Source organism: Chanodichthys erythropterus, chromosome 3 (genome assembly GCF_024489055.1).
Source record: "Chanodichthys erythropterus isolate Z2021 chromosome 3, ASM2448905v1, whole genome shotgun sequence".
In the NCBI taxonomy this organism is placed as follows: domain Eukaryota; kingdom Metazoa; phylum Chordata; class Actinopteri; order Cypriniformes; family Xenocyprididae; genus Chanodichthys; species Chanodichthys erythropterus.
In genome coordinates, this window is record NC_090223.1 from 30,739,980 (window position 1) to 30,800,927 (window position 60,948).

At 37.2% G+C, this 60,948-nt stretch overlaps 3 protein-coding genes across 6 annotated transcripts in view; 2 read left to right on the forward strand and 1 right to left on the reverse strand.

Moving 5' to 3' along the window:
- sgf29 (SAGA complex associated factor 29) overlaps nt 1-7,006 on the reverse strand; it is a 7,126-nt gene extending 120 nt beyond the window's left edge. The window contains exons 1-10 of one of the 3 annotated variants that reach the window (XM_067381732.1): nt 6,858-7,006; nt 5,593-5,672; nt 5,389-5,464; nt 5,193-5,265; nt 3,732-3,796; nt 3,514-3,643; nt 3,252-3,398; nt 3,106-3,141; nt 2,330-2,492; nt 1-2,106 (exon numbers count right to left, since the gene is read on the reverse strand). The exon at nt 1-2,106 is cut by the window's left edge and continues 120 nt beyond it. In XM_067381732.1, coding sequence (XP_067237833.1) covers nt 1,990-2,106; nt 2,330-2,492; nt 3,106-3,141; nt 3,252-3,398; nt 3,514-3,643; nt 3,732-3,796; nt 5,193-5,265; nt 5,389-5,464; nt 5,593-5,667 — 882 coding nt within the window. In that variant the 5' untranslated portion in view covers nt 5,668-5,672; nt 6,858-7,006 and the 3' untranslated portion in view covers nt 1-1,989. Of the gene's footprint in view, nt 2,107-2,329; nt 2,493-3,105; nt 3,142-3,251; nt 3,399-3,513; nt 3,644-3,731; nt 3,797-5,192; nt 5,266-5,388; nt 5,465-5,592; nt 5,673-5,792; nt 5,818-5,955; nt 6,142-6,857 lie in introns of those variants that run through there. The other 2 variants (XM_067381729.1, XM_067381730.1) reach the window with 2 other exon arrangements.
- A 2,181-nt stretch (nt 7,007-9,187) lies between these two features.
- Nucleotides 9,188-11,012, forward strand: nupr1b (nuclear protein 1b). The gene is made up of 3 exons (XM_067373356.1): nt 9,188-9,446; nt 9,644-9,781; nt 9,859-11,012. Exons 1-2 carry the CDS (start codon nt 9,344-9,346, stop codon nt 9,769-9,771), a joined length of 231 nt encoding a protein of 76 aa, XP_067229457.1. The 5' UTR covers nt 9,188-9,343; the 3' UTR covers nt 9,772-9,781; nt 9,859-11,012.
- A 21,289-nt stretch (nt 11,013-32,301) lies between these two features.
- Nucleotides 32,302-60,643, forward strand: doc2a (double C2-like domains, alpha). 2 transcript variants are annotated; one of them, XM_067373377.1, is made up of 11 exons: nt 32,302-32,617; nt 34,430-34,509; nt 34,684-34,758; nt 36,364-36,473; nt 37,283-37,409; nt 41,078-41,137; nt 51,940-51,942; nt 55,467-55,651; nt 56,406-56,487; nt 57,551-57,647; nt 59,558-60,643. In XM_067373377.1, the coding sequence occupies exons 1-11, from the start codon at nt 32,302-32,304 to the stop codon at nt 59,692-59,694; spliced, it is 1,272 nt and encodes a 423-aa protein (XP_067229478.1). In that variant the 3' UTR covers nt 59,695-60,643. The 2 variants fall into 2 exon arrangements, with proteins under 2 accessions (XP_067229478.1, XP_067229470.1); XM_067373369.1 differs by lacking the exon at nt 51,940-51,942.
- The last annotated feature ends 305 nt before the right edge of the window (nt 60,644-60,948 follow it).

The window sequence follows — 60,948 nt, forward strand, 5'->3', positions numbered from 1 at the left end:
TTTTACTCATGTAATTTATAATCATTGGGGAATATGTAGCTAGGTGTTTTAATTACAGTTAAAAACTTATTACCTTGCCATGTTGTGCAAAACAACACATGCACAGATTATGTTGCAGACTCTTTCTGGTTTCATTTTGAGCTCTGCATGCAGACAATGAAACCTTCGTTTCAGGACTCCAAAACACCTTTCAATAACATTTCTTGTTTTGGCATGGGCTGTGTTGTACCGAGTTTGAGGCACACTGACTGGGTTCAAGAAGGGTGTTAGAAGCCAGGGTTTTAGTGGATAACCAGAGTCACCCAAGAACACACCCTGCAATTCTCCTCTCTCAAATGCATCATGAATTTGGGAATTCACTAAAATTCTTGAGTCATGGGTTGATCCTGGCCAACGAGCGACACAGTTGAGCACTCTCAGTTTGGCATCACAAATTGCCTGCACATTAATACTGTGGTAGCCTTTCCTATTAACAAACAATGGCTCATGAGTTGAAGGTGCTTGAATCCTAATGTGTGTTCCATCAATGGCTCCTACAACATTTGGAAATCCAGCAATGTTGAAAAAATCTGCCTTCACCTTGTTCAAGGTAGAGACATCAGTCGGATAAAGTGGAAGTCTGCCTGACAGTGCATGAGCAACCCGATGAATAATTCTTGATGCTGTAGACTTATGTACCCCAATTAAGTCTGCAGCTGCATTTATAAAACATCCTGTGGCAAAGAAACGTAGAGCTAGACATACTTGTAGCAGTGGAGGGATGCTAAAATTTCTTGAAGTTTCAGGCCTCAGATGCTCCGCCAAGTCAATTGCTAGTTCTTGTATTGTATGTCTTGGAAATCTTAGTTTCTCCAGCAGTTCCTTTTCACAAAGTACTTCCAATGGGTTTGAACGGTCTTTGAAAACTCTTTCTCTTCTTATTGCCCTTTCATAAAACCAAAGATTAAAATTTGCCATATCGCAAGACAAAGTTGGGCCACTTTTGTGAATCTAGAGCATATTTTTCTTTTGACAGTTTGTTTCTATGGCAACATAGATTGTAAGAGAAAGTTAGCCAAGGGGGAACCAGTCTTACTTTTTTGTCTCAAATTAGACCAATCTAAAATTTTATGCAACCGACTTAAAAAGTAAATACCAGTCTTAAAGAAAAAAAATAGACGACTAACTTGTAAGACTAGTCTTAAATAGATTTATGCAACCGGCCCCAGACGAGGAATAAGAGTCTTATCTAGCGAAACGATCGGTCATTTTCGAAAAAAAATACAACTGTATATGCTTTATAAACACATATTATCAGCTTGCACATGCTTCCGCTTTCCCTATTCTTCAAAAAACTTATGCTCTATGTCCTACACCTTCCCTATTCTACTTACGAAAAAAACAGATCTGGCACCGCGTTTGTTCCGTAAGTTGAATAGCACGTGCAAGCCGATCATTTCTGTTTATAAAGCAAATACAGTTGTATCAAGAAAATTTTATTTGAAAGTGGACTAATCCTTTAATTGCAAGAACAGAGAAAATGTCTAGAAGGATTGGCGTAATGTTCATTTTCAAAAATCGAACGCATCACGAGAAACAAGGATGTAATTAAATATTCAAAATGAATATGAGAAAACAAACGCAAGTATGATTTGCAGCCCTGGATATGTGTGGCATTATAGCCCTTTTAAAGATCCATTTTTAACATTTAAAAACATTTATCACTCTGCCATTATAAATGACAGACAATAGATTTGTGTGCCTTTCATTCACGTGTAAAGAGTTTATTACTTTAGCACAATTCACTTGCAGTTGGTCTCTTTGCATCCAGATCCACAAAAACATCATACAAAAGATGCAGTATAAAACATACCAACAGTATATACATGGTAACAGAAAAAGTGTGGTAAAAGCACATAAAAACAGAATGGATGCTCAATATCCTGTTTTTAATAACAACAATCATGCAGGGTGTTTTTGCAAATAATGTCCCATTATTGCATATTTCTGTCACTTCTTTTTGTTCTCTTTGCAGGCCACTACATATCGCTGGGCGACGTTGAGAGGTGGAGAATAGCCATCGGCGTAAGATGTATCCTCAAACAGAACGGAGTAGTCATCCTGGGGCTGGAAAAGAAGTGAGATGTGTCAAATTGTATGGAAATTATTCTTCTACTCATTTATAATTGGTCGTGTGATGCCATAAAACCCATAATAAAGAAATATTCTAACAGACTAACAACATGAATCCCATGAGGGTTTAGAGAAGCATCTTTACAAATAGTGATAACATCTCTTATCCTACACTTCAATCAGTGGTTTAACTCTTTTTATTCTTGTTTCCGCTCACCCGATGTGGCGGCGTGTGGATCAGAGCTCTGTAAAAGCAAGTGGTCTGTGGATAGAGGGCTAGCACCAGCTGATCTTTACTGAACAGAGCCTCCGGGTCAGTCTCTGGGTTTGCTTTCCACTGTGGGAGAGGAATGATTCTTCTCCGACTCAACGTGTGTCTCCTGAATAAAAGAGAAAATTAAATGGTGAAAAAAATGAGGAACAACAAACAGGTCGCAGTTTGTTTTAAAGCACTCCTGGAATTACACTTCTGTTCAAAAGATTGGGGTTGATTGAATTTTTTTTTATGTTTTTGAAAAAAGAAAAAAAAAAGGTCAAGTTTCACCAAGGCCGTTTCAGTAAAACAGCAATAATGTGAAGTATTATTACAATTTAAAATAATTGTTTGACATTTGAATATATTTTAAAATGTAATTTATTCCTGTGACGCAAAGCTGTATTTTCAGCATCATTACTCCAGTCTTCAGTGTCACATGATCCTTCAGAAATCATTCTAATATGATGATTTACAGCTCAAAAACAAAAAAATTCTTATTATCAATGATGAAAACAGATGTGCGGCTTAATTTTTTTGTGGCATTTTTTAGTACTCTTAGATGAATAGATAGTTCAAAAGAGCAGCATTTATTTGAAATAGAAGTCTTTTGTAAATAAAATGTCTCTGCTGTTACTTTTGATAATTAATGTGTATTTGCTGAATAAAAAAAACAACTTTTGAACAGTAATGTATCAATTTAGATGTGGGTGAAAATTGAAAAATGGCATTGTACTTACTCTTTACCCTCTTCATCAATGTCATCCACTTCATACCTGATAAAAGATAACATGATGTTACATTATCATTTCACACAATCATGTTTTAAAGCTACAGGTGAATATAAATAAACAGATCAACTGGAGATCAACTGGTAGATGATTACTTGTTGGTGGAGTGATTGTAGCTGACGACTTCTGCAAGAATCCACTGTTCATCACCATCCACGGCCTTCACACGTGCCGCCACCTTGTCTCCCTGCTTAGCCACATAGTCACTGCTTGCTGGTATAGCGCCACACAGTGGCGGTGGACTGAAAGAGAAGGACGGGAATGAATTAATCATTTTGACTCAAAATTCACTGAATAAATGACCATTTCTAAAACAAAGAGAACATAGGACATAAAGCAGGAGACTCTGAATGGTACCTCTCGCCAGGTTTGCCAATCCAGAGAGGAAGGGTCATGGCTGACTGTTGTAACAGGGTCATCAGGACACCTCTGCGCATGGTCTTTCTCGGTGGGTCGGTGTCACTGTACACTCCTGCCATCCTGGCAGCTGCAGAAAGAGAAGAGGTCGATTAGCTTCCACAACTGTCCAAATGCATGCAGATGCACAAGTTTACAATCTAACATCCCAGACTTACCAATCCTTCTCTCCTCCAAAAGGGATTTAATTTCGGCAATCTTGTCAAGTGCCAGACGAAGTATACTGTGGGATGGATGCAGATAAATCTAATCATTTAACGCTGTAAAGCCTGACATATAAAATAATATCTTGAAATTAAACAGTTTATTGAAACTTTAGAAAAAAAAAAATTGAGCTTCATATTTGATACAGCAGGTATAAAATATGATACATGAGAATATGGAGCTCATACTTGAAGAAAAAAAAAACCTCAATTTTATTCAGAGGCTTAAACTGAGCAAAAATATGCTGATACTTATATGACCAAAAAGTAAGATGAAATTCTGCTAGCTTGTAATGTAAATCAATGAGATCTACTTACATTAAAAGCATATTAATATTATTTGTCACTCTTTCAATAATGTCTGAATAAGGTAAATTATTTAAAATATTAAATTATTTAAAGGTAAATTTAAATGCTTAGTTTTATGATCAAAGCTCTAGTTTTTGATGTAGGGGCAAATATATAATGTAATGCAATACATTGATGATTGAGAGATGTACAAATTAACATTCCTCAAAATCCTCTTTTAGTACTCACATTTTTACATGATTTTCAATTATTTAAAAGTATTAATAATTAAGTAAACCCAAGTTGCTTCAGTCCAATAAATGTTCATATCACTAACAATACTAACAAAATATCTGTAAATATTTCACAGCAAAAAAGAACATGTCAGCAAAATGCATGTAGCTGATTGTGTAAAGCAGGTTCTTTAGCAAAGTTTTTATCATGCTGATAATTTGGAGTCTTTAGAAATTTGGAGTATCAAATATGATACTACAGGCTTTATAGGGGTTAATAATGTTCAAAAAGTTTTTGAAACAAGACATTTGAAAGCTTTGGGCAAAATTACCACAAGATGGGGCTATATAACCAGTAACCACAAGATGTTTCTGTTTAAATGAAAAACAAATAGTCAACAATGAAACACATAATGTCAGGAACAGATCATCCGATGAATCATCTTGTGATCATTAAGTATTTCTTACAGTGAAAATGCATCCGGTAACAGTTAAGAACAATGGGTGATAGGGCGTTCTCTTCAGTTGCCCCAAAGTTATGGAATTCTCTGCCTTCCGAGATTAGAAATGCAGCATCCCTAAAAATGCTTAAATCATCACTTAAAACTCATTATTTTAGGGAAGCATTTGGGTGAAAAGTGATTCTTGTGGTTGTCATGTGATGTTTTTTTTTTCTTCTCCCCTATTGTTTATAAATACCTTTTGTAATGTGTTTTGATTTTGCTTATTTTATGTATCTTAATTTTTACTTATGTAAAGCGCTTTGAGAAATGACTTTTAAAAGCGCTATACAAAATAAAGTTTTATTATTATTATTATTATTATCCTTTGCATTAAAGTGAAGTGCTGCAACAAGAGAAACCAAATGCAGCAACATTTATTCACGTCAACTTACCCACATTCAGCCTCTGCATCAGCTTTAGCTGTAGTGTAAAGACCCCTCAGCTTTGTCCTATAATATGGAGAAGCTGAGGAGGAAGGTATAAGTAGTTTTATTATTGAACAGAGGTATCAGACAAGAAATAAGATTCAAATATACAAAAGTTAAAAAGCTCTCATTTTAGACAATGCAATAGGAAATCATGCCTTACTCTTATTTTCTGTCTGCATCCTTTCATGTGTTTTCTGGATGTTGAGAAGGTTGTGCTCACTTCTTGATCGCTCTTCCTGTGTATTTAAGGGAGGTTAGAGTATAAACACTGGGTGCAGGCAAAGTGTGCCAAAACAGAGTGTTTCCCAAAGCATATAAACCCAAACTACAGTGACCATGCATGAGAAACAGTTCTAGTGCTTACCTGAGTTTGCTTTATGAGCTGATGCAGTTCATTCAGCAACTCTGCGATTTTGGTGTCTGCTGACACTAAAGCCATTGTATCTGCAAGAAATTAGAATTATGTGTGTGTAGTGTTTATTTATGTGTGTTTTTCATTGTTTCACAAAATCACGTTTTTACAGTTTATTTAAAAGAGTTATATTATACAGCACCACCACGCACAATGTTCAAAGCACAGATAATGTTGCTATAATGCATTTAGGTTTGATTTAGGTGTTTTTATTTAGCTCAAGTCCACATACATCATAGAGCGCCATGGATTGGATGGATCTCAGATCACACCCTCCGCGCGCACACAGATAAACAAGAAAAGCGTCAATCTCACCTTCAAACACAAAGTTTTGCGATGCTCTCCGGGTTCACAGTGTGTGCTAGTACACGAACTATAATCGAAAAACATTTATTTATTAAACTTTTGCTTTCCTTAACGAATTTTAGGGTTTGTTTTCGCTTTGCATTGATTGGTTAGCTCTGTAGCTAGGCCTCGTACGGACACATTGAGGGGACAAACTTCATGGCATGTTTTCAAAACGCCTTATTGAAAAAGGACTACTGTGGACTTTGTCAATGTTTTAGAGTGATAAATAATTAGTCTACTACCAATGGTTAATCATATTGATAAATTAATATTTCTAAAATATATCTTACTGTTACTTCAATAGCCTATATCGCCACTATTATTGAATTTAGAATATTTATTTTGAATTTACGTCACATAGCCTAAGATAATGTGCCACAAATGATAGGATCATCATGAGTTATCTTCATCATTAACATCACATTAACCTACATATTTGGCTAGTTAGGTTTAACTAAGGTTAAGTTTAAATGTAGAATTTACACTTTTTGATCAGGTTGTTGTTGGGGTTGTTCTTAAAATGTTTCTTTATATTTAATTTTTATATTCAGTGTTTTATTATTGCTGTAGCTGGACAATGACACCATTTCCTTTAAGAATTATATACCAGCTATCACTGTAAAGCTGCTTTGACACAATCTGCATTGTAAAAAGCGCTATATAAATAAAGATGACTTGACTTGACTATATTTTTATTTATTTTTTTATTTTACACAATTAATTATTGTTATCTTGGTTTTATGTTTAATATTTAAACCATCATGAGAGAGTGAGGATGGAAAAAGATCCATGTGGGAGAAAAGCAACAGCCAAAGGTGAAATAAAAGAGACAAATCATTTCGAAAGTAATAAGCCTTCATATATCTGACCTGAACTTTACTGTGTCCAAAGGCTGTGAACGATGAGATAATATGGAGTTAATTTTCAACAGACACTTTGAAAGCAGGGTGAAAAACAAAACAGACAGATAAGTGCTGGTTTATCTGGCACAAAAATCATGATCTGGGCAAGAATGAAGAGGAAAAGTAGAGAGATTTGTTATGTTGTCATAGCTGAAGTCATGTTGGCTCAGCCAATAACTTTGTAAATATTTACTGTACAGAACGCTGCACTCTCACATGATATTAATTTGAGAGCCAAGGCAAACAAGGCAAGGCAAAACAGGGAAAGAGAAGAGTGTTTACTGAAAGAGCAAAAAATGAAAGAGATTAGTGAGAAAAAAAGGTTTTGTTTTATGAGACAAAACATAGAATCAACTTTGATGTTGAAGAGCACTGTAGTTAGAGAGAAAGAAAAAAGAGAAAAACACACTGTAGTACATTGTGTTTTACTCATGTGCTATATTCGATATTGTTTATGGCTTTGGATGAAGAAATAAATTGTGTAATCTTTTGCAAAGTATTCGCTTCCCTCATTTCTCCCGTAGCTCATGCACTCACATAACTAAAGACTATGTCTTGGAATATTTGAGCACAGTAGAAAAACTGAATCTGTTGCACTCGTACTCTGTCATTACAACAGCACCGAACCACAGGAGTCTTACTGTAAATGAACATCGACATTGCCCAAAAATATCCACAGCACCCAGCCATAAAACAGACCTCTGCCAAATTCCACTGGAATGACTAAAGCACTTTATGTGCTTGAACAATGGAGTGCAAAAACTGAGCATTTCAGAATAAATGTAAAACAAATACATTATGCATATTAACAGACCATAAATAAGCTGAATGACTAAAAAAGTTTATCTTTATATTTATTATAAATTCAAATCTTTTATTTAATTACAAAATTCAGTTCTTTTTTAGTTATTAAAAATGTGAACTGTTTTCAAATATATTTCAAAATGTCATTTATTCCTGTGAAGCTGTATTTTCAGCATCATTACTCCAGTCTTCAGTGTCACATGATCCTTCAGAAATCATTCTGATATGATGCTCAAGAAACATTTCTGATTATTATCAATGTTGAAATCAGTTGTGCTGTTCAATATTTTTGTGGAAACCTTATTTATTCACGACTATTTGATGAATAAAAAGTTCAAAAGTATTAACTTATTTTGCCTTTTGAACAGCTGTTGTGCCCTCTGAATCTTGTTTATGACATCTACCATCAGGGATTAGGCCATGCTAACCAGCAAAAAACCTTGACCAAGTGTTATTTAGTCTATGAACTGCAGTGAGCTGGAATATTTAGTCTGCTAGTCTTTGCTTTGACGGTGCAATAACGCTCGCCTGAAGGCAAGGAACAAAACAGCTTGTAGCCGGACTGCAAAGAATCTTGAAAGATAGATTAGGCCTGCTTTGCCAGTGGAGGATGTGGATTTTGCCAATTGTGGCAGATTGCATCCTATGATCTTCAGTGCTGATGACAGAACCAACTGTATGCAGTTTGTTATGCTTGGTTACACACACGTTCAGTGCGTCTGTATAGCTATTAGGCGCACAAGCACAGAGAATAAACTGAATTAGAGAGGATAGGACACTGTGAATCTAGCCAAAATCACACTACAATGAAGACAAAAGACATTTCTTCTGCTGTTTTTACCAGCACGTGCAATACAAAGACAATTTTTCCTAGGCTACTGTTTTGACAAACCTAATCATCTGGAGTAGATCTCCAGCAAACTAAAAGAAAATGTAAATAGACATTCACACAAAAGGCTATTGAAATGAGCCTTGCATATACTCCCTAAAGATAAACGTGTAAAATATTTCCTTGAAAACAGAGAAGCGGGTTAACGGGTCACAGTCCACAGAGGGACGTGAGAAGTCTGAACACAAAGCCAGGTGTAAATAACAGAGAGAGATAAACATTAACTGAATTAATCTAATCTTTCTAATCTTTATCAGATACAAGCAAATACACTCAGAGAGATGGATAAAGTTTAATGAAAGTAGGGAAGTTAGACGAGGCCTAACTGAAAATTTAAAAAATGTGTTATTTTGATTTCATAAAAAAAAAAAAAAAAAAAAAAAAATCGAAGTTTTGAGAACTTTATCAAGTGAAAATAGCTATAAAACAAAAGTAGAAGTCAGAACAAAAACAATGTCATCTGCTCTGAAGGACATCCTGTCTGGCAGTAGGCGAGGTCTACTGATCAAACATTAACTCACATCTGATGCAACTTTCCTTCTGGTCATGTTGACCCCATCCACAGGCGGGGAGCTGGAGGAAACCAAGGCGGAGCGACGTCTTTAAAAACGGCCGACTTACAGGCTTGTAAACAACCGAGGACAAGAAAGAAGACGTCTTTAGACAGCTCTACAACTGAACTTCGCATATTTTCTAGCTTTTCAGTTCGTCCTTATCCACTGTTGCTCTTGAAGTTCGCGTTTCGCTCTTCACTGTCAAAATGAGTAACAACCACGTTGACGTGAAAAACATTGAACCGACCACCTTTGAGGACCGCTACTTCGATGAATATGAATATTATAACTTAACAGACCGTTATACCGGTAGGTTTTCAAATAGCTTTGTTGTTGTTAGTAGTAGCAGCAATCATTATTACCCTATGAAAGTTTTTTTATTTACATTTTTGAGAGCATTTGAGGGTATCTGGCGTTCGTTCGTGCTCGACTTTCTTCATAATGTCTGTTGGTTCTCAGTTTAAACTCATCCTTGTTCACTGACTTGTCTTCTGTGTTTACTACAGAGTGCACTAGTCGCAAAGGCAGGACGAAGAAGGAGGCGAGCTGCAACACGAACAGACAGAACCCCGCGGGACACGAGCGCAAAATAGTGGAGAAACTCCAGAACGCGGAGAAGAAATCCAAAGCGTGACTCAGAGGAGGTGCGTGTGAACATCTCTTTCCACTTTAACATTGAAAGGTAAACAATAATAATTGAATTATCATATTTGTCTTGTAGATTCTATCGGACGGCTATAACTGGCAACCGACCACCGGTGTCTCTGCGGGAAACGGGCGCTGGGCTGCAGAAGGAGTGACTTCATGAACCTCTGGCTCAGGATCAGATGAGCGGGAGGAGGCTGAGTGAAGCTCCCGGTCCAGGGGACTCGTGAAGCGGAGAGTTTTGCCAGGCACACTGCTCTCGTGTAGCATGTGGTGGGCCCTGCAGAACGAGCACCTGTTCAGAGGAACTGATATGCTTGTGATGGTGAATTTTAAATTGTAGCTTTGACCAAGTGTTGACTTTGATCTGTTTGGTGTTGTTTTTTTTAAATGGTACATCTTAAAAGTTATTTTAATAAAGAGCACTTTTTCCATCAAACTTGACATGTTTGATACCTGCCTGCTTCTATGACCTTCAAGTCATGATAGAAATGCAGCTACTTTCCACCAAAAGGGTACAAAATGCTGCCTGAAACTTATTAAATAACTTTTCCAAACATATAGTAAGTCCTTAGACACAAAAAAATGTCAAAACCCATAATTGAGCAATTTAATTTTCTATGAAAGTTGAAATGTCCAAATATGGTTTTAAATCATAACCCAACTGACAGCATTAGCCTACCTTTTTTATCTTTTAAAGCAATATTCTATAAATTAAATGGACAACATTTATCCTATTATAAAATCAAGTAAAACAAAATAACAGATTGGGTTTCCTTTAGCTTTAAACAAATTCAACCTGTTATGTAGTGTTTAGTCAAGACCACCTAATCTGAGACCAAGACCAATGTGTGTTAAGACCAGGGGCCCGTTTCATAAAACGAGTTTACCAAATAAGCTTGGCTTATTTCAGTTAGTCTGATTATTTTGAACCAAATCAACTGACAATAAACCAGACTTACTGAAATAAATCTGGATTATCCAGTAAACTTGTTTTATGAAACAGGCCCCAGGACAAGACCAAGACCAAAACAGGGCGAGACCGAGTCAAGACCAAGACCACACCAGCACTCCTTACATTCATAAAAATCCACATTACCACCTAAGAAATTACTTTTTTTTAATCAATTAATAATTGGAATAAGACACTATACAGAGCTGTTTACTAATCAAATGAAATCATTGAAAACTAAATTCATGTTTGCATTGCAGAGGTGGTATAAGATGTGTCTGAATTGGTTACAACTGCATAAATAAAACTTATTTTATGTTTATAAAGTCATGCAGTCATGCTCAAATTTGTGAAAACAGTCCTCTTTCTTGTGATATTGCTTAATTATATTACGTTATAATACAAAAACCCAGATCTCATACAAGTACTATTTTTGCAACAATATCTTGAATTTTGTGAGCATTTGTATTACTTTTGGTGGCATTTTTGACACAATCCCTCATTAATTTTTGAACTGGCACAATAAATAAATCATATTAGAAATAATTTATTGATTGCATCTGAAGCAGTAAGTTTTACCTCCAATCATATTAATGATGTTAATAAATAAATCAGACAATGTACCAGCAATTTAGTAATATCCCAGCATTTGTGGTCTTGACTGGTCTTGAAACAAAATCCTGAGTCCAAGACAAGATAGAGTACAAGTGTGGTTGAGACCTTCAAAAAATGGTCTTAAAGGGTTAGTTCACCCAAAAATAATGTCATTTATTACTCACCCTCATGTCGTTCCACACCCATAAGATGTTCGTTCATCTTCAGAACACAAATTAAGATATTGTTGAGGAAATCCGATGGCTCAGTGAGGCCTCCATTGAGAGCAAAGCCATTCAAACTCTCAAGATCCATAAATGTACTAAAAAAATATTTGAAACAGTTCATGTGAGTACAGTGGTACTACATTAATATTATAAATACTTTTTGTGCGCCATAAAAACTAAATAATGACTTTTCAACAATACATTGATGGGCCGATTTCAAAACACTGGCTGCGTCCGAAAACATAGGTAGCTGTCTTGCTGCCTCGCTATTTTATAAGAGAATGACTTGTACGGCAGAATTTGTGCATGAAGGCACCTCACGAAATTGATTTCGGACAGACTTCTGAGGCAGTGTCACAGTTTAATGATCTACAGCAATATAGCGCGAGCGCAGGTGAGAACTAAACACATATTTAATTACTACAGTAGTAATTTCTCGATAGAAATTATATCAAAATTGAAATATGTTGATCAAAATTGTACATTTATACACAAACTGAGCAGCAAACGCAACATTCGGACGCCATCTTTATTTTTCTAGCTCAACTGTCACAGAATGGAAAGCACAGGATTGTGGGATATCAAAGGCAGCTAAGGATACATCTATGCTTCCTTCAAAAATCGATCTGAGGAAGGTATCTCATGAGAGAGGAAGTGAAGCTAACATTGGATTCGGACGTGCCTTGATGCCTTCCTACCTTGAAATGTGTCCTCGGAAAGGCAGCATTTTCCAGTTTTCGGACGCAGCCACTGCTTCAGAGCTTTATGAATCGAATCAGTCATTCGGATCTCCTATCAAACGGCTAAACTGCTGAAATCACATGACTTTGGTGCTTCGATTCACTTATTTGATTCGTAATGCTCTGAAGCAGTGTTTTGAAATCAGCCCATCACTATATTGTTAAAAAGTCGTTTTTATTTTTTTTGGCACACAAAAAGTATTCTTGTTGCTTTATAATATTAAGATAGAACCACTGTACTCACATGAACTGATTTAAATATGTTTTTAGTACCTTTATGGATCTTGAGAGAGGTCATTGCTCTCAACGGAGGCCTCACTGAGCCAACGAATTTCATCAAAAATATCTTAATTTGTGTTCTCAAGATGAATGAAAGTCTTACAGGTGTAGAACGACATGAGGGTGAGTAATAAATGACATTATTTCCATTTTTGGGTGAACTAACCCTTTAAAACCGGTCTTGAGCTGCAACACTACTGTTTTGCATATACGTGCACAATAAGTGCAACCCCAAATTTTTACTAAATATTCTGCCTTACCTCCTACTTAAGAATTCCTTGTATTATTAAAGTGCATATGAAGTGCTACAAATGAGCCAGCATACCGCTAAATCTATTTAACCTGTCACGTGTCTCTTGCCACGATGCCTCATTACAGCCAAATCCTCGCAGAGCAATCTCATCTCGAGTCAGATAGAGGGCAGTAGTGAAGCAGTATAAAGATGTGTGGAGCTGAAAATGAGACGTAGAAATGAATTTTGCACAGAGGATTATCTAGAAGCGCCATATATCTCATTTAAGAGCGTTTTGAAAAGCATGTGAGTATAGGGAGCAGTTCAAAGCACATATGACAGTTTCTATTAGTAGCCTTTTCAACAGAACGAGAAGTGGAAGTGCAAACGGAACCTCTACACCCGCACAACTCCTTATGCAGACATTGTGAGCTCTTTGCATGTGCTATACTTCATAACATGTCTCCATAAATCATATTCTTCATATCAAATAAAGAACTCAGTAATTGAAAATTATGCTAACACTGAAAATAACAGTTAAATAAACTCGCGGGATGAACAGTTGTGGCCCAAATCACAGGCAGTTTTTTAAATCTGTTCAATAAACATGAGTAAGGAACCGAAAGAATACGAAATTTAATTTTTTTTTGCCTGGGATAAGTTATGTTGACTTTTAAATGGAGTCCATAAATGTTGAAAGATTTATATTAGGCTAATTCAACACGTAGAGATATGCACACAGAAGAAGCAAAGCATTAGATTAAAACTTAATCAGTCACTAGGCCACGGGAATCTCTCTAGGTTGATCAGTTTTTAACTCCTTTTCTTTTTCCAGACGTGTATTGAATGTTATCAGCACATGAGTGTCAAGAGTAAAGAGCTCAACTGCAGTCTAAAGGCACATAGAGGTTTACTGTAATGGGCTGCTTGCCTGGGGAAGGATGTAGACAACCTGGTAAAACACCGAACAACAACACAAAATAAAGAAAAAAGCAAGATTATTACGCAACATACTCAAAATGTTGGAATAGCTTGTGTCTCACAGCAAAATGACACATTTGATAAAATTCAAAACCTTCTGAAATATACAACATTTAAATTAAATTTGAGAGGGATGCAAATTATATTCATTATAACAACTTTATATTCATCCTGCTACATGCACACTGAAAAAAACTCTACACCTCCTCCTTGCACTTTGCTTGTACCATTAACACAAGATAATCCATTTATGTCATTCTCCCACAGACACACTGCGGCAGCGCAATCCTCTTTTTCTTCCTTTCCCATAATCTCCGGAACAAATGTGTACACATGGTTGAAGATTTCACAGAAAAATCTTAATATGCAAATGAAGTCTTGTTCTGTGAGTGCACAAAGTTTACAAAAAGTCTATTAATCCACCTGAATTACTCTAATGTAGGCCTATTTTACTTAATAAATGCAGCACTGGACTTCATTTCCAAATGGCAAATGGAAGAATTAAAATAAATGGACTGTATTAAAAATAGATGCAAAAGTAACAGGATATCAGTAACTTTGTGGAGCAGTTTTAAAAATACATTTAAAGTACTGTGCTCACCCCCTCCATCTCTCAATCCATTTCCATCCTATCGCTACGGGTAGAGAAGCTCCTCTTGTTGCCTAGCAACAAGCCTTTGGAAATTCCAAAAGAGACCACAGAGACCATAGACCACCTCTCCTCATGGTGCATGTGTGTGTGTGTGTATGTCCAAGACGGATGGGTGCAAAGAGTGTGCGTAAAGTCAGAAACTCTGCTCCACATGTCAGACATGCAGGTGCGCAAATGTGTGTTCCTGTGCGCGTTTGTATGAATGTCTGTTCATTTTGAACATGTGGAGGGCCCCTGCTGTTGCAGTAAGAATGTGCGGTGAGGACGGTGCAAGTCTCAACTGGTGTGACAGTGTGTTTGTATGTATGTATTCATGCATAAGACTACTTGGGTCAGCACTCATGTGTGAGTGTGTGTGTGTGTGTGTGTGTGTGTGCAAGTAGGTGTTTAGATATTCATAGCACACTTTGACATGATCCCTCTCTATCTGCACACACGGTCAGTGTGCTAATGTGCCTGTCACCATATTTCTCATTATATTGTCTTGTCAGTTAGTCTTCCTTTATTTTGTGTGTGGTGACTCACATATGAAAGAGTATGTCCATTCCTTTGGGTGTCTGTCCGTCTTTCTATCTATCTATCTACAATTAATATATATATATATATATATATATATATATATATATATATATATATATATATATATATATATATATATATACACTCTCTGGTCAGAATTATTGGCAACTTTGGTAAATTTGAACAAAGAAACCTTTGAAAATAAAAATGCACTGTTAAACCTTTTAATCTTTTATTTAAAAATATACAAAAATTGAACCTTTCATTGAAGTAAAATAATTGAAAATGTATGGAAAATCTCTTTATGAAATAAATGTTTTTCTCCTAAACACGTTGGCCACAATTAATGGCACCCTTTTTTAAAATACTTTTTGCAACCTCCTTTTGCCAAGATAACAGCTCTGAGTCTTCTTCAATAATGCCTGATGAGTTTGGAGAACATCTGACAAGAGATCAGAGACCATTCCTTCATACAGACTCTCTCCAGATCCTTCAGATTCCCAAATTCTCCATGTTGGTGCTTCTTCTCTTCAGTTCACTCCACTAATTCTCTTTAGGGTTCAGGTCAGGGGACTGAGATGGTCATGGCAGAAGCTTAATTTTGTGCTCAGTGACACATTTTTGTGTTGTTTTTTTTGTTTGTTTTGGATCATTGTCCTGATGGAAGATCCAACAATGGCCCATTATAAGATTTCTAGCAGAAGCGGTCAGGTTTTGATTTTTTTCTTATCTGTGTTTGATAGAATCAATGATACCATGTATTCAAGATGTCCTGGACCTTCGGCAGAAAAATAAGCCAACAACATTAAAGATCCAGAACCACAGAACCAGGTCATGTTTGAAATTCCAGTCATATCTGACAACGGAATATGCTTGAGTTTGTTTTTGGAGGAAAGCAGAGGATTTTTTTTCTTGAAACCCTCCCAAACATGTGGTGATGTAGGTGCTGTTTAATATTTTTTAGGCTTGCTCATCCCAAGTCTCAAATATTTTCTGCAGTTCTCCAGCTGTGATCCGTCTTTGGCCACTCAAACACTCCATTAAGACAATAGACACATGTCCTCTTCCAGGCAGAAACATCTTTAGTTGATTAGAACTTCCTAATTATTTCCCTGATGGTGGAACTGGAAATTTTCAATGCTTCATCTATTTTCTTACAGCCATTTTTTATTCTGTGAAGCTCAACAACCTTTTGCTGCACATCATACAACTATATTCTTTGGTTTTACCCCTTGTGATGGATGATTAAGGGAATTTAAGGGTCTTTTAAGGGCCTTTTTGAGGGTCTTTGTGTTTCCTCATATTTATTCTCCTGTGAAACAGAGAGTCATGGCGTGACAATTTCATAGTCACCCTGCTAATAATTGTGGCCAACATGTTTTGGAGAAAAACATTTTTTTCATAATGTGAATTGTGAAGGTTACATATTTTTGAGAATTTTTAGAATGAAAGATCAAAAGGATAAATGTGTGATTTATTTTGACAGCCTTCTTCGATCATATTTACCTTGTGTGCCAATAATTCTGACCAGGACTGTGTGTACAATAATATAATAATGTATATATATTTTGGCTTTAGTGTCAGCAGACACCAAAATATATTTAGATATTATATATACATATATATTTTTTAAATGTGATGATACATTTTGATTTTACTGGGATTTTATACTTTTTTTAAAAACACTTTAATACACTAACATGTTGTTAAAGGACTATAGCTAATGCTAATATATTTGCAGCCAACACTGATATTGAAAAAACATGCACAAGTAATATGTGTTTATTTTTTTGTGCTTTAATGCCACTTAGTCATTCCAATCTGCTTGCTGTTTTCTGTTCACCTTCTGCCTCTGCTCTTCCAATACCTTACTTCTCTCCTCCTGGTGCTCTTATGTTATTTGTATCAAACCAATTATCCATATATTTTTCTTTCACTCTCTTCGTTATCACCTGTAACTTGTTTTCTTTCTGCTCAGTCAGCAGCTGGTTAACAGTGCTAGGCTGAATAATGAGACTTGGCCCTATTAGTCTCTAATGGCCATTAATTAATTGAGAGGATAACAGTCCAGTTTTAATTTCATACACATTAATGTGCGCGGCTCTTAAGACTCTTCTGGCTTCTCCTTCTCTCTTCCCCCATCAATAATAACCCCTCCACCCTATCCCTGAACCTTTGAAGGTGCTTTTCTTTCTTCTGCTCTCTGACAAGACAGGAATTCGGATGTCTAGAGTCCAATTAAATCTCAATTTGAGTTTTGTTTGACTAAAAGAGAAGCGAATGTCATGTATTCTATTGCACTTCAATAACAATTGGTATTGTTGTGCAGCAACTCATTACCATGGTGACAGCCGGGTCGAGTTTAGGGGATATGACATCATTGCTTTGATGTCTGTTAGTGTCAGTGTCACTGTCACTCAAAAGAAACAGCAGCTCTCCTCTATAGCTCTCTTCTGATCTTTCTTTATTTTCATTTGTACAATACTAAAAGCTTAAATTCACTCCTTTTATTTTAATTAAGTCACTTACACATTGAAAAGAAAAACAATCATACGTGTCGAGTGTTTGAGAATCTCCTGTTTTGTTTGAAGCAATGGAACGTTTGTCTCTGGAAAAATGTGTTGCACTTGAGAGCTCATAGAGAAAACTAATTTGCATTTGAAAGGATTAGGTGTTAAATTATCACAGAAATCCTTTGTGCAGTAAATTTATTTTCACTTCATTTGTCTCCTCAAACTGAAACATGGTTAAGATTAAGGGACACCAGAGAGTATGTTAACAATCTGTTTAATTGTCTGTATCCCCGTGGTTTTTGGTTTTTTTTTTTGTGCTACGTCTCAAACTTTGATATAATGTTCCAATATTGTTTGCTTAAAGTGAACTAAAGTACACTAAATTATCCCTAATATCCCTAATAATGTAGATTAATGTCAAGTACAAAGAGTGCTATTTCTCTTATGTAGCACTCCATGTATACTTGATATTATATAATTCTTGTTTTTAAAAATTAAATGTATTGCGCACAAAATACTTTTTGTGCACAAAAACATAACAAAAGTAATGACTTTATTCAACAAATCGTCTGGCAAACGGCGGCTCAGTATACTTTAAAAACTGCTGGGTTAAATATGGACAAAACCAGGGATTGGGTTGTTTTCACCCAGCCATATTTTTCAACCAATTTTGGATTTATTTTTTTAGCCAGAAATATAGTAATATAGTAAAAGGCATGTTTTTGCTCACCCCCAAATATGGGCAAATTTGTGGGGTATTTTAAGCTGAAACTTGACCAGACCAGAGACTTATATTACATCATGTGAAAGAGGGCATAATAGGGGCCTTTTAACCCAACCTACTGGGTTTGTCCATATTTAACCCAACTTGGGTTGTTTTTAAGCCAGCATTTTTTAGAGTGTATTGGCATGCATTTATTGATTTCTTTCTTTCTTTTTTATTTTTTTTTTGTGATGTGGCAGTTTTCCAAGCACAACACAGTGAAACTAATTAATGTGGGACAGCTTCTTTATTATTACTCCAATGAAAAAAGTAATAATTTTTATTGTGCTTGTCACAAACTTAAAGAACAAAATGTCACAGTGTCCAATAACCTTCAAAGGGCATAATTACCAAAGTCATAATAAAAACAAAAAAAACAAAAAACAAACATCAAGTCTTTTTTTAACTTGCCTTTCAAAAAGTGCTAAACAAATATTACAGGGCAAATGTTTATAACATAACATTGTGAACCAATGAAAACAACCTAGGGTGACCAGATTTCTTATGGTGGAATACAGGACGAGGTGGGCAATATGACCATGATAGGAGAAATTTTAATTCACTATATATATATATATATATATATATATATATATATATATATATACATTCATTTAACATCTTTTGTTGTTTTATTAACATTAAAGACAGATAAAAATTTAATTAGGCTACTGTCATTTTAAGACCGAATGGATGTAATATCCTGTTTTCACCCACCTGTTTACGTCCACTTAAGCCATAAGCGACTGTATTTATGTGAAATGCACGCAATGACATTTTGACAACTATTTGATTTGACATTTTGACCATTCAGGCACAATAAGAACTGATTGCATGCTGTCTGAGAGAACTGGGATTTGCATGCAGTTCGCAATGTGTGTGTTGTCGTAATTAATTTTGAAGTATTTCCACACCTCAGAGGCTGACATTGTTTCTGCTGCTGCTCTTCTGTATCTCTGTGTACGGAAAATGTTGTCAGTTACATCATGTGAGGTATCGGTCTTTGGTATCAGGGGTATATTTACGAGTACGAGTACAAGTACAAGTACATGAGCTTGGTATCAGGCCCGTGTGTTTTTGGGCAACACAAAATAACTGGGCAACTCTTCATATTTAAGGAATATATTGGTCCTGCTTTATATGAGGAGTCTTTAGCTAATATGTACTAACATTTAAATTAATCATTTGATATAATGTATTGTGTCATGTTTTTATATTGTACTTATATTTAAAAAAAAAAAAATACCTGCATGGAAGCAGCCTACATCTGTAATTAATTTTTGTAATTGCATGTATAATGTTACACCTTAAAGCACCCTTAAACCTACCCATACCACCAAACTTGACCTTTACCCATATCGCACCTCAATAGCAGCAAAAGTGTTTTACAATACAATATGAACACAATGAGTACATTGTACTTATTTTTTTATGTAAGTACATAGTAGTTAAGGCCACCTAATATAAAGTGGACCAATATATTAAACTAAAAGATGAAAATATACATTAATACTCAAAATCCCTTACAAAGGGAACTGAAATCAGTAGCTTTATAGTACAAGAAAGGTTTCCATTGTTAAATTTCAGTATTTTTGAAAATTATCGCACTCAAACCCACAAACATTTAGCATTTCTGAAAAGCCCAGGACCTCTAAACATGCACCAGGACTAAAAACCTGTATTAAATGAACCTATACTTAAGACAAAAAAAATCAATGGATGCTTCTCAGGAAAATCTGCCCTGAAGTCTAGGCCTCTTTAGTTCAGTGTTTACAAAAATACACGCCAAATCCCTTTTTTAAGTCCAAAATGTGAGGCATCAGCAAAATTCAGCCATATCACAACAGCTTCTAAAGAAGCAACAACATATTGTTTAATGTCTAGTCCAGCGTTTTAATGATGACACCGAAAGATAAAGTCTTCAATCCTGCGATAGCGATCATGTAATATCCGCATTCTGCAAGTTATAAAATATGAATCATGACCACCACAACAAAACCAGTCCCATGCAGCCAACGTCGCTGGCTTTTGAACTCCTAACTTGTTTGATTCTTCCTAATAGCAACTCCAGTCCTCCACAATCAGAAACTGCCCCAGGCATTTTCTGATCGAGTGCCACTTGACCTCTATGCCTTACATTAAAGGAACAGAACCTAATTAGAGCGGTTCAATTAGACATTGATCTGAGTATGTTAATAATGGCGTGTTCTTAGACCAAAAAGATCACGTACTGAGGCTGAGGGGCTGATCGGTAGCATGAGGCTGGTTAATTGGGACGGCGGGCCTGCGTGGTAACAGGAGGCTTTCTTCAATGTGTGCTATCTCTGCTGCTATCTGCCAGACGCTTCGCTTTCATTACATCTGGACTGCAGAGCCTGTGATCAGCGTGATAGCGTCCTAAAAAGAGTTGTATTAAAAGAGGGGCACAACACGGGTGATTTCATGAGCAGCCAATATAATATGCCACACACCTGTGAAAGAGGTGGACGAGCCAACATAATGCACAAAAGAAAGAGACGGAACATAACGCACATTCGTTCCATCTCAATCGCACACGTGTATATTTAAGCATGCCAGAGGAAGAGACAAAAAACCTCTGGGAGGAGATGCAAAGAATAGGGGGGAGAGACAGGAGTGGGAGTGAGTAGGAAGAGAAAGGGTGAAATGCATAGAAAAAAAGGGATCAAGCCAAGGGAGATTTTTAATGAGGAAAAACAAAGAAATGAGCGACTGCTCATGCTACAGACCATCTTTAATCCCCCCTGTCTTGAGAGATTGAGTTAGAAAGATAGTTGAGGCGGAATAAGATCAATGAGTCCTCTTCAAAAAAAAAAAAAATCTTTGTGAAAGTGTGTGTTCTGATTTTATAATGTGTGTTCTGATATTGTATTGTGCAAGTGTGTGTGTGTGTGTGTGTGTATGTAGGAGTGTGTGTTCTCACGCATGTATCATTAGGCATCATTAGAGCAAATTATATGGAGGGAGAGAGACAGATGCTTTCCTTGGCACATGTAACTGTAGTGAGAACCCTCACACCAACACACTGCAAGGCCAGCAACTAAGACAAAATGCATACAAAGCATGCTTAAATTATTTATACTGTATTGAAACAGTAGTGCAATACTTACAAACCAGGATAAAGGGATTGTTCTAGCTCTGTGTCATACTGTGAGATGTGTATGCAATATTATTTTAGTCTACATGAATTAATTTGCACTGTCAACATTAATAAGCAGGGAGTCTTTATCAGTGACTGCATGAAAGATTTAGTTTCCTCTTAAAGGGATAGTTCACCTAAAAATGAAAATTTTGACATAATTTAATTTTTACTCTCATGTCGTTCCAAACCTGTACATCTGTGGAACGCAAAAGAAGATATTTCGAAAAACGAAGATATTTTTGCTCACACAATAAATATCCAATATTGCTTTTCATGACCTGTTTGGAATGACATGAAAGTGAGTAAATGATGACAGGATTTTCATTTTTAGATGAACCGAATCTAAATCCTAAAGGAGCCCTGCTTATGAATGTTGACAGTGTAAATTAAGGTATAAAATAATATTGCACAGTAGGTGTGACACAGAGAAAAAGAGAGTAAGAGACTATGACAATAAACCAAAAACATGGAATTAGCCGTCGTGCAAGTGAAACTGTAGCACATGTGGCTCAGTCCAAATGCAGTTTCTCTTTCCCAATCCATCCATCCCACCGTTTCTCCAGCCACTGCGCATTCTAACAAATATCTCCTCCCATCTTTCCCTCCCTTTCTCCCAAATCCCTCATCCTCCTGTTCTTCTTCACATTTCTGCATGTGTAATCCTATAGATTCTTTGATGTTATGCTACACACTCACTCCTCACTATCTCTGTTTCTCCTCCTCCTCCTCTCTCTCCCTCTCTGTCTCTCCCTCCCCCTCCTCTTCTTTCTCCCTCTCTCTTTCTCTCTCTCTCCCCTTCTCTATCTCTTTCTCTTGCACCACCTGTTAGTGCAGACCCCTGTGCTTAGGAATTCACTTGTTTATGAGGGAGTCTTTCACACTCACACAATCAAAGGTAAGAGAAATTCCTGCTTATTTGTCTTTGCCTTTAACTTCCTAGCATCTGTTATGTAATTCCATCTCCCGGCATTTCCTTGTTTATTCCTTTTTTTGTTTGTCCCTCTCTTTGCAAACCCCTCCCTCCCTTTCTGTCTCTCCGGTAATTAGTCAATTCATTGTTAACCCCTTCTTGCTGTGTTAATGTGTTTATGTCTTTGGAAATGAAATGATCATAAAGTCCGCTCTGTCCATTTACCGCTGGTCCCCTTAACCTCTGTTTCTGTCCTTGTCCGTGCGCCCCCACAACCTGCACTCATTCTGCGTTAAGTATTAATGTACTCATGTATGCGTGCACGTTAACCTTTTCACTCTCTTCCTGTTTCTCTCTCACCTCACCTCCACCCCTCAACTCTCATTTGAGGTTTTGTTTTTGCATAATCTTAACTTTAGATGGAGAGAATATACTTCATTCTGACATAGAGCAGGAAGATATGTGAATAATCTGACACACGGGGATACCGTGATATGAGATACTGTGCATGCAGTGTTTTTTTTCTTTCTTTTTTTTTTAAAGCTCTTTTGGAAAGCGTGTGATGCAGACCGCTCTCTCACTCTGGTGATCCATCAGTGTCTGAGTGAATGACTGTGAAACGGTGATGTGCTTCTCATCAGGACCACTGATCGCGTGTGAATAAAAGAGAACATGATACCACTCATGAGAGAGTTTAGAGAGAGACGGTCAGACAGATAGTTAAGATAAATATAAACTATAAAGTAGTTTTATAGATGTTTTTACTGGTAGAAATATGGATGCGTGTGGCTGTATGTGTGTATTTTCTGCAAAAAAGAAAAAAATTGATCAAGAAAAGTGTGTGTGTAGTGGTGTGTGTGTGTGAGTATTCATACATTTGTACAGTCAAACCAAAAATTATTCAGACATTTTTGATATATTTTATTACTAGTGGGTGCAGGACACTATAGTTCATTTATGTAAGTGAGGATAGCAAAATTAAGTAAACTGTGACATATATTATACCCAAACATTCTTCATACAGTGGACTACCAGTAAAATTGATAAAAATTTGGAACCAAAAATTAATCACTTTGACCTGAACATGTTTTGCTTAAGTGTTATCATAACATAACACAGTTCAACTTTGAGATCTTGTCATATTTTATTACCATTTTTTATTAACATTATTCACTACAGTGAATAAACTGTATTAATGAATGAAATGTTCAAGATGTCTGACTAAATTTAGGTTTGACTGTACATAGTTTTAAAACATATTTTCACTGGACAAAGAAAATGACTATTTCATAGATAAAATTAAAAATAGAACAATAGCTGGAGAGATAGAATGACAGATATATATATATATATATATATATAGGGGTGGGCGACCAGCAGGAGTAGATCTAGCCTCCAGGCAGAAGCAGTGGAGAACTGAACAAGAATTTTAAACAACGAATGAGACAAAAGACAGAGAAAAACAGTGAAACGGGTGTGTATAACCAGATACATGTGTCAGTTGCACAATTAAAGTATTGTGCAGCTTAGTCAGCTAGATTGTACAGCTAGAGAGTATGTTGACAGCAGTCCAAATCCCATCTAGCCATTGTGTTTGGCTTCAAGTGCCAACAGTGTCATAATGTACTGTGACAACCCACTGCCAAACATGTCAGTAATTTACAGTACTGGAATATCTCTCTTCATTACTTCCTCTCACTCCCACATGCCACGGTCCCACCCCCCACTCCGAGGCGTCTTCTCAACAGCCTCTTCATGTCTTGCTGTGATCCAATCTCAAGCACTGACATTCATTCATTTTGTGACCGCACTCACAGAGTTAGCGGGTTATTGCGCAATGCGCACAGTTCACAATGCAAACCAGCAGGCGAGAGAGTCTGCACACTGCCACGACACATTGCAGAGCGTGCAAGTTACTGCAAGTTTGTTTTTCTTGTTTTTTATCGATGACATAAAAGCAATAGTGGCAACATAACAGCTGATTTAATCCTAGATTGACTTAACTAGCATTGCTCTAGCCATTTGGGTGTTTAAAGAACTGCTTAAAAATGAGATTGCGCCACGAATGAGGTCTACAGTTGCCCACCAAGAGAAGCACACATAAAGTCTATGTAAATTAGATTACATTGGAATCTGCCGCTGGCTTGGTAGTTTCTGAAAGACATAAAATCACTTTTGAATTGAAATGAGCCCACACAGTTACCTCTGAGGAAATAGTCTCAGAAGATGAAAAAATATATAAGATACAATCACATTTAGTTGATAAAAATTATATTATTATTCAGATTTGTTCTAGTGCACAAGTATCATTTCTTCCAAAATCTAATTTCGTCATATAATGATTTTAGATGCAAATTGACATTTCCCTCAGTCTGAGGGTTGAAAAACAATCCTTCGATTTCGGCCCTCGCCACTGAATTGCAAATCATTGAAAATGTTTAAATATATAATCAAATAAACAGGTTTCATAAACCATCACGGACACGTATTATTATGTACAGCAGGTGGTGGGAAGAGATTTGATTTGAAGTCTGGAAAAAAAATTCTGCTTGGCGTGAGGTACTGTGCTAATCGCTAATCTTGTTAGCGTCCATGTGTCATGATCTCATTAGCTGTGCTGCACCAATGCCATTATGACAACTTACCTGCCACCACCGTGGAGATGGCCATGATGGCTGTCAAAACAGTAGATGCCCTGATGGATTGACAAGTAGAAATCGCTGCAATGGCATGTAATGATATGCTTTTGGCCAAATGGGCCAAAATTACCTTAAAGGTCAGCTATGTATGAGTATGTGTCCTATTCCTGCATTCTTCTTTCTCTTGAAACTATGGATACAAGTGTCTCCCTTGGCAAGATTTTAAAATGTTTTTGAAAGAAGTCTCTTATGTTCACCAAGGCTGCATTTATTTGATCAAAAAATACAGTAAAAAGAAAAATATGGTTAAATATTATTACAATTGTAATCAAATGTAATCAAAGCTGAATTTTCAGCATCCTTTAGTGTCACGTGATCCTTCAGAAATCATTCTAACGTTGATTTGATGCTAAAAAAATATTTCATGTTATTATCAATGTTGAAAACAATGTTGTATGTTTATGGAAGCTATGATAAATGTGTTTCAGGATTATTTTATATATACATAGTTGAAAAGAACAGCATTTATTTGAAATAAAAATCTCTTATATTATAAATGTTTATAATATGTTTGATCAATTGAATGCATCCTTTCTGAATAAAAGCATTAATTTCTTTCAAAGAAAATATTATTGACCACTAAACTTTTGTATGGTAGTGTATAATAAATAACAAAATAATATAGTTTGAATATTAATGTTAAAATTATTTTTTTTCCCACATTTTATTATAAATAAAAGTATTAAACATAATTATATATAGCTGCTTTTGTATTTCAAGGTTGTCCTACCTTAATGATGCTGACTGTAATGTACATTTTCTCTTTAAAATTATCTTCCATGATTGAAATTCTTCATTATTTCTGCTGGGATTAGCTGCAAACGCCCTGAAACATTCCCAGGGGAGCTTTTGCATATCAAGTGTGCCCATAGAACCAAGACGTTGTGGCTAGAAACACGAATAAAGTCAAAAGTGCATTCTCACTTCTTATCAAATTACACATTCATTTTCTCTCCCTCTCTAAACCCATTTCCCATCCTCTCCTTGTTCTAGCACAGTAACACTTAAAAATAATATTATGTGGTCTGAAGCTACTCCAGTTGTGGGTCTCAGCGGTGCTTTAAAAAAAGCACTTGGTGAAGTTGACAAACCTTAACTGCTGCCCTGTTTTCCAGCTCGGCTCACGTTGAGGGTGAGGAGAGCAGGTCGAAATTGAAAGAGTGCTGTGGCACTCAGGTCCGGCTGCTCAGAAACAGTTTTGACAAGCCAGGTCAATTCATCTCAGTCTCTTGAGGTATTACAGATCAAGTGCGTATCTGACAGTCCGTCAAAACAAACAACAACAAAAAAGGCTCTTTAGAGGTCTCTGGAAGAAGGTCTTTAATTTAGAAAGGAAGACACAAAGGCTTACTAGTGATTTCTATTTGCATCGAATAAAACTGCGCAAGCCTGCAGGGAAGAGGAAATCGGCCAAGCACTGCTTCTGGCTTCCAGCATAGATTTTTGCTCACGACTTCTAAATAAATCTGAGCAGGGCTTAGATGGCGAGTTCTTAAAGCTAGAGCTCAGCACAAACTTCTTAAGCCGCAGCATCCAAACGCCCACTCTCCTCCAACTCTGAACCTCCAGCCACACTCTTTCGTCACTTCACTTTGTACCTACTCATACTCACAGCCTCTAGCCTATTGCTCTTGTGCTGTAGTTTGCAGCTCCACGCAGCAACTAAGTTGTAACTCTCGTCTATATTTATATCAGTTTAACGTATAAAGCATTTCAAGGTGAAGGCAACAAAGAAACTTTTGGTTTTGGTCTCTAACACAGGTCTTTAGATCTAGTATAATGTCTACAACTCCTTTATCTTACATTTCCTTGATCTCTCAAGAAGAGCTCTTCGGTTCAAATTCAATGGCCTCCACATCCAAAGAAGAATCTATGACTAAATGCATTTCTGTGAAACCAAGTGCCCTCAAGATCTGCTTAGTGAATTTCTGACATGCTGGGGTGGACTACATGAACATCTGTGCTCATGAAACTGCTTTGAATCTGCTTTTGAAATTATGGGAAGTTTGACGGTTATGGATTTTTGATGTTAACACCAACTCCACAGGTCCATCCCCAAGCCTATCACCACATGCCCTCGAGTAAAGGCACTTAAGCTATGTTCAGACTGTCAGTCCAGATCCATTTCGGGCATGCATTCATTTGAGGTTTGAAATCCTATTCAAATCGCATTTCAGAGTCTGACTGCTCTGGTTTTTGTGACTTTCTCACACCACGTAAAATGTAAACATCAGATGTTGTTATAGGAAACATGCTGAAAGTCGCTGCAGAAACAAGGTTGTGTTGTTGCAAAGAAAGTAAGTTAAGATTACCAGATCTTAAACTTCTGGGAGGGTTGTATGGGCACAGTAAATCGGACAGATAAAGTTATTTAGGTATTTGTAGACAAATAAAAGAATTTTAAAATTGATCTTGAATTAAACTGGAAGCCAATGGAGCGCTTGTAAAATGGGAGTGGCATGGTCATATTTATGACTTATATAAAATTTAGCTGCAGCATTTTGCACCGGTTGAAGAAGAGCAACCTGGGTCTTTGAGATGCCGTAGAGCAGAGAATTGCAGTAGTCCAACCACGTAGTTATAAAAGCGTGGATAGCTGTCTCAAGAGACTTTTCAGATAAAAAATGCTTTATTTTAGCAAGTAAGTGAAGCTGAAAAAAGCTTGAAGCATCAACAGTGGAGACATGTTTTTCTAATGTAAGCCAGCTATCTAACCCTTTAAGACCTGAAGGCTTTTTAGAGGGTTTTTTTCTGAGCGACACACACAAAAGTAAAGACTCATAACTTCAAAACTGTAGCAAGGAGAGTCAAGTTGATATCATTTGATAGAACATATAAAATATAAATTTAAAAAATATAAAAATATAAAAAATATATAAATTACATTACATTTGGACATTTTCATCCTGAGAAAACAGCTGATAATAGACAAAAAATATATAACAATTTTTTAAATAATTTTTCTTTTTTATTATTTGACATGGAATAACTCAGGAACGCAATAAGATCGGATAAGATCTTTTTTGGTGATGCTCTCCTACATGTGAGCTGCATCTGGTTCAAATTTCGTGGTGATAACATAAAGTTTAGTTTAATAAATTGTTATTCATTTTTTCCGCAGCCAGGTGGCGCCAACGGGCGGTAAACTCCGGTTTAGAGGTGCTTCTCAGCACTCGTTAGGAATTTGTCAAAATGTTTAGATGCATTAAAAAGATGAGATTCTAAGCTTTAAAATGATATCTATTTTGTGTTATTCCAAACATTGGATACACACTGCATCCCAGAAAGATGAGAGACATGTTTTTAGCCAAGTATGTTAAATCATTCTGTGAGTAATATCTTGTGATCAACGCAATATATTATGTTGATTTTGGGTTCATTCTAATCGAATCTGCTTTAAATATTGATGTGCCATTTTCTATGATCTGTACATTTTCCATGAAGTTATGAGCATGTGAAATATACATACCTGTATTCAGTCAGCGGCTGTGCTATTTTTGTTGTAAACGCATATTACTCAGACTCATTAGAGGGTGAAAACAACGCAACAGAAGCATGCTGAAGGCTTGATATGAAAGTTTAAAGTCTCTGGTTTTGTATGCAAAAATAATTTTTGTGCTACCTATATGGATTCAATTTTTATTGGCTCTTAAAGGTGCTCTAAGCGATGTCATGCGTTTTTAGGCCAAAACATTTTTAGGCCAAAACATCTCCTCACTATCCGCTAGCTGCCTGTCCCCTGAACACACTGTAAAAAAATGCGGTCTCTGTAGTCGCCACAAGCTCCAAAAATGGCAACAAAAACTTCCTGGGGCAGCATGGACCACGAAACATAATAAACAGTGCTCCAGCCAATACGCAAGCTACTTCCATTTTAAATGTGCGATCATGACTGTTTCAGGAAGCACAGAGGAGAGGGGGGGAGGAGGTGGAGGGAGGGTCTAGCTAGCCTCTGATTTGTTTGACAACACTTTGAACGTCAACAGGAAGTTACTCCACCCAGGATCGCTTAGAGCACCTTTAAAGAGAGACACGCAAATGGGAGCTTCGACGCTCCATCCGGTCTTAAAGGGTTAAGAGAACACCAAGATTCCATACACAGTTTGAATTAAAAGCAGACAGGTTACCCAGGGTGGAATTACTAAATTCGAATTTATCAGATGGACCAAAAACAATAATCTCCGTCTTGGAGTCATTGAGAGTTATTGGCTAGCCAGAGTTTAACCTCATCGAGACAGGAAAATAGACTATGTATGCCATCATTGTCACATGTTCTCATTGGTTTGCTGGCCTATGGCGGATTACATGGCAGAATAAGCTGTGAGCAGATCACTCGCCTAAGAGGAATAATTAGCTGCTGCCAGATCTTGATCACCGAAAATCACATTGTATTTGATACAAAATTAGCTAGACTTAACCAAATGGGGGAAAAAAATCATAACTAAAACTATTTCCATAGTATTTAATTTTCTCCATAGGGATTTTTTTTAATGAAAACTTAAAATTGTTTAAGATTAACTAGGCCTATCAGAGGATGTTAATCGATAGTCAAATTCAACAATTCGATAGTTTGCATAATTTCAACTTATTTTTTAAAGAATACTGATATTTTTATTTAATATAGCCTACTTATATTTAGTATAATTACATTTTATTTTTTCTTATTTTTATTTTATTTTATTTATAATAGGCTGCTAATACTAATTATGTTATACTTATTTTTAATAATTAATTTAAAAAGTACTTCTGGCATGCATTTAAATTGAGGTGTTTTTTATTTGTCGTGTCTGATTTAGATCTGTGTCCTAAACTGATACGTTTAAAGGTGAAGTATGTCATTTCTGTGACACTAGCAGATTACAAAAATACAGCATATTTTGCAAACGGACCTTTCGCATGGCGTGTCTCTGTCGACTCAAACATGACAAAAGCGCTTACAGGTGTTTGTGAAGGCACGTCTCAACAGGTGGTGTTGGGCTACTCTCAATAAAAGGTCCAACATATTAGAAATACTTTTCGCTGTGTTGCTATTTGTCATGAGCAAACAAACGAGTAAACTAACACTGAGAACACGAACGTCTCGCATATTAGCTATAAACACATTCAACGTACCTGCATCGGCCACATTTTTTTACATGACCCACCACACTGCATAACCGGTTAAAAAAGTCACCGCTCGTCTCTGACATATTTTGAGATCAGCGGAGACAACAACATGGATTAAAGCCACATATACCAGGTTCTGCCGCTGCCTCAGAAGATGCAGCAGTCCAGCGTGACGTTGAAAATAAAACATGTGTAGGCCTATTGCAAACCAATCCATGTTGCAGTTGTTGTTTTTGGCATATAACTACCAACACAATATCATTGCCATAGAAACCAATACAGATGTTCTAGAAAACAAAAGAGCGGCATGGACACACAAATAGGATCTGAATAGTTGTGATACTCAGTGTGAACATCAATAATTTAGATCAGATTCTAATCGGATACACAAATAATCAGATCTGACAGTGTGAACGTAGCCTTAAGATTCATTCAGACTACAGGCAAAAGTGGCCCAACTTTTTTGCTCATATGTAACTCAGATCTGTTTTTTGTTGTTTTTTTGTGTGAACAGCACATTGAATCTGATCATTCTGATTCTGATTTGTGCCACTTCCATATGTGATTCTAAACCAGATGCAACCTCAGTCTGAACAGTTGTATCAGAATTTGAGACTCCACATTCGTCACAATTCTGTGCTGACAGGAGTCACTGCAAACATTTTGCATACCGGTAGTTCTTTAGTCACTCAGTTAAAGGGTTAGTTCACCCAAAAATGATAATTATATCATTAATGACTCACCCTCATGTCGTTCCAAACCCGTAAGACCTTCATTCATCTCCAGAACACAGTTTAAGATATTTTAGATTTAGTCCGAGAGCTTTCTGTCCCTCCATTGAAAGTGTATGTACGGTAGACTGTCCATGTCCAGAAAGGTAATAAAAACATCATCAAAGTAGTCCATGTGACATCAGTGGGTTAGTTAGAAGTTTTTGAAGCATCGAAAATACATTTTGGTCCAAAAATAACAAAAACTACGACTTTATTCAGCATTGTATTCTCTTCCGGGTCTGTTGTCAATCCTGGTTCACGACTCTGCAGTGGCGCTGCTGATGTAAGACGCTGATGACGTGTTATCCGGTGCTCCCGAGCTTTGTTTACAGTCTGAGGGAGACGCACGCTGTATTCAAGCTATTCTACATTGTTTGTATTTTAGTATTGCTATATTTTATAAAATGGTGCGTAAGTGTGCATGTCGCGGATGTCCTAATCGCCAAAAACAATGATGTAAAAATGCATTACCAACGCCAACAGATTAAAGGATTCAATGGAATCAATTCAATGGAAAGGATTCCGGAAGAGAATACAATGCTGAATAAAGTCTTAGTTTTTGTTATTTTTGGACCAAAATGTATTTTCGATGCTTCAAAAACTTCTAACTAACCCACTGATGTCACATGGACTACTTTGATGATGTTTTTATTACCTTTCTGGACATGGACAGTATACCGTACAAACACTTTCAATGGAGGGACAGAAAGCTCTCGGACTAAATCTAAAATATCTTAAACTGTGTTCTGAAGATGAACGGAGGTCTTACGGGTGTGGAACCACATGAGGGTGAGTCATTAATGACATAATTTTCATTTTTGGGTGAACTAACCCTTTAATATGGAGGATAGCTGCGAAGGTTGTCAGTGCTCATTACAACTCATATGCATTAAGGTGACAGCCCTATTTCAGGAACAAGCAAAATTTCAGGAGAAATTATACGAGAAAAACTTGGCTCTCCTTCTCCCTATCATCATCTTCATTCTCCTTGTCACCTGCTCACAAATTCACTAGCTTCTGCGGCACATCACCTACAAATATGTAATCTGAGCAGCAAATCACATTACAAGGCTTGCAGTGAATGTAGCTGGGGTAGTTCAAGCTAAAATGAAAATTCTGTCATTATTTATTTACTCATCCTCATGTCATTCCAAACCTGTATGACTTTCTTTCTTCTGATGCACAAAAGAAGATATTCTGAAAAATGTAAATTCAGTGAAAGTCCATTCTTCTCCAAAAGAATGAAAGTCATACAGGATTGGAATGACAGAGTAAATGATGACAGAATTCTCATTTGAATGATCCCTATAATCAACGGTGGCTCTGAAGGAACCATCCATGTACTTTATGTTGCTTTGGATGAAGCTCATGTAAGAGAATAAGTGTCAAAATGACTCTCTTTCTCTCTGGTTTAGCTCTATGACGGTGCGTAAGGGAAAAAAGCTCACCATCTCCATCCAGGAACACATGGCCATAGACGTCTGTCCTGGCCCCATACGCCCAATTAGACAGATCTCTGCCTATTTCCCTCGACTCTCCCCGACCGCTGAGCCCATCTCTCCTAACCCTGCTTCTCAATTGGCTCTCAGCCCAGGGGTTGGGACCTCTGGAGGAACAAGTGGAAGTCTCTTGTCCCCTCTGCAGGCAGGGGCGAGGGGAGGGGGTGGGACTCTGTCAGCAGCGAGCAGCATTGAGACGTCGGTGGACATCTGCAGTTCAGACAGCGATGACAGTAGTAAGTTTTGACATTTGAGTGCTTAAATCCCAGAACAATCACACACACATCAAAGGGAAACTCTTTAGTCACACATCAACACACAACAAGGTATCATGAAAGCATAATCATGTTACATAAGTTGTACAGTGGCCTCTTAGCATATAAACAGTGTGAGTCAAATGTCAAATGTGAGTGCGTCATGTGAGTTTTGAGAAAACATGCATCTCAGAGAGGTGACTGACAAATGAGGATGTGTTTTATTAGTCCTAGGTCAACATTTATAATTTGGAAATTATAATAAGACAATCTTGTTCAAACTCTGAGTAGTTGTTCCAAATATCCAAATATTTTCAGCTGTAATAAAATACTGTTTGATTTTTTTTAAAGCAAATGTGTGTGTATATTTGTTGTGACGCGCGCTGTCATTTGATTCGAATGTCGCATTGAGCCGTTGGTGGAGAAAAGCAGTTACAAGATTTATTTTTATTGTTGTTATTTATTTTTTACAGTTTTGTAGTTGATAAGTTTTTCTAACAAACTCACAGCTTTAATATCTTAGTTTCATTGCGAAACCCCCCACCCCCAAAAAAACAATGTCGTTTTGGCGCCCTTGACTTTCATATGATGTCACGTGACAGATCACGGAGACGAGCTAACGTTAGCGGTTCGGTAATCTCTTCCTCTTTACTGCTAGTTAGGCTATATAACGCGATAAAAATATGAATAATCATCAGAAGGTATGTTAAAATGATTCAGTAAAACTTACTGTAATGTATCTTTTCTCAAGTAATCGCACAATTAACGTTTCAATCGTGGAAAGACACACACAAAAAATGTCACCGGACCGTACATTACTTCAGGCAAGTTGGTCGTTAGTTTGCTAGAAAAAAAGAAAGAACTTTAGAGAGAGAGAGAGAGAGAGAGAGAGAGAGAGAGAAACAAATCGTAAAATCATAAATGCATTGTTAAATGTATTTGCCTACATTATATTAAAAATTATATTTTTATTTAACCTGTTATCTTAATGTGGTATATATATATATATATATATATATATATATATATATATATATATACTTACATATCCTAGTTATGTGAAAAAATGTTTAAATGTCAAAAAATATGTCAAAAAAGTCTAACCTTGTTTCAAAAAATGTTTGAAAAGTACTCTTTAGTGACAATTTACTCAAAAAAAAAAAAAAAACCCACTACTTTAAATTTAGAATAGAAACATATTTATATCATTATTAATTTTAGACTTTCCTTTTTTAGTTGCGGAAATTGCGTTTCTGGGACAAAACGAACATGGCCTATATGTATAATCAAATATAATTTATTGTTTTATTACATATATATATATATATATATTATATATATATATATATATATATATATATATATATATATATATATATATATGGATAACATATTATCCATGGTAATGTCAGTCCACAAAGAGGCACCCTACCTAACGTTATATGCCCTGCAGAAATACATAGCTATATAGTACACAGCAAATTATTGTGTTGATCATATATTACATGTTTTTATTTTTTGTTGGTGTTTCCTTAGAGTGCCTGGCAAAAATGAAACATGAATTATTATGTTAATAATTCTGCAATATTAAGCTTGTACTTTGCGTTGCCAATATGCATAGTACAGGCTTAATATTGCAATTTGCAGTGTTGCTATCCATCTTACCATCTGTCAGATATGCACAGCTCCTAATTGTGTTCCATAATGGATCGTTTAATTTGCTGCTTGTCAGGTATTATGGTATATGGTAGTGATGTTATTAACATTTACACTATCATTCCTATGATTGTGTAGCTGCACTGGGGACGTTAGAATTTGAACTGAGGTATGAGAGAGCAACCAGTTCACTCCACTGTAACATCATCAGAGCCAAGGTAACGTCCAACTCACACCTCTGCAGTTCACTACACACTCACACCTATCCATGACTCACACTGCAAAAACCCGCAGGTGATTTACCCTTTAGCAGTTTGCTCTACTTCAACAGGGCTCCATACCTTTGTTTATTTATATATTTTTTTATTTAAAACCACTTGTTTTTTGTTTAGGGTCTGAAACCCATGGATTTTAATGGCCTGGCAGATCCTTATGTCAAACTTCATCTTCTACCAGGAGCCTGCAAGGTGAGATCCTGTTTGGAGTAATTAAACCTTTTATGCATGAAAGGGGGGGGTTCAGAGCCTTATCAATTCATTAATTGTTAATTTAAACAATGATGGATTATGCGAATGTATGTAAATTGGCATCCCTAGTTCAAACCAAATCTATGCCCTTGATTCAAGGGATTATATCATCCAAACTATCATGATCTCTGAGCTAAACAAGCTAATTATGTATTATTGTAGTTTTTACACACTATATGGCCAAAAATACAAGGACACCAAACACCAACAAACCCATATGTGCTTGTTAAACATTTAGGGCCCTATTATACAACCGGCACAATGTAACGTCAGGGGCGACGCAAGTGTTTTTTGCTAGTTTCAGCCCGTTAGTAATATGTGCCTATAGGCGGGTGCACAACTCGCGTACACTCTGCTTGTTGCACACACAGGGACGTGCAGCAGCACACAAAAAATTTAATTAAATATTAAAAATACAAGGATAGCGAATCTGCCATGGTGTAAGCACAACTGCCATTTAAAGGGAACGGGAGATGAGACTCAGATTGGTTTATTGCACATTATGCTCAAAACACACCCATGACTCATTGAGAGACTAGGTACAGCCCTTTTGGATCATGCTCCTGGCGCGCCGACCATTTTTTCCATCGTTAAACTAGCAAAAGAGGATTCGGACAAGCCCTAAGTGCACCTGCGCCATGCGCTTCAGACCATGTGCTTAGATCGTTAAAATAGGGCCCTTAATCTCAAAACTGTGGGAAATAATAAAGAGTTGATCTTCCCTAACAGCTTCCCCTTTTCTAGGAAGACTTTCTATTAGATGTTAGAGCAGGTATGCAGGGATTTGTTCCCATTCAGACACAAGAGCATCAGAGAGGCATTGATGTTGGGTGATGGGGCCTGACTCACAGTCGGAGTTCCAATTCATCCCAGTAGTGTTCAATGGGATTCAGGTTTAGGCTTTGTGCCTGTCACGTTTTTCTACACCGTTTCATTATAGATCTTGCTTTGTGCACAGTATTATCATGCTGGAACAGAAAAGCACGTTCCTCAGATCATTCCAAAAATTGTTTTCAGTGGAATTAAGGAGTCTATCCAAAAACATAAATTAGAAGGTGATGTCAAAATATTTTTGTCCATATTGTGTGTTTTATTGATGAAAATATAAATTCAAAATGAGGAAACCTGACAAGTTCCTCTGGAATATCTAGTACTTTTTAATCCAGAAACAAAGCTGAATGCCAAAGCTGAATTTTCAGCATCATTACTCCAGTCTTCAGTGTCACATGATCCTTCAGAAATCATTCTAATATGATGATTTGCTGCTCATTTCTTACTATTAACAATGTTTTGCAGAACAGTTAATATATTTGTGGAACCATAATACAAATTTTTTCAGTATTATTAGATTTTTGAGTTCAAAAGAACAGCATTTATTTGAAATCTTTTACAATATTAGAAATGTCTTTACTGTGACTTTTGATCAGTATGTAAATATGCATCAAAGAATTACAGTGTTCCAAAATTTTCACTCTTTAAATCATTTTATTCATTTATTATTTGTATAAATAATGTGACAGCAGTTTAAATGTTTTATACCCACAGGCAAATAAACTGAAAACCAAAACTGTACGTAATTCTCTAAATCCTGTTTGGAATGAGACTCTTACTTACGTTGGCATCACGGAGGAGGATATGCACAGGAAGACTCTGAGGTTAGTGAAGACATCTGTGCACCCTTGAATCCCTCTTACTTTATCGGCGACTTCAAGCAGGCTGTAAATCTATTCTGGAAATGTCTTAAAAATTCATCTCTCTGAGAGCAGTGATTTGACAGTAGCCTGCATATCTTGCTTCGACAGTAGGTGTGTAGGTGTGTGACAGAGAGTGCGACTGCTTAGCAGACCTTCCTTTCGCTTATGAACCTTCAGGAATGATCTAGTTTCTTGGTACAACTACTGTTATGCACATCTTGGAAATCCAGCATATATTTATTCTGAATATTTTTGCAGTGTTCTTCCTGACTGCTGTAGCACTCAGGTTTATCCTGTGATTATCCACAGAAAATTACCTGTGTGCTCATGTTATAAATGAACAGTATCCCCTGGCAATATGGGACTGGCACTGCTGGTGTTTTCAGACTTGCCCTTTTTTCAGTGGCAGGGTGACAGTAGTCAGAGAAAAGGCATTTAGCTGTTTATCTCCAAGGGAGAGTAAAGGAGCAGAGGAGAGTGTCGGTTCCACAAAAACGCAAGCAAACCTTTGAAAAAAAAAAAAGAGAAGGCGCTTACTTCCGACCAAACTGGCGAAGCCAGAAATATCACCCTAATCCCATTCATAAATATACATTTCTGTCTGAGCCATTTCCAGCTCTTGCTGCTCTGCGGATGGTATTTTTATAGCCTTTTTTATCACTTTCACCCATACTACATTTACAGCTTTAATGTTTATCTTTGCTCTCCTTCCAGTATAATTGAATAACTCTCTCACTCTCTTTTTATGTTGTTGTTGTTGTTTTTCTCAGGTTATCAGTGTGCGATGAGGATAAACTGACTCATAATGAGTTTATTGGAGAGTCTCGTGTGGCCCTACGGCGTGTGAAACCAGACCAGACAAAACGTTTCTACACCTGTTTAGAACATCCACCACCTGTAAGACACACATACACACATAGTCAGTTTGAGTCTGTGAGAACAGTGCCTGATCTAAATGTCATGTCATTGTGATCAATGCCTAATCTAAATCTAATTAATATAAGCTTGTTCTAGCTAATCAAAAGAACTTTTTTCTTAACCAGTAAGTGTTGTAGACAGACTGGCAGACAGATGGATTGATCGATTGATTGATAGAATTGAAATTCAGTACATTACAAATTATGCATTGAAACGAAAACAATTCACTTCCGAAATTTGCTTGTTGAAATCCTGTTGAAAATAGAGAAAAGGAAATGTCTAATTTGAACATTTAAAACTTTTATAACAATTAAATTTTGAGGGTCTTCCACAACACCAACAACAAATACTAATCCAACAATAAAGCCGCGCACACACTCAACGATTGTAAGGCCGATTATGAATGTAAATTGATACCCATGACTGATCGCGCTCAAATGCGTCCAGTCAGAGCCAGTTGCGTTCAGTCTGCGATTACAGTCAGTGTTCAAATTCCATGTGAAAGTATATAAATCTGCTTCAGTCGCAGGAAACAATCGCTGTATGTTGAGCACAGTCTTAGAATGTTTTAACTAGTCGTTAATGTGTAGGGGTGGTGAAAAAAATCGATTATTGATTAATCGCGAGTATGTTACGGACGAGTATGAATCGATTATTAAATTTTAAAAAAACGATTTTTTATTTATTTAAAAAAATAATAATTTTGCACTTTTTTATTTTGTAAAAAATGTTATACCGGGAGTTGAACGTCACGAACGCGCCCAGTTCCAGTTAGCAAGCGCGTGTAACGGCAGCCAGAGCAGGTGTGTAAAATGGAAGAACCAGGAACGAGCAACCAACCGATCCACCCAGCTCCATCTGGGCTCAAAGCAAGCGTGTGGATTCATTTTGGTTTTCATGGCAGGAGCTCTAAACATGTTGATAAAACCAACACGATCACATGAGAATGCGTATCAATAGTACGAGTTTGTAATCTCAGATTATATCATATGCACGCGAAAACTCATTTTGGCGTATATATTCTACGAGATTACAAACTCGTTCTATTAATACGCATTTTTGTGTGATCGGGCTCGATAAAACGCATGCCATCTGTCGACATTGCCACACTAAACTGAAGTACTGCGGCGATACGAGCAACTTGAGGGCCCACATTTCCCGCTTTCATCCAGAGGAGGCAGGGTGGGTTAAAGACGACCGCCTGAAGCCCGTCATCCCACCGAATCAGCGCACTCTCCACGATATGACAAAATTGTCAGCACAACGGAGCACACTCACGACACAACATGTGGACCAGCTGGTCTTCCTCCATAAGAATCTGGTCATTCCAGAGCTATGTATGTTTAGTACAACTTGATTGCTCACAAGTTAGTGTGTTGCATTTTGTCACTGTGTTCTACAGTACAGTAAGCTGAAGCTACAGTAAGTTGTTCAAAAATGTTCATTTTGTCTTCTTAATGATTAAATTGGACAATTTTCTTCCAGAAAGACAAGGTGTTCAGGTGGAGAAAAAACTTTTTCTTTAAGTTACCTTGACATGTTTCGACTGCAACCTGCAGTCTTCCTCCACCTGAACATGTTGTCTTTCTAGAAGAAAATTGTCCAATTTCTACAGTTGGACAATTGATCTACTTCCTAATTTATTTGTTATTGTTTAGTTCAACTTGATGAGTCACAACACAATGTGATGTATTCATTTCTGTGTTCTACAGAACATAAACATACAAATAATTCTGAAGTTATAACTACACGTCACAGAAAGTGCTTTGAGTTGTTGTTACTCAATAAAAAGGTTAATTAATTCAGTAGCTGACTTTTTTTTAATACTGCAATCACTTTGTAGTGTACTTTCGTTTACTGTTGTGAAATGGAAAATCAATAATCGCTAATCGAGAATTGTTAATAATCGAAAATCAACTGTAATCGAATCGGGACTTCAATAATCGTAATCGAATCGAATCGGGAAATCAGACAGATTAACCACCCCTATTAATGTGTGCCCGGCTTAAGAGGATGTTCCAAAGATTTCTAGTTCTGTCTTTCCGTCGGAGCTGTTTCCTCAGTTTTTGTGGTCAGGGTGCAACCCAAATGCACTTAGCTAAAAATAAAATGCATTCCAAAGTGCTGTTGGTTAATTTAGAATTGATGGATGAACTTGCACCTCGACTGGACATGTTTATTAAGTCACTTGTCAATTGTGATAAGACCTTCCTCAGTTATAAATGTTGCCATCTTTGGTGTTTACTTTAATCAGTGTTAGGAAGTCAGAGCTAGGGTTGCCAACTGATTCTGTATAATACGGAATCGTCCTGTATTTAAGGCAATCAATGAAGCGTTCCTTCTGAAAGCCATACGGAACACAGTTTGTCCTTATTCTCAAGCATACACTCTAAATTGAGAATTAATCATTCCTTTGACTTTGAGACAAATTTCCAAACATAGCCATTCGCGGAAGGCTTTAAGACCAAGCAGACTCCTCTGCCGGCTGGTCTCTCCTGCTTCACACAGTGTTGCCAACTGCTTTTAATTGAAAGTAGCTAAAACTGGTAAGTTTCTGAAATTTGGTTGATTTTGTATGAAATTACCCAAACATTTATACATCTTTTATACACATACTTAACTGCAGATACTGAAATGGCATACACTGTGTGGTAAAGTACAAATATTTTGAGTGTCCCTTATTCTGTCCCTTATTTTCCTATAAAGAACCACAATTGTCCCTTATTTTCCTTTCCAGAAGTTGGCAACCCTATTCACAGCTTTGCAAGATTAGAAAAGGAGCTTGATTTTCACATTGATTATCAATCCCAAACATAAGCTGCGTTTAAACGCACCCTAAAAATCTGTTTGTAATCAGACTAGTAGCACAGCCGGAATAATAAAGTCACAAGTAACCACGTCAATCAGAATGAATTTGCCAAATCCAATTAAAATTTAATTCGGATTATAAGAGCTGGTTTAAACCTTTTCTAATGCGATCATAGGGACATGTAAACACTTGATCAGATTGAAAACCGAAACTGGAAAGTACTGCGCATGTGCAATCATGTACAAATGGCGTTTGATGCACAGAATGAGCTGTTGTTGTTGAATGTCATAAACGACTGTCATAAATGATGAAGCATCATAAATGACTGTCGTGTCATTCTAAAAATTTTCTTCCACTCATCGTCTGTGAAATGGAGCAACATCACATTAGTCCTTGTTTCGGACTCTCAGCCACAGACACCTTATTTTGAGTGGGAAGGGGCGTTTTTACTGCTTGATATATATAAGCAGCACGGCACAAAGTTTCATGTGCTCATTGTTTCCTAAATCAGGACCCTAAATAGATAAATATAAATAATACTTTAAAACAAAGAAAAGAAGATATGTAGGAGAATGGTTAGTATGCGGAAACAGTGGGAAACTCTATGTATTTCTGTGCAGTGTGATTCGAAGCTTGTGACATATAAATCCGCACATCAACCTGATCGCTTTATTTAGCGGTCACATTCGGATTCATCAATCGGAATGAATTCTTTCTGATTGAAACAAAAGGTGTCTATGTAAAAATAGCTACTGACTGTTTGAATGTAGCAAATGACAAGTACATACAGACACTCTGCTCACTTCATCTCTGTTTCTTTTCTGTCTGTGTCTGCCAGCTTCCTTCTCCTACAGCCATGGGAACAGCACTGCGAGGGATTTCCTGTTACCTACGAGAGGTACTTTACCCCAAAAACACCTGTTTTCTCTCCGTCTCACTAACAGTGAAAAAGACAATTAACAAAACACTGACATTTCCAGATGTGAGTTCACAATGACGTTTTAAATAATGCCTGCTGATTAATGCTCTCACACTCAAATGTTTTCACATTGGGATCTAATTTGCATTTCAATAAGAACATTGAGCACATTATGATAAGTGGGAAGGAAGAAATCGATTAGCATTTTCATTACCATCCAAAATTGTTCTCAACATGCTAGGCGCCCTACGATGAGAGATACCGGAAAGGAAAAAGGACACAAGGAGGATGAGGACGGGGTCGACTAAGGAAAGGGCAGGCACGTGGATGTACTATCTGCCCATTTCCTTGTTTAAAGCTAATCCCTGCTCTTTCTGTCAACAAGAACGAATGTGGCATTCATAAATGACAGATAAGATTAGCTAAACAGCACTGTGGCCCCCAGAGAGATGAGATAAAATTCGTTCTATTTAACTAGGTGTTGTAGAGCACTTATGTTGCCAATGCCCAGTGTTGACAATTTCACAACAAGTGGCTGAATAGTGAGCCAGAGAGAGAGAAAATTCAGATGCTTTTTTTTTTTTTAATTAAACCAGGAACGTAGAAACACGTAGAAACAATCTGGAAAATGGGAGGGGGGGGGCAGGGTAGACATTATAGATATTATCAACCTGGCCCATGAATATTAATTAGGTGACATAACAGTACTAAAAGCATGTAAATGGACACTAGTCATATAAGGGTTACTGTTTACCCACGATTGCGCGTTCATTCATTTCATTAAAACCGCTTATTTTATATTCATCTCTCGCTCTGTTTCTCATTTCTGTCATTAATAAACTGATAAAAGATAAATTTGAAAGGACAGAGGCAGCAGAACACTTTGCTGCCCACCTGAAAGCATCAGAGGTTTCTGTAGACCAGAATAATAACATTTTCAAAGGAAGGGGAGTGATTATGTGGAAAAAAGACATGGAGAAAGCCATAGACGGCATAGACAGGGAAGATGAAGAAAGAGGGAGCGAGAGGTTACAGGGTTATGAATGGACAGAGGGTGCCAGATGAGTGACAGACCACACACTCACAGGTCTCCGGAGGAAGAGAACAAGAACTGACAGGGGAAAACTGCTGAACTGCTTAGAGGGATCACAGAGACAGTGATGGTTCGGGGGGGTGGGTTGCCAAAAGAAATTATGTTAAAGGGACAGTTCACCCAAAAATAAAATTATTTTATAGCAAATGATATCATTTCCTTATGCCTTTCCAAATCTGACTTTCTTTCTTCTGTAGAGAACAAAAGGAGGTGTTAGGCAAGATTTTAATGCAAGTGATGCTATCTGAAGCCATTCAAAAACTTTGTTAACAGACTGAAACTTAAGTCATTATTCCTGAAAATCTTCAGCATGACAGGCCCCGCCCCTATGAAAAAGAAGTACACTTTAACATATTTTTAAAAAGAGTACTTATTACAGAAATAATAATCTTAAAAGAAGTGACTTGTGTGCAATAAGTACATGTTAATTGCAAACTTAATGACAGTGTATTATAGTTTAAATAAATAAATTAAATGCAATTAGCTGAACTTTAGAGTGCCTTTTTACCCACTTAAAGGTCTTCTAAGTGATGTCACGCCTTTTTAGGCCAAAACATTTTTTGTCACATACAGCAAACATCTCCTCACTATCCGCTAGCTGCCTGTCCCCTGAACACACTGTAAAAAAACGCGGTCTCTGTAGTCGCCACAAGCTCCAAAAACGGCAACAAAAACAAACTTGTGCAGCCTGGACCACGAATCATAATAAACATGCTCCAGCCAATAACAGACAAGAATGATTTTAAATGCGCGTTCATGACTGTCTCAGGAAGCACAGAGGGGAGGGGAGGAGGAGGTGGAGGGAGGGTCTAGCCTCTGTTTTGTTTGACACTTTGAACGTCAACAGGAAGTTACTCCGCTCAGGATCGCTTAGAGAACCTTTAAGTAGGACTTAAGTTCATAATTACGTCTATTGTCTAAAAATGGTTATATATGGCCATGGGCGACATTTGACTCTCGAGTTAGGGGGGGCAAGAATTTTTTTATTTTTTTTTTTGCAGGTAAACATCTTTTTGTACCTGCATCAGCAAATTATTCGCAGAAGTTTTAAGCAAACAAGTTTAAGTTTGCTTGTTCTTTTTTTAAATTATTTATTTAATAATTCACTTAATTGTATTATCACGGGAAATGACGCGGACGATATCTGGAATCAGAGTTCATCATTTTGCGAGCAACTGATGATAAAGAAAAATGTCACGTCGCAATATTGATAATAGGTATTACGATTTTAAACCATGAAGCCGAGCCAGTTGATATCACACAAACAATGAGCAAACTTTGCGTGAGAGTTATGCGGATGAAGTCTCACTAGAGAACAGTAGCGGCTCCTTGCCATAAATATAGGTAGGGCAGATTCTGGGTGTTAACGCTAGTTTATTATAAACATTTTGCAAGCTTTATATTCTAATCGCTGAACACATCAGACACACTTTTGGCAGAATTCGAATGTCCTTGCGTTATTCAGACTGAGGGTGGCGCTCTAATGATGATTGACAGACTTTAGTACACACAACACACAAAATCTTTGAATTGTATTTATTGCTTTTGTTTTTAGAATATTGTTTTAGAATAGTTATGTAGGAATTCGAGAAATGAGCACGTTTAAATTAAAGGGTTTATACCCTCATTAATGTTATACGCTACTCCACATAGGAAGAACAGACATGCCAAACAGTTACTGACCTGATGCAGACACATATCTGAAGCGGACTGATATCGTCTTGGTCTGGAGCGAGGTGTACGCGAGGTGTGTTTAACGTGGAAGCGGGGCAGCCAGAAATCTGCCACTATTGCTCTCTATGAGAGGCTGCTGCAATTCCATTTTTCACCACAGATTTACATATGAAAGTTGTGTGGCGCTGTAGAGCTGGGATGGGGCTTCCCCGCTTAGTATTATGAATACATGCCTGTCGAATCCATGCGCTACAATTTAATATATCCAGCTCACTTTACGTCTTAAAGTAGTCTAGAAAATCTGAAAATTATTTGTTGCAGAATGCTTAACACATTTATAATGTATTATTAGTTCAATGTACATAGGGGTAGGCTTATATTTTAGGATTAATATTTTGGTAAGGCTCTGCCCCACCTGCCCATACAGAGCCGCGGCTGGTACAGAAACTGAAAGTAAAAACCATAGACTGTGGTAAAAACTGAGCTTTTGGCATCTGTCGGCGCATATCCTCTTAGAGACTATTAATTTATTTTCTTAATATTTCTCTTGTGGTCCATAGTGAGGAAAAAAATGTAAAATTTTACGAAAATAAACTAGTTGTTTTTTAAATGAGGAGTATCCAACTAATCTTTTATCCTCACTCACAGCGCATCGGTTATGCAGTGATGCGCTATGATATTGTGGGGAAAATTAATTACAATATTATCTGAATAATAAAAGTAGCATAATAATAATAATAATAAGAATTTAATAGCCCTGCGTGCCGCGTCCGATATATGCCACTGTGAAGGGATAAACGGCGTTCGGGCACGGCATCAAAGTGATTAACTGTTTTATCCAAATCCACATGCATGGACCGTCCAATGTTCAGTACTGCATGTCTCCTGTATCTGATGTTTATCATGTGTTTTCAGAAACGTTTAATAGACGGTGGACTAGCTTTGACTCTCTGAATAGTGGCCGCGTTTTTTGTGACCACGGTCTTTCCGCGCTCACGGGCAAAGGACTCGGAGTAGGCTATCTTTGAAAGGCTCACGCTCAACTGTGCGCGAGAAGGAGCGATGGAGCTGTAGCCTACCCGAGAAATTATATATATAAGAGAAATATATATATATATATATTAACCGCTCCAAATTGTAGTGGACGAGCTGACGGCTCACATCGGGAAAAATTATGGGGGGGGCAACTGCCCCCCCTTGCCCCCCCCTAATGCCGCCCATGTATATGGCTATATATATAAATATATGAACTGCCAAATGTACTGACAAGTATGTATAGTAAATTAAAATATACTTTAATTTCAATTCTTTTAAAATGTATGTCATGTATTTTAATATATTTGTAATTCCACATTTGTAATGGTGAAGTTGCAATTTAGTACATTTATATGACTACATAACACACAGTTTCCACCAATCACATGTTAATCTTGAGTACCTGTAGAATAGTCATTCATCCTTCATATCTCCGAAAAGTCTTTAGTTTTATCATATTTATAATAGATAGATACGCTGTACCGAGTCTTTCCGAAAAGAGCCGAGCTCCTGGAGGTGTGCCTGCCGTAGGCAGAACTAACAAGGCACAGCATCATTATAGATAAAAAGGGAACAAAAACATTTGTGTTGTTTACATTATATGCACTTGCGCAATGATTGGCTACAAAACACAGACATTCGCCTGCAATATGCATATCCAGCATCAAACTGGGACTTGATTACAAAACATTCATCATTGAAATTCCGGGAACAAACAAACATACGTGCACAACTCCATTTCTGCCCCGGAAAAACAAACTACATCCACTGTTCCCTTAAAGGAACACGCCACTATTTTTGAAAATAAGCTAATTTTCCATCTCCCCTAGAGTTAAACAGTTGAGTTTTACCGTTTTTTAATCCATTCAGCTGATCTCCGGGTCTGGCGGTAGCACTTTTAGCATAGCTTAGCATAGTTCATTGAATCTGATTAGACCGTTAGCATCTCACTCAAAAATGACCAAAGAGTTTCGATATTTTTCCTATTTAAAACTTGACTCTTCTGTAGTTACATTGTGTACTAAGACCGACGCAAAATAAAAAGTTGCGATTTTCTAGGCCGATATGGCTAGGATCTATACTCTCATTCCAGCGTAATAATCAAGGAACTTTGCTGCTGTACCATGGGTACAGCAGGCGCAATGAAATTACGCAGCGCCTGAAAATAGTCCCCAACTAGGTAACTTCCAACGTGACAGGCACTAAGTTTGTGTAGTTGCAGAGTTGCAGCCGGCAAATTGGGTAGTGGCTGGATTTACCTGTGTGCGATTAGCCATGGTTATGTGCGTTGTAAAAGGCTGTGATAGTAAGTTGAAGGTGTACTCTACCATCATGTTTTATAGAATTCCAAAAAAAACAAAGAACAAAAGAATCAATGGCTGGCTGCTCTGAACATAGATCTGAAACACCAGTAGAATCAATCAAGAAATGGCATGTTTGCTCAAAGCATTTTGGACCAGTTGACTGTTTGGAAAACATGGACAGTTTTACATGTACCACAGTACGCCGTCTAAAGGATACGGATCCCAACAATCTCCAGAGTACAGACACAAAAGTGTATCATCACCCATGGCTGTAAGTGTAACATATTTATTTTTAGTTAGCTTGAACGACCAGATTGAAAAAGTACTGCTGCTGTTGTTAGCTACTTGTGAAATGCTATCACTGATGGCTAGGTTTGCTTGACCATTTGGCTTATACAGTTTATAACATTAGTAGTTTTGTTGTAGAGTTCTGGTGAGGTAGTGCATAGTTAGATTAAAAGAAACTTGTGGAATTGTCGGTATTGTTTATCTACAGTTTCTATGGTACAAAATACTAATGATGTTACGTTCTGTGCCGAGGCTTCGGAGCGTGTGTCGAGAAATCATCTCATTGAAGACATCCAAAGCCTTGCTTGGCCTGACTAGTTCAGGAAGCGGTTAAAATTTGCTTTCCTCCTCCCTTCTGCCCCATAGTTCCTAGCCATATCGGCCTAGAAAATTGCAGCTTTTCATTTTCCGTCAGCCTTAGTACACAAATTAATTACAGAAGAGTCAAGTTTTAAATAGGAAAAATATCAAAACTCTTTGGTCATTTTTGAGCGAGATGCTAACAGTCTAATCAGATTCAATGGTCTATGCTAAGCTGCAGATAAAAGTGCTACCATCAGACCCGGAGATCGGCTGAATGGATTCGCAAACGGTAAAACTCAACTGTTTAACTCTAGGAGAATTGGAAAATGAGCCTATTTTCAAAAATAGTGGCGTGTTCTTTTAACACTGGGTTCTTTTGGAAGCTGAAAAAGGGTATCTTTCCTTCACAATCAAAAACACGCTTCTTTGGTGACATTGTTGAAAAATCTCTCGGCTTGCGTATCCCAAACAAAGCACGTTGATGGCCGGGCTCTTGCTCTCGCTCTGGATGATGTGTGTGCACGCTTATCAGGGAGAAGTGCCCATACAAGGAATTACGCCCTTTATGAAGTGATACAGGGCCATACTCGAAAAAAACTTTCTGAAACTTATCCGAATCTGGAAGGAATGTATTTGGCACAAAAATATTCTGTCATATGTCCAACTCGTGTTCTGGCCACGTTTAGCATGAGAATGCAACTCTTTACCAGTATAAATAAGTCAGAATGCATGAAATAGCATTAGACCCTCCCTTTAACTTTAAATTATATATCGAATAACACACGACAGTTAAAATTATAAACAAGTACTTCACATGCACTTTAGTATATCAGTTAATAAGAAAACACATCAAAATAAGTGAACTTCTTAAAAGTAAGACAAAAGATTATTCCAACATAATGATTTAAAATGTACTTTAAAATAAAACCTATAATTTGAAATTTTTAAAAAGAGCAATTTTTAAAAGTGTACTTAAGTGTGTTAAGAAACATAGTTATGAAAGTGTACTCTCTTTAAGGTCACCTAAGTGGCCTTTTTATTGAATTAATATTGTACATTTAATACAATTATGCATAGTTCTTTTTCACAAGGGTGGTTACCATTCAATTTCATTGTACTGAAAAGAGTAGCATTCTGCTAAACCTTTCCTTTAGTGTTCTAACAAAAGACAATTTTACAGCTTGGAAAGCCATGATGGAGAGTACAATGACAGACTTTTCATTTTTAGATGAACTGTTCCTTTCAAAAAAAGGGAGAGTTGAATACAGCTGAGAGTTGGAAATGTAATAAAAGAAAAAAGACAGAGGATGAGATCAAACTCCAGACACGAAAGAAGGATCACAAAGTCACAGACAGAGTTTATGGCATAACATTCACTATGTTTATTTAAAGCTCTTGATTTGGCACACATACAGATTCTGGTGGAGGCTGATGACTGGTGCCACGCCATCTGCCTGCTAATCACGCAAATCTGAATATGAAAGCTGTGCGAGTGCGCATACATGTGTGTGCGTGTGCCCAACCTCGCTGCGCACCTGTTTACCTGCTGGATACACCCCCTCATTATCATTAGTGAGTCTGCATGATGGAGGTCATTAGTTTGAAACCTCATGGAGCAAAACAACCAAAAGCCCAAGCTACAACATTTAAACCATGCTAAATTAATTTATCTCATTCAGAAATGCCATTGGCATTTTAATTAGTCGAAGAAACAGTCACTGTCAGAGGAAAGCCACTGCTATGCCACCATCTGCTTCTTTGCGACTTATTTTGCCCCAAAGATTTACTAGCAAAAACATCTAATCTTATTACAGTATATTATGTTTCCATTTTATTAGCGAGCTAAGACATTATTCTGAAACGGCGTTATCATACCTATTGTTTGATATTCATGCAAATTATGAAAACAAAATCAAAGTATGCATTTTTATCCTAACATTGCATATTTTTGTGTACCCTCATGTACAAATACATGAGTCGAAACTACAACAATTGCAACCATCCGCAAATGTCTAATTGGCGTTTCTTAGTATAGTTGACCTCTTGAGGCAGGGAATTATATGTGCGGCTATTTTGTCTGTCTCCTGAGCATTAGACAGCTGGGCAGCTCTCCTCGCTGTTTGCAATATGAGTTGTCTGTTTATAGCGCAGGGGTCGCCCCTCATTCTGCCCACTATTTGTATGTGTCTCCTCACTGTTAAATTAATGACGGTCTGGCAAAGCAACTTTCACTCACTCCAGCTCTGTCTCGCTCACGCACACACTATCTGTATCTATCCCCGCACAATTACATTAATGAAACATCACACTTGCCAGCAAACAGGTTTGGCTTGGCATGCTTCTCACTAATGGGCATATACACCCTCAACCCCAACACAAACACACACATACACACACACAATGTGGCAGACAGGGCTGTAAGGGGAATTTCAAAGTGCAAGGTAAAGAACTAGAAATAACAAGGCTCTTTTTAGAAAAACAAACCGAGGGAGCGAGACACTGATTATTATCCTATTGATCCTGTTCTTTTGCTGGTTACTGTGGGTGTGGCTGGGAGAGAGAAAAAGAGAGAGAGACAAAGACAGCTTAAAACGAATATGAAAGACATCTTACTGCTCTCTTTGTGAATTTTCATATGCAAAGATATTACACTTTCCTCATAAATGCATGGGAAATTATTTCCACTGTTATGTCAGAATAAAAACATTAAATGTGAAATCCCATCAGCTTAAATATATATTGGTCATCACTGTTATGAAGTACTTTTTAGCTCTGTAACTTTTAAAATATTAATTTTTTGTTTAGAAAAATTCTTCTTTGTTAGAAGTAAGAAGAAACCTCATTGCCTGACTAACATACTCGCTGCTGTCTCAGATGACGACATATTTGTCTTGTGCGGCCAAACAGCCACCGTAGCTTCTCTATTTTGCTTCGAAAGGGAGGGGTGAGCTGCCGTTGGTTGAGGTTTGCAACCTTACTGCTAAAATTTAATTATTGCTTAGTGGGAGATTGAGAGTTACATTGTTGGTAATTTCACTATTTGTATTATATCATGCTAGTCTCTTTAATTTTATCAGAAAAGATGAAAAATCAAGTTTTACCACAAAACAAAACAGAATTAATCAAATTATTAGTCCTTACTTATGTTTGTGCTGTTGTTTTCACACAAAAATGATGTCACATCCTGTAGGATGATGTTATTAAGGATCTGGCATTTCTCTGTCATATCTGGATAAGAGATATGACTAATAGGAAAGCAAAACTGAGGATACAAGAAAATCCAACATGTTTCTTAAATATTTTTAATTAGAGAATGAAAAAAAAAGGAAGAAACACTTTTATATTAAATTGCATTTAAAATAGCATCTGTTCAAATCAAAGTGAAATTATATAAAATGTACCTGTGTGTTTACTTAATTGTGATATTAAGAGAAGATAAAAAAGGAACTAATATGATTTACAACTTTAAAAATTGTTTAATACTTTTTAATAATGTAATATATTTAGACATGCAGACATTAAACTGTATAACAGAAATAACACAGGGATGTGCTTTTTTATTGTGTTTACTCAGTATATCTGCATCAGTCTAAACTTTGCTCTTCCCCATTACAATCCTTTATAGCTCCTGACCCAGATAACTGTAAAAAAATTAATGTTTTTAATCCTTACAGAAGCTTTATCAAATATTTCATGTAAATATTGTTGCTCTTGCGGTGTAAGTGTTACATATTCAGAGTCACACTTGAGCTTTCCCTGCATGCATTATTAATGTGCATTCAAATAAGCTTCTCTCAAGCCTTAGTAATGTGTGTGTGCAAGCGTTGTACCAAATCACACAATTATGTCTCATTAAGTCTCCATATCTCAAAATCCTGAAGTGCTTAGATCTTCCCGCTTCCCCCTTTGGAATCCATTCAAGCTGAGGTGATTCTAAACAGACCAAGAAGAGAGAATGATAAATGACTGTCTGCATGTGGTAAAGGATGAGTATGAATACATACAAGTCATCATAGAGCATTCACACAAGACTACATGAGCTTAAATGGTTATTTTCTGTGCTAAGACTGACTAAACATATCTTGCATTAGAATCAATATTAGTATTTTATTTATGGAAATCATTTTAATAATTTTCTAAAACAACAGATTGCCATGATTTAAAAATGAGCCTATTGCATAGATGTCACATTATACTAACATCTTGACATGCCATAACCAGCTGTTTATAATTATTCTACATGTTGAACATGCTCAGATTTTACCCAGAGGGAGCCCTTGTCATTGGTTCGGTTGCATGCCATGTTCTGAGTCTCCTACTCCGTCACTTTTAATATAGATGATTTATTACAATGCTTGCAAGACAGAGCTGTATTGATATTCCCGTTTTACTGATATTCGGGTTTGTTCTAAACCTCTAATCTTACGTATTAAAAATTTTGCATGAACCAATTAACATTGTTTTGTAGATAATTTCAGTCTTGGGTTTAGCTAATCTAATTTGTTTTGGTTTTTTTGTACACTTTATCTTGGAAGAAATTTAAGGGTGTGCCTCAATCAGCTCCCTGCAACTCTAATTGGCTTTCCACCACACAGTGACTGTGTTGATCCTTGTGTAACTGATCAACAAGGCATGATGTTGCATTTCATATGCACATCATTTAAAGGTGCCCTAGAATCAAAAAATGAATTTACCTTGGCATAGTTGAATAACAAGAGTTCAGTACATGGAAATGACATACAGTGAGTCTCAAACACCATTGTTTCCTCCTTCTTGTGTAAATCTCTTTTGTTTAAAAGACCTCCGAAAAACGGGAATCTCAACATAACACCGAGTGTTACGTAAAAGTCGGGATCATTAATATGTATGACCCCAATATCAGGGGCGGAGCCAGAGGGGTGGCTTGGGGTGGCTCACGCCACCCCTGAGATTCGATTGGCCAGCCCAGGTGCCACCCCAAAATCCTACTCTTCGATTGGCCATCAACATGGTCAAAGGCGGAACCTTTGTTGACGCACTTTGCTGCCTTTAAATCAGCGCGGGAGCTTGGACAGTCAGACACCAGAACTCAGAAATGTAAGCAGCAAGTGTTTGATATAAGCTAACCAACGATACATGGCTTATTGTTTTTTAGCATGTGAGTTTACAGCACTACTACTTGTGCTAGCACGCAAAGATATGTATTTACCTATCACATCTGCCTTGATATCTAATCGCACACACAGCCCAGTATCACGTCTGTTGAATCACGTCATGTAAGTTAGGCTAATTTATCTACTGTAAGTTACCTGCCTATTCTGCCTACTCAGTCGACATTTGCTAGGTCATTAACTGTTAACTGTTGGCTACTTTTGTAAAAAGCATTTAAAGATTTATCATTAGCAGATTAGCAGACGCAATTTTGTGCAAAAAAACGTAGCCTACATTATATTTTAACCAAATTAAACACGCCATAGCTCGCCCCAACCTTCAGTAAGTTAGGCTTAGGCTATATTCCCAGATAAATTCCACGCAGGGTTTCGTTTTTGTTTGTTCTATAGGCTATACAGTCAATGTTTTCAAGCCCTGTGTTGCTAACATGCCTATGCTGTGAAATTGGTCTAGCCTACTGGTGGGTTTAGTTGAATTTGAGTAATAGGATATGCAACCATTTACATCTGGAGTTATTTGTGCTCACCAAAATCATAGAAATTATCATTACAAGACACTTACAGTAATTAATTTCATCCACATATCCTTATGCACAATGCACAACAACAATTTAGCTTAAACCGTGAGAATCAAGCAAACCTGACGGCCGTCAGGGCCTTAAAGTGACAGGCACTGAATTCGACCTGGAACATCACCAATGCAGTAATGACATGCATGATTTTATGATGCCACCCTTGAATTAATCAGTGCTTCACTAAGGCCACCCCTGTTAAAAAAGTCTAGAATCGCCACTGCCCAATATTTGCATATGCCAGCCCATGTTCAAGGCATTAGACAAGGGCAGCCAGTATTAACGTCTGGATCTGTGCGCAGCTGAATCATCAGGCTAGGTAAGCAAGCAAGAACAATAGCGAAAAATGGCAGATAATAACTGACATGATCCATGATATCATGATATTTTTAGTGATATTTGTAAATTGTCTTTCTAAATGTTTCATTAGCATGTTGCTAATGTACTGTTAAATGTGGTTAAAGTTACCATCGTTTCTTACTGAATTCACAGAGACAAGAGCCGTCGCTATTTTCATTTTTAAACACTTGCAGTCTGTATAATTCATAAACACAACTTCATTCTTTATAAATCTCTCCAACAGTGTGTAATGTTAGCTTTAGCCATGGAGCACTATCAAACTCATTCAGAATCAATGTAAACATCCAAATAAATACAATACTTACATGATCTGAAGCATGCATGCAGTATGCATGACGAACATCTTGTAAAGATCCATTAGAGGGTTATATTAGCTGTGTGAACTTTGTTTATGCACTGTTTTATAGTCGAGAGCTCGGGGGGGCAGGGAGCGCGAGATTTAAAGGGGCCGCAACCTGAATCGGTGCATAGTTAATTATGCCCCAAAATAGGCAGCTAAAAAAATTAATTAAAAAAAAGTCTATGGGGCATTTTGAGCTTAAACTTCACAGACACATTCAGGGGACACCTTAGACTTATATTACATCTTGTGAAAGAATGTTCTAGGGCACCTTTAAGCCTTAAAGGGTTAGTTCACCCAAAAATGAAATTTCTGTCATTAATTACCCTCATGTCGTTCCACACCCATAAGACCTTCGTTCAGGTTCAGAACACAAATGAAATGTTTTTCATAAAATCCAATGGCTCATTGAGGCCTCCATTGACAGCAAGATAATTAACACTTTCAATGCCCATAAAGCTGCTAAACAAAAACAATTTTAAAACAGTTCATGTGAGTACAGTGGTTCAATCTTAATGTTATGAAGCGGCGAGAATACTTTTTGTGCGCCAAAAAAACTAAATAATGATGAATGAACTTTATTCAATAATATCTAGTGATGGGCGATTTCAAAACACTGCTTTCATGAAGCTTTGAAGCTTTACAAATCTTTTGTTTAGAGCGTGTATCAAACTGCCAAAGTCACGCCCCCCAGTGGTGAACCATTGAAATTTCGAAACACTTATGTTGTAACTAAGCCTCGTTTACTGAAATCATGTGACTTTGGCTATTTGATACGCACTCTGAACCACTGATTTGAAACAAAAGATTCGTAAAGCTTTGAAGCTTCATGAAGCAGTGTTTTAAAATCGCCCATCACTAGATATTGTTGAATAAAGTCATTATTTTGTTATTTTGGTGCACAAAAAGTATTCTCGTCGCTTCATAACATTAAGGTTGAACCATTGTAGTCACATGAACTGTTTTAAATATGTCTTTATCTTTTTATCTTTCTGGGCACTGAAAGTGTTGATTGTCTTGCTGGCAATGCAGGCCACACTGAGCCATCGGATTTTATCAAAAATATCTTAATTTGTGTTCTGAAGATGAATGAAGGTCTTACGGGTGTGGAACGACATGAGGGTGAGTAATTAATGACAGAATTTTCATTTTTGGGTGAACTAACCCTTTAAACCTCAACAGTACTCTTATGCTGCTTTGCAACCACTGGTATTTCCTTCAGGAAATGATTAATATAGTTCGTTCAATCAAAAACGCATTCTTTAAGAAATTTAAGGGTGCATCTCAGTCAGCTCCCTAGTCCAGTAGTAAGTACCGCAGTAAGTCATCCATTTTTATGGCTGTCCCAAAATTGTTCCCAAACACAAAAAGTCCTAGAAAAAGAATCATTTGATTTATACAAGCAATCTATACCAGATGGATATCAGCCCTCCCATAATGTAGTTATGTTGTCCTTAAAGGTTCTCTAAGCGATCCTGGGTGGAGTAACTTCCTGTTGACGTTCCAAGCGTTGTCAAACAAAACAGAGGCTAGCTAAACCCTCCTCCTCCTCCTCCCCCTCTCCTCCGTGCTTCCTGAAACAGTCATGAATGCGCATTTAAAATTGTCGGTTATTGGCTGGAGCATGTTTATTATGTTTTGTGGTCCAGGCGGCACCAGGTAGTGTTTTTTGCCGTTTTTGTAGCTTGTGGCGACTACAGAGACCGCGTTTTTTTACAGTGTGTAAAAGGGGGGACAGGCAGCTAGCGGATAGTGAGGAGATGTTTGCTGTATGTGACAAAAACATTTTTGGCCATCTTTAAATAGCTACCTTTTACATTTGAAACCATATGCTGCAGAAAACTGAATCATCAGTATCCCGTTGTTTAGTAGATCAAGGCCCTTGCTAGTGCGAATTTACATTTATGACATACTGATTCACGAGTCATACAGAATTCTGACTGCTTTCATCTTCCTTTCATATATGTATCCATCTGCCTGTGACTGTGCTGATTCTTGAGTAGCTGACAAACTGCAAACAAGATGCGATACAGCATTTCAAATGTGGATAATTTAAGCCTTAAACCTAAGCCCACCTAAAACCGAGAACATTATTCTTTTGCTGCCTTGCAACCACTGGTATTTCCTTCAGGAAATGCCTAATCTAGTTACATTTTTGGATCTAACACACATTTATTCTTTTTCTGCAGTGGGAGAATGAACAATTGACCAGTTTGGAAGAGAGGGGCCGCCTGTTGCTCTCGCTGCAGTTCCTTTCCCCACCTGCAGAGGGCGAAGGAGAGGGCCGACGAGGTGGCTTGTACGTCGGAGTGCTGCGCTGTGCCCATCTGGCCGCCATGGACGTCAACGGCTTCTCAGATCCCTATGTGAAAATGTGAGATTTCTGCAACAACACTGAGAAAGCACAAACATGCAGCGAAAAGACACTTGCTTTGAATCACAGTCCCTGTGAGAAACAGAAAAAATAAAAAGGGCAAAGGAAAACCAACACCGATTTGGAAGGGAGGTGACATAAACAGTTCAGTGGAGTGGAGAGGGATTAGGAGAAACTGTAAAAAATAGAGAGAGAGAGAGAGAGAGAGTGTAAAAGAGAGAGTATAATACGTCAAAAAAAACATGTCCTACGTCTTTCCTCTGATGTGTCTCTGCATCTCACTCTCTCATTTGTGGCCCCCTCTAATCTCTCATTATTTTTCCCACATCATGTATTAAAATAAACGCTCCCAAACAGTTCTTCCTCCCCAGGCAAAATGGCATAAGAACAGACAGGTCCCCCACCCACGCTCACGTCCCTTCTAGTCACTCTCTCTTTCTCGCTCTCTCTCTCTCTCCTCCATTCCTTTCACAAACACACACATACTCATTCTCTCTTTTCCTCAGGATCAAAGCCATATTCTAACTATGTGTCTTGGGGGAGGTGGGGTGAGAGTTAACAGCAGTACATAAAGCAAATAAAAATTTTATTGAAGCCAGTGGGATCTCACAGCAAAAGCCGAAACGCAAACAGCTTGGCACAATTGTGTCCAGAGTCCATTCCGTATTCGCGCGGTTTTAATCTCCTGCTCTCCCACCGCCCTGCTCTTCCTACAGCCCTCACTTTGTTCTTCTGTGTGCCTTTCTCTTTCCAGATACCTGAAGCCAGATGTGAAGAAGAAATCCAAACACAAAACGGCAGTGATTAAAAAGACCCTTAACCCAGAATTCAATGAGGTATGGATGTATTTGATAAACTGGCAGGGAGTGTTTTGAGTGTTAATGAGATGTCTGGTCCAATATTTTTTTGTGCTGCGTCTTTACTCACTTCAATTCCCAGAAGCCCTCAACCTAAATGCACTTTTGTTTTTCATGTTGTACGTTTCATTTCCGTCATGTCCCTGGTTCTTTTTTCTCCCTCTCCTCCTTCCCGTCTGTCTCACGCTCTCTCTGTCATGTGGGCGGCTGGCGGTTGCCAGTAAGGCTAAGTGTTTTATTTCCATTCACTCAGAAGTAATACACACCCAGATTGGCCATATAATTACTCCTTGGCTCAGATGCAGGCTGCTCACTGCAATCTCACACACCTCTATCTGCTTAAAAGCAGGTCTGCCCTCTGCTCCATAGGAGCCCTCTCAGCAAAACCATAATATCACATCATATCAAAACTGTTCATGAGGGTGATGAAAATTCCTCAGAGGAATAAGAGGCAGGAGCAACATATTATATCTCTCAATTTCATTTTTATGAACTGTTTGAACATGTGTGTCTGCCTTTGGCTCAGGAGAGAGGGATGGGTAGAAGTCAGAAGAGGAAGGTCCAGTGGTTTGATCCCAGCATGATTTAAATCGGATACCCTGGATATGTTGCTATAAAGCAGCCTCCATTTAGAATGTATCGCTTTCTATTGCATAAATGTTTACTCCAGCTCACGCCAGGCTTCAGTCAGTGGGTGTGATATCCCAGACAGGAACATCTGTTTGGCTGAACTACCAAATGTCATTTGTTTCTCAAAATTTGTTTTGTGAAGCAACTTTTCATGGGGTTTAATATTTTGATCATTCCCCAGGTGGTTTCTGAGCTGTCAGGATGATGCATATGAGATCCTTCAGTGTTAAAAAATGTCCTTTAATATAAATTAGGAAAAAAATTAAAAGTGGCAGTGAATAAATAACATTATTTTGCAGACGAATGGTTGATTAAAATGAGAAACAGAGGCATCTTCTTTCAGACCAATAATGTAATGTAATGAAACGATTGAACTATTGCAATAATCCACATCATATTTTACCACCTACAGGAGTTTTTCTATGAGATCTCTCTATCTGAACTGGTTCATAAAACACTGGAGGTCACAGTTTGGGACTATGACCTGGGAAGATCTAATGATTTCATAGGTAAGAGCAAGCAATTATGATCTGTTCAAATCTGTGCTGCTTTTTCATTGTTTTTCTATGTAAACATGAGCTAGACAGACATGTTTGAGCATTGGAAGTATTGCAGAAAGCTATGTAATAATAGATATTATTGTTGATTGTTTACAGTGGACTAACATTATTAATCATGCTTAAATTTTTGGTTTGATACAAGTTATAATAATAATAATAATACTAATATATTCTTCACTGATATACACCTAGAAATTAATTTGATTGGCCTGCTAAATTAAATTTATAATCTTTATTATATGTGCCATTAAAGAACAAGGCATCAGCTCTGTTTGGAATAGCATACTACTCTTACTATTTCTGAAGTATGTAGTATATATTGGATATGGCAAATTGAGTGTGAATGTGTCCCAACACTCTTAGTGCAAGGTTGCATCAGGAAGGGCATCCGGTGTAAAACCTGTGCCAAATCAATGTGTGTGTGCGGATAATTACGATGACCCTGGCTGTAAATGAGCGGGACTAATGCTAGGAAAATATATATATAGTATGTATACTGTGCACAGCATGCTAATTTTCTGTATGAACATAATACCCAGATGACCTACTGCAGTGCTAAATTATGCAGTATAAAACAGAGCACACTGTATGAAATACTATATCCTATAATGCAATACACTAGATTTGAAATTACAATGTAAAGAATGGAGCAATAGTAAAATGATCTGTAATTTTTAACTTGTTTTTCTTGATTCATAATTTGATAGGACTACCAAGACAGTAAATTGGTAGGGAAGCAACAATGTTAAAACTAATAAGCTGATATTTATTTTCATGCTATGGCTGATGAATTTTACACTAAATGAACATTTTTTTTATACTATTATAAAATAATTGATAAAATTATACATAATCTACAGTTTGAAAATATATATTCATTTTGAGATTGATATCAAATTATTATTATTATTTAATTTTTTGGAAAGGTTAAACATGAAAAAAAAAAGAGGCTGATTTATATTTAATAAATTTTAAAAATCTCTAAAAACAGCTGATAACTGGTACCGATAAGATGTGCATCCCCTTAAAAAGATAAATGACTACTGGATACACTTGCTGATTTAAACATGCAAAACTGTTTGAAATGCATTATGTATAATGTTCTGTTTCACATTGTATTTTTTAAAGAGTAGTAGGCAGTATTCAGCTTTTACTCTAGTATTCCATTCTGAACATAGCCATCATCCTTGATATTAAAGTGTTTGTTCACCCACAAATGAAATTTCTGTCATTAATTACTCACCCTCGTTCTACACCCGTAAGACCTTCGTTCATCTTCAGAACGCAAATTAAGATATTTTTGATGAAATTAAAGTGTTTCTGAACCACCCAGGCAGCAACATCATTGCACATTTCGAGGTCTAGAAAGGTAGTAAAGGCATCATTAAAATAGTCCATGTGACTACAGTGGTTCAACCTTAATGTTATGAAGTGACAAGAATACTTTTTTGTGCATAAAAACAAAACAAAAATAATGACTTTATTCAACTGTTTCTTATTATGTTTACATTGTAAACACAGTGCAGCACTTCTGTGTTTACGTCAGAACGCCAGCTCATTATTGGCCGGCTCCTGCGTCAATATCACATGCATGCGTCGTGCTGCATCGGCCAATACTGAGCTGGCGTTCGGATGTAAACACAGTAGCACTGCTTTTTACTACCTTTCTGGACCTCAAAAGGTTCAGAAACCCTCAGATTTCATAAAAAATATCTTAATTTGTGTTCCGAAGATGAACAAGGGTCTTACGGGTTTGGGATGACATGAGGGTGAGTGATTAATGACAGAAATTTCATTTTTGGGTGAACTAACCCTAAGACATGTACTTACACAACACAAAATATATTCTTGAATGGCAGGTGGCGTGTGCCTGAGCTGTCACGTCCAAGGAGATGCTCTTCGCCATTGGATGGACTGCTTGAGGAACAAGGGTCAGAGGGTGGAGCGCTGGCATATTCTGGCCAATGAGCTGCCTCAGACCACCTGCCATGATTGAGGAAGAATCCTGACAGGAACAAGGAAATCATTCATGATAGGTTATTGGATTTGATTGATTTGAGGTGGACATGGAGATAATTATATGAGCTAACTAGGGACCAAGATGTTGGAAGTAAATTACACACTTTGTGCTGTTTAAAAGGAGGGTGGAGGATCGGTCTTCTGACTTGGTGTCACTCAAAGTGAGTCCCCACCCCTTTCACCCACTTCTCTCTCTCTCTCTTTCGCTCGCTCATTGCTGCTCGTTTTCTACACATTTTGTAACGTTGAAGTGAATTTTACTCTTATGAAATCTTGTGTAGCACAATTCTCTTTTTGACTAACCGATTATAATGTATTTCAATGTTCAGTGCTTTCGTAATGCTTGCAGACAAAGCTAAGATGCATTTTTAACAAAACACGGAGGTGCATGTAAACTGCCTGGTGTAAACGTATCAAAATGATATACACATATGGTATCACCATGACAACATGGGAAGGTCCTTAAGGGCCAGTCTTCACAATGTTGTCAGTCATATTTGAAACTACTAGAATTTCATGAAGAGCAGGTTTATGTGTACAACTAACAAATAGACTATCCATTTTGTAGCATGATGCAATGTTTACATTTTTTACTTTGCACCAACTGTGTTTTCCAAGGTCTCAGATTTGGCGGTTTTCAATCTCCAGTTGTTACTTTTCTTTAAAAAGGGGTTTTATGGACATGCTACAATTTGATATTGCATACATTAATTACTTGATATATTTTTGGAATCAAATGTTTATATGTGCCGTATTCTAGGAGTATCTGGAGTGCGTCTGCATGCGTACGCGTGTGTGTGTCGTCCGGTTGTTTTGTACCAAAAAAGTGCTGTATTCTTGAGGGTTTGTGGTTTACATTTATATGAAGTGCTTATGTACAAATTGGAAATACATTTGAAATGCATTTCTCTTTAAGATGTGCATCATTTCCCTGCATCCTCTTGAAGCAAGCTTCGAAACCTACCAAGAATTACAATTTGTAATCGCTCTGGCAAGCAGAACATCTATTATGGTGCAACACTTAATATAAGCACCATATAAGCACACTTCACCTAAATGATCTCATTCGCAAAGGCTTCATTCTGGGAGTGATTGCAGTATTGCTTTGGCAATTGTTGATTTGGGTATCTTTACACCAGTAAGCAATACAGTGGGTACGGAAAGTATTCAGACCCCCTTAAATTTTTCACTCTTTGTTATATTGCAACCATTTGCTAAAATCATTTAAGTT

Coding starts and splice junctions, on each gene's coding strand:
- doc2a (XM_067373377.1), top strand. CDS start 32,302: ATGACGGTGCGTAAGGGAAAAAAGCTCACCATCTCCATCCAGGAACAC. Junction 32,618..34,429: donor TTCAGACAGCGATGACAGTA/GTAAGTTTTGAC, acceptor ATGATTGTGTAG/CTGCACTGGGGACGTTAGAA. Junction 36,474..37,282: donor ATGCACAGGAAGACTCTGAG/GTTAGTGAAGAC, acceptor TGTTTTTCTCAG/GTTATCAGTGTGCGATGAGG.
- nupr1b (XM_067373356.1), top strand. CDS start 9,344: ATGAGTAACAACCACGTTGACGTGAAAAACATTGAACCGACCACCTTT. Junction 9,447..9,643: donor CTTAACAGACCGTTATACCG/GTAGGTTTTCAA, acceptor TGTTTACTACAG/AGTGCACTAGTCGCAAAGGC.